The sequence below is a fragment of the Chroicocephalus ridibundus genome, chromosome 22 (genome assembly GCF_963924245.1).
Source record: "Chroicocephalus ridibundus chromosome 22, bChrRid1.1, whole genome shotgun sequence".
Lineage (NCBI taxonomy): Eukaryota > Metazoa > Chordata > Aves > Charadriiformes > Laridae > Chroicocephalus > Chroicocephalus ridibundus.
Window position 1 is genome coordinate 3,151,539 of NC_086305.1, and position 53,685 is coordinate 3,205,223.

The window sequence follows — 53,685 nt, forward strand, 5'->3', positions numbered from 1 at the left end:
TCCCTTCCCACATCTCCTGCCGCTCCCTGTTCTTTGTAGCACAACGTGGTTCCAGGGCTTGTCAAAACCTTGTACACGTGCTTGCAAACTCCGTAAAGCTTTGCGAAAACAGTCCTCCGCAGCTTGCCAGCTTCCTACGAAAGCAAACCTTCCGGCCACAGGTTCTGCTGCGTTCTGCGCTTCCCGGTTGGAAGGACGCCGGGAGGCGGCCTCCAGCCTCCCGCTCGAAGCAGGGGCGATAGCGAACACGGAGCGGGTCGCTCGGGGCATCGCTTGTCTTGAAAAGCTTCCAAGGACAGAAACAGGAAACACCTTGAGAGCTGAACGCGCCAACGGTACCTGACCAAACGCACTCCGGCAAAATAAACCCCCCCCGGCAAACTCCGGGAGCCAACCATCGAAGCAAACAATTCACCCAGACTTGGCTGCTCAGACCCAGTTACCCCTGAATTCACAGCGGAGGACAGAACGTTAAAGTCTATCTTTTCCTTCAACGTTTCCCCACCTCGAAGCATCACGCGAGTACTTTTTGTTACTACTTCTCCCCTAAAAAAAGAAAACGACAAAAAAAGCAGCGATCACACGCCATCGAGAATTAACCTAAACAACGCCTTAGCTGCGCATCAGTCACTAGTGTATTTTTATCTTAAAACAAGGCGGTGCCCAGCTTGTTGCTCTTCGGAACTCCCCCAGCGCACATCTCATTGCTGGCATCGGGCACAAGCTCCAGCGCCGTTTAACACAGCACAGACGCCCGCGAAGAGGAGTCTGCTGGAAGGGGGCTGCTCTTCGAGGGACTCATCGTCCGTCTGTGTCCCCCCTCCCCGGTATCAAGAAACACGTTTCCGCTGCTTGGGTTTTTGAGGAGAGATGCACTAATTCAACTAGAATAACAAAATTCCGATCTCCGACGAGTATCTCCAGTTTTCGTTAAAAAAAAAACCAAACCTTTAGTAGACATCAGTAACAGAAACAATAAAAATCGGGGCCACGCAGACATACACAAAAAACCCCTGAGGGTCACTAAATCTCAGTCACTTTGTAACAAGAGAGCTGGAAGTCGGGGAGCTGGGTATTATACAAATAGTGCAGTCGGCAAAAACCCCGGGTTTGGTGGGTTTTTTTTAAACGTTGTTGTTGTTGTTTTCAATGCACTAAGGCACCAGGAAGTCACAGTTAGGCAAAGACGACCTTCCACGCGACATTCAAACCCGCGACACTTACCATGTATTAAACAGACGCAAATAAAGGATGGAAGCGCCGCAGCCCGAGGACAGCACTCCCGAGCCAGCAGCGGCACCGAAAGGGAGCTTGGAGAAGGAAGGAGGGAGGAAAGGAGCTCTCGCTTCCCACGGGATGGGATGGAGAAAGGCTCACTGTGGGTTTTAGCAATCCACACTGCTTGTACACAACCACCAACGCAAAAAAAAAACCAAACCAAAAACAACCCAAAAAGCCAAAGTTCGAAGACTTGTTTCTCCAGCGCTTCAGAACCGCTTTAAAAAGGCAACTTTCTTTTACCTCCTAAAAACATCGGCAGTGTTTCAAACTCCATCACCAACCAAGATCATTTTTAAAGACACGGAGGGCACAAAGACGGGGGTTTACAACAGGAAGGAACTGCCAACTCTCTTTAATAGTACATCGCTCTGTCTAGCAGAGAAGTCAGCAAAGCTCAAACCTTGCCATATCAATCAAGAATTATACAGCATTTTACAACTTTAAAGCACTGTACAAACATCACTGCAAGGCTGCAGCTCTCTCCAGCTTTGCTAAACACACAAATTGGTCACACTTTACCACCAGCTGCACGTCCGTTTCCTCTTTTTTTTTTCTTTTTTTTGGTATCTCACAGCTCTTCAAAGGATTCTTCAGCTTCAGCTGATCCCCGCGAGGCCGGATGCGAACGCGGCATCTTCAGTCAACGTCTTGCACTTTGCACAAAAGCACTTTTTTGACAGCATTAACTCTGGGAGGACTCCTCTCGCAATCGCCGGTAAATCACACGGAAAGCCAAGTGTATTTTCTCTTCACCAACACAGTTGGCATTTTCAACAGCATCGTAGGAATTCGGAGGTTACTGCCATAGCAAAAAGGTAACAGTTTTTTGAGGCAGATACAAAGTTCTAAACTACTCAGTGTTAAGTTAAATTCACTCACTGCATCAGAAACCTGGTGCCTAAAGGACATTTCGAAATGCAACGTGCGCCGTGCCCTGCTCTTCCTCGGGTTCTGCCTTGCCAACATACGGTTGTCAGCAACAGTTTTCTCTCCCTTCTTGTTCCCTTCGCCCCCAAACCTGGATATGTGGCGTCCCCCGGTCGGACGGGGACGCCGTGGAGAAGGGGACAGCAGAAACCCTCAAAGCCGGCGGCTGCCGCAGCCACGCCGAACGAGGCTTATCCAGGATCTCTAGAAAAACGTCCGTGCCACCTCTTGAATTGGTGTTTAGGATTTGTCAACGAGGAAAAAACACAGCTATAAATGCAACAATTTAAACTAACACAGTGTGAAGTCAGCTTCTTACGTTAAAGCAGACGAGACATCATTACTAAGCTACACCTTTCCTGTCCCCTTCAGGTGACGATGCTCATTTCCTTTCAGTCTCTGAACCTCTGAATCCACCTCGACGACTTACGGGGTTCCGTTTTGGCTCTTACCGAAGAGTCAGCGAAGGGTTACAGGCAACAGGCACTGAACTGTCACAGTCCAAGAGAGACTGGTCTTCGTCAGAGACCATGGAAGCTCACATTTTGATCAACTCCAAGTCCTGGGCTCCATTCCAGACATGCCGATATGGCAGGAAAATACAACGTACCATTATTCAGAGCCGGCAGCTGAGACAGAGAACTAGATCTAGGTGCCGAGGTGCTCCCAGACTCTTCCAGCCAAGCGCTGCCTGCAGGGCGCCTGCCCAACTCCATTCCATCAGCTGTTGCTTAAATGCACTGCTGATCAAATACTCAGAACAGGATAAGAGTATCCTTGTATTCCAACGGAGAAGTTGCACAGATCAGTCCGTTCAAGACCAAGAGACGGTTAGAATTTAAGAGCAACAAAAAGCAACACACCTTTCACTTTGAACTCTCCGTGGCCACTGACGCATGAGACAATGCACGCTGCCAAATGACTGTGGCCCTCCCAGAACAGACCAAAAGAATAAAACTTACAGCTCAAGTTGACAACACGGTTGCTAAGATCAACATAACCCTAAATGACACCCATGTTTTTTTGTTTTTTTGTTTTTTTGTTTGTTTTTTTTTAAGTGCAGTGCCAGTTTCAGAATAGTTGAGAAAAAAAATAGTGAGGCCCCACACTTACGGCTGGACTGAGCACATTCAAAGAAGAATTAACCACTTGGAATATGTCAACGGGCAGATGAATCGGAAAAAGCTCTATCACGGAAGGGTTCTGTAATAACCCGCGTCTCTTACCCAGGCTCCCATTGCTAGACCCAGGTGATCAGGTAACAGATTCAACAAAACCTGTGAAAGTGACAGTGTATATTTTTAGAAAGGAGGAACTAAGGTTATACTACATCATTTACTGAATTGTTCCACCATCGCTCCGTAAGTTTTACGGCATAAATAAAAAATGGAGAGGAAAAAAAAAAAATAAATACATTGGCTCCTATGAAGTCAGAAGTGGTTTAGGCTGCATAGTGGAGGGGTGAGAGATGGGGGCAAGGGGCAAAATTTACACACTTTGAGACAAAACAGGAAGCGCCTGCAAAGTAGTAGAGGAGAAAGCCAAGAGTTTAAGTGTCCTCGTTCATATCCTGGCTGTCTGTCCGAGCGATTTTCCGTGGTGGCGCCGAATTCTCACCTTCTATTTCCACTTGCTCTTGATCTCTCTTCTTTGCTGCATTCTGTTGGGACAGAGAAAGCCACGGTGAAACTCTCCAAAGCCTTGGATTCTGGTGGCAGTTAGCGTCAGTAGGACAAGTTTTTGTTTGCGAAAGTTTTTTGGATGGAATACAGTGATGCAATGACCTAACTGACATGCTGGAACAGACACTGAAGAGGATTTTGCCCAAAGCCAAAAGGTGCTCCTTCGAGATTGTTCTTCAAATTTGAAGGTGGGACTAAAAGACCAATCGTTGATCTTGGCACCTTTTATTTATAGATCTCAAATATTGCATAAACATGAGTAAGATCCTCTTTCCCACTGCTCTGAGTCAGTCTCTAAGCTTATCTAAATCTCCCAAAGCCTTCTGTCACATACAAATACTTTCTTTTCAGCTTCAAGGTTCCTTATAATTTCACCTCTCTCCATGTTCTTCCTCCACCTCTGCTCTGCCCGTGATGGCACCCACTGCTTCGACATCTCCCCTCCGAAGCCATCGCCTTGTTCCGAGTACTCCCAGCCCAGCTACCCCAGTTCCTTGTCTCAAACGCTAGCTAGAGCCTACTAATTTGCGCATTCCTCATACGAGAATTCCGATTTTGTACCGGAGGTACTTCCACCGCCTCATTAGTGCATTCACATTCTGCACAAGCTCACCTGGCATCTCCTAACAGGCCTGGGAGGTAAGAGCAGCTTTGCCCAGCTGGAAAGGAGAGGCTGAGGCACAGGGAGACCAATTTGCCAAGGTCACAAAGGAAAACTGCAGCAAATGGGAGATGTAACTGCAGTCTCCCAAGTTCTAGACTAAACACTGAGTTAACGTCCCTTAAGTTGAAAGGGAAGAAAAAGTTGGTTTGGTTTCTTTTCTTAAAAAAGAAGCGTTGTGCAGAGACAGAGCCGCCTTACACTATCTTTTGCTGAAGTGCAGTTCGCACTTTCTTTTAATTAATCTTCAATATTTTGGTTGTGAACAACATTCAGCTCAGTCAGCAAAGCAAGACAAAACGTTAATATTAAGAAAACACGACCATACCTTTTTGTCCCACTGCTGATGTAAATAACGCAAAAGTATATTTGTTTTTTCTGTTACTATGACTGCAAAAAAAAAAAAAAAAAGAGAGAGAGAGAAACATACTGAGGTCATTTTAAAGAGGACTTTTAAAATAGTGCAGTAATCACCACATTACTTCACATACCAGGCATGGTCCTTTTTAATAAAAGGATGCTATGCAGTAACACCAATCACTTAATAAGGACAGAGGAAAAGCACAAAAAACCCACAACTAGATATACACTGCTAATCACAGTTCAATAATATCACCTGATCTGAAGTGTAAAATAAGGGAGATCATGCCTATGCCAGATTTTTAATATTAGACCAGAATAAAGTTATTAAAGAACTCAAACTTTAGCAGGGCAGACTTACTTTGTTCAGATGGATATTCTCTCGTGGGAAGATATACCGATGGTCGTCTATTCTGTAGAAGAATTACAACAGTTACAGACCAAAGACAGCAAAAAGCTGATTTTTTTAACCCAACCACAGCTAAACCAACCAAAAGGCCCTCAATAACGCAGGCTACAAATGCGCTGGGATATTCTGCCCTGTTACGTGACGCTGTGCAGCTACAGCTTTTTAAAACACACATATAAAGAAGAAGGTCCGTTTTTCGCATGCTTTTCAGGGCATAAGGCTACTATTAAAGAACGCATATATGAAGAAAGCATCACAGATGTGGTCTGGTTGATGTGATGACACATTCCTCACCAAAGCAAGCAGGAAGTTTTCCTTGCCAAATCTCAACTCGTGAACACTATCAGCTGTGATCATAAATGGTTTTTAAGCAAACAAACGCTCATTTTGAGTTTATTTCACTCTAGCATCCTTTGAGGCAGGCACAAAAACCTCCCCCCCAAAGCACCAGGATGCGGCAATACTTACCGATGCTTTACATACAGAATCCGCATGGAATCTGCTGAAGTTGCTTTTGTTGTAGACCGGTAATCCTTTCAAAAAATCTGCCTAAAAAAAGACACACAACAAAAACAAACAAGTAGCTGAGGAACGAAAGAGTGATATTCCCGTGGTTGTTTGTTTTGTGCTGATTCTCCACGGAGTCTCTCGGGTCATTAAGATAAACAACCGCAGGAACTGAAGGATGCTGCCAGGTCCCGGTTAGTGAGATGGTTGTTGGATACGAAACCCACCCAAAACTGTTTATGTAAAGTAAGCCAACCCCTCAGCTTCCACATTTGGCTCACCATATCCCCAATGTTCAGTAATTCAGTTAGAAAGCTGCTAATTAAGTCTGTTTTGGCAGATAGGTGATTACGGGTGAGCTCTGACAGAAGGGGATTCGCACCACGCAGACACAACCGCCGCTGATGAGCAGACCAGAATTCACAGTGATTTACCAGCAGAAATCACAACATCACACGAAAAAACTCTGCCCCGGTTTCGCTGATGCCTGAAGTCCTTGAATATTACACCGTATCAAACCAGTTGCTCTTTCACTTTCCCAGTTCACATTCTTTGTCACAGACCAAGGCTGGTTCCACAGAGCAATAAAACCCTCCATGGCCTCAAATCCCAATCCTTATCGCACCCCTATCAGCCTGCCCCAATTGTATTTTTCTTTCAAGGATCACATCCCGGCACGCGTCAAGGCTACTGGTACATCAAAAAAAGAAATAATCCCAAGTTTTGCTGGCAGCGGCGAGATCCCCACTCACAACAAAACTGTTGATCACACAGGCCAGCAAAGCTCTTTGCCGAACAGCCGCGGGAACCCTGCAGAGCCCTCTCAGCTTAATTAAGCCGTAGCAGCATGAAACAGGAATTTCCTTCTCCAAAGTGAAAAAGGAGGGCGGGAGGAGAGCACCAAGCTTAAAAGCGTGTGTTGGAGCCCCTCTACTCACAGCAGAGACAAAGGAAGATGCCCAGCAACGTCGTTAAAGTAAAGGGAAGGTGGGTAATGAATGTAGGATGAACCTGTGCAATAAGCAGAAGAGAGAGGCGACCCTTCTAAATCATCAGCTACCTGTATCGTAATGATACCTGCTTAAAGGTTCAAAGCCTGTTATATTAAACACTAAAGGATGCTACTCCGGGATACACATCACCTTATTTATAAGCAATTTTAAAAGGACAGTAAAGCAGCAGATGACAAGTCATTTGGTTTCAGTGTTAGGAGCAACACGTAAATGGACACTACTGCGGCAGAACTGCTAGGCTGGAAGACATTGTTTTCATTTAAATAGAAGCCATTATTTTTATTAGCGCTGCATCTTTAATTCAAAACAAAGAGCTATAATTAGCCAAACCAGGAAAATATTGTTCATACTTTTGTTCTTAAAAAGAACTCTACCGACGTTCTAGTTTACACGTCCAGCCCTTCCCACATGCCTGCTTGTAGAAATAATCTTGTTAAAATACCGGCCTTGGGTTCAAGCAACGAATTGCAAATTTCTCTTGCCCGCCTTAATCCCACGGGGCCAACGCTATTTCCCTGTGCCTTCCCTGCCTTCGCTCACGAGTTCTCCAGGGCAGAGTCCATCGCTCGCTCCTCTGCGGGGCGGCCGCACCACGGTGGAGCTCGGGAATTAAGGCAGGATCTTCCGGCTCTGCGATAGCAGAAGCCCTCGGTTTCGGACCGCGCTGCGGTCTCAAGTTCACCACTTCCCACGCTTGCCCCGACGGATTTCTCTGCTCATCTGTTCTCATCGACATCCACACTCGGCACCGATGAGCAAACACATCCGCTACCCGAGGACTCCCGGGCTGAAAAGGATGGGGAACCCTTTAACGACTTCTGAAGGCACAGCCAGACGGTTTTCTCCACATAGCCCAGATTTAAGAATTACTAGTTATATTACTCTGTTTAGGACTGAGGATCTTTAAAAAACATCCTATTATGTTTCAAAGCATCTCGCCTTCCCATTGCATTAAATTTGCAGGCTTTTTATGACAAAGTAACCTGCTCCGCTACACCAGCCTAATCCAGAGAGAGACAGACACGTCCCCGATTTCTTTTATCACAGTAAAAGCCTGACAACTACTTGGCTCTATTACTGCTTATAAGAATGGAAAATAACTGCTCTAAATAAGAGCCGACAACTTCAAGTACCTCTTCAGTAAGCTACAGCTCACCCCAAGTTCCTCACGCAAGACTATTCCCCTCCTTCCAGCTGAGACTTTGGTCTGGAAGAGCCTGTGTCTCCCTGGAAAGAGACCGGGAGAGCGGGATCGCAGCTCTCACCGGGGATTCCGCAGCCTTTTAACGGATTTTTACAACAGAGCAAGTTACATCCAGTAAGTTGTAAAAACACTGTTACAATCATCAGTCAAAACGCAATTTAAATGGTGAATGTGGGGGTTTTTTACCCCCCTCTTTACCATATAAACAACTAAAGCAGGATATACACGAGCAAAGCACAGACTTGCAAGCAGGAAGGTTACTACGCTCGGACAACACCTGGAGACCTCAGCTCTAACAGCCACGAGCGTCCCCGGCTCTCCGCCACCACCTTTCCTTTTCTCAGGCCAGCAGTCGCCTGGGTGGACCAGCTCCAGCCCTGCCAGCAGTGCCCAGTGCCCAGCCACAACCTAGCTGGAGCAAAACAGGGACGCTAAAACAAGGAGAGACGGACCTTTCTCCAACCTAGGCTCCAGCCAGCACGTTAAGCACTCGCCACCAGTTCAGCTGAAGAGTCTGGTTGTCACTGATGCAGACTATCCCTCCGATAACGGTAATTCTGCTGCAAACACGCACATTTCTGCCACTATCTGCTGATATGATCTCAGAGATCACTGAAAAGGCCCCCTCGGGGGAATTGCCTGGAGTCGTATTCCTGGATATTCTGAATTAGACAATACTCCAAGTGCAGTGATCCTTATCTGCTCCAAGGGCACCGGATAAATAAGCCCCGGTAGGTCAGTGCTGTGTTTACACACCTATGGCACAAGGCACACCGAGTCATACCTCCCGTATAATGTCACATGAGGAAACGTTCCCCCCCGCCTGCCTTCTGCCACTCTTTAACCAAGGAAAGCACACCCCGGCCAAGCTGGTGAAGCTGCTGCAGCTTCCTGCGTGGATGTGAAAAACCAGCACCCAAACCGAGCCGACGCCTCGTTTCCTTTGGGGAAAGGCAAACTCAAAAAAAACACAACCAACCAACAACAAAACAAGCGCGATTATGCAACCTCAGAAGACAACACTAGTTCCTTCTATGATTTGGGAAGTGAGGTAGAGATAAGATGCATCTACTGTTCCTGCGTCAACGAGGGCGCTCAGCTTCCTAGGAAGACAACAGCCCTCATCTAAAAGCAGAAAGGTGAAAAAAAACCCCACATATATATGTGCCCCATTCTCAGCTTTTTGAAAGGAACCGCAGTAACAATGCGCAAAAAGACGAGGCCCAGCACAGAGATGCTGAAAGCAGGGCTCTGTCCCAGCACCATGCACGTGGACGTGGGTTAGAGGAAAACCACTAACACGAACTTGGGAACAGCCACAATACGCCTGTACGTGGAGACCGCGGACACTGCTGTTTTCCCCTTCGTTACTGAGCTTGCAGAGGGGCAGAAGGAAAACTCTCTTTCTCCAAAAATTATTACGTTGCTGCAAAGGGAGGGAGGGAGACTGGAAGCCTCTTGGCTGTGACGGCTGCCACCGAACGCTGAGGCACCAGACCAAGTCCCGGTTGCTGCTCAGGGGGCACAGAAAGGATTGAAAACCTCCACACCCCCCAGCCCCGGCACCGGCGGAGCACCCCACACCTCGGACGTGCCCCAGTTTCCCCTTTCTGTCCCCCAGTTTTGGGCGTGGAGGAAACACCCCGCACCCTAGCAGTGCCCCAGCTGCTCTCAGCCCCCCATCCCCGAGGGTGGGGAAGACGCCACACCCTGGGGGAGCCCTCGCTCTCCAGCCATGGTGGGGAACAGCACGTACCTTGATGTACCACGGCCTCCCCCAGTCACTAGAAGGGGGGGATCCCCCCACAGTCTGGAGTGTCCCAGCCCCCCTCATCCCCCCCCACCCCAAGAGGAGGGGTGCGCCCCCAGTTTGGGGTGTCCCAGCCTCCCACAGCCCCCCTTATCCCCCCCCCATGCCCCAAGACAAGGGGTACTTCCCCAGTTTAGGGTGACCCAGCCCCCCCCCGCCCAAAGAGAAGGGGTGTGTCCCCATTTTAGGGTGTCTCAACCCCCCCAGCCCTCTCATCCCACCCCCCCCCCGCCCCAAGAAAAGGGGTGCGTCCCCAGTTTAGGGTGTCCCAACCTCCCCAGCCCCCTCATAACCCCCCCCCGCCCCAAGAGAAGGGGTGCGTCCCCACCTTAGGGTGCCCCTACCCTCCTCAGCCCCCCAGCCCGGCGTGTGCGGAGCCCCGCCATCTTGGGGTGCTGCAGCCCTCCACCCCCGGGGCTGTGGGCCCCCCCCGGCTCGGTGTGCAGCAACCCCCCGCGCCCCACCCCGTCGCTAGGGACGCGCAACACCCCCGCCCCGCTCCCCCCGCACCAGAGGGTGGCTCGCCCCCCACCGCCCCCCCACCTCCGCCGAGGCCCCGGGCGGGGAAGCCGGAGGCGGGGAGGCCGGAGGAGGAGGAGGAGGAGGCGGCGGCGGCCATGGGCCCCCACTCCCCGGGCTGGGTGGGGCAGCGGGTCGGGGCCGGCGGGGGTGCAGCGGCGGGGCCTCCCGGGCCGCGCTCCCCTCACAGGGACGGGCAGGGGGCGCCGCCATTTCGGGCGGGGGGCGCGAGGCACCTACCATCTTCGCCGCCGCGAGGAACCGCCCCTCCCCCGCCGCCGCGCCTCGGCCCGCCCACTACCCCCGCTGCCCGCCGCCGCCGCTCGCCGATTGGCCCCGCGCCGCACCGCCCTCGCCTCCTATAGGGCGCCGCCCCCGTCACTCAGCGCGGCGCCGAGGAGCGTGAGGTTCGGTTGAGGCAGGAAATGCCCGCTCGGGAAGGCCCGGCGGGTAAGGTAGGGTGCAGGGCGGGAGGACCCGGATGTAGCGTCGGCCGCGAGGCATGCTGGGAAATGTAGTCCGTTCCCCATTCCCCTTGGCCCTCGTTAATGAAGGTGCTGTTAATTATGCGGCAGGAACGAGGCAGCTCATTAGCAGCGCTGGGAGAAGAGTGGCCAGGGGAAGGCAATTCCTTCCCTACACCCCATCCTCAGCGCAGAGAACCAGGAACCCGATGCCAGAGCGCCCAAGGGGGATGGAGGAGAGGAGTGGGGAAGAGTGACAGAATGGTTCGGGTGGGAAGGGACCTTAAAGCCCCAGCCAGTTCCACCCCCTGCCCTGGGCAGGGACACCTCCCACCAGACCAGGTTGCCCCAAGCCCCGTCCAACCTGGCCTTGAACCCCTCCAGGGATGGGGCAGCCACAGCTTCTCTGGGCAACCTGGGCCAGGGGCTCACCACCCTCACAGCCAAGAATTTCTTCCTCACATCTCATCTCAATCTCCCCTCTTCCAGTTTCAAACCCTTCCCCCTTGTCCCGTGGCTCCCCTCCCTGCTCCAGAGTCCCTCCCCAGCTTTCCTGGAGCCCCTTTAGGGACTGGAAGGGGCTCCAAAGTCTTCCTGGAGCCTTGTCGTCTCCAGTCTGAACCCCCCCCAACTCTCTCAGCCTGTCCCCACAGCAGAGGGGCTCCAGCCCTCCCGGCATCTCCATGTCCCTCCCAAGTTATTCTGCATTTCTCCCAGTTCTTTCTCTTATTAGCAGCTTGCCCCGTTTTTGCACCATCAGCATAAACAGCGACTTTCTGCGAACTTCCAATGATTCCTGGGAGCACTGAAGAGCATCAGGCCAAGCTAAGTAGGGTGCTAACTAGACTAAACTAAACCAAAGCTAACCAAACTAAACTAAAAACCAAAGTTCCCCCCACCCTCAGCCCTAATCCCACACTCCTGCCATTCTCCCAAAGGCTCCCCACGCCAACAAGCCGCCTTCCCCCCCACCCCTCATGCAGTTCAGTTCTGCATTACCGATCAGCGCAGGAGGTTCAAGGCGAGTCGCCGGGCTTTAATTACAGCTCAAGTTTACCCCCAGGACCACACAAAGCAGCAATAATTTCACAATTTGAGAAGTAGCCATTAAACACAGCCCTCGAAGGCCACCAGCGCAATTGCTTACACGCTCCTGACACGAGAGGGACAGTCGGTCGCTGCTGCTCCAAGCGGCTGCGACCGACTGTCCCTCTCGTGTCGGGAGCATGTGAGCCAGTGTCCCTCGGCACAAACTGGGTGATTCCAAAGCCACGGCGGCTCTAGGGCTCGATTCGAGCTCGCCCCACGCCACGTCGAGCCGTCGGGCAGAGCCCTCAGTGGGTCAGAGACTTCCTGCCCTTCAGCATACGCCGGAGGATGACCTCGATGCCGCCCGGCGTGCTGATGCGCTTGATCCAGCCATGGGTCCGCTTGCGTTTGCGGTTGTTGGGTTGGTATTCGTTCCCTCGCGCTTTTGTGCGGATCTGCTGGTGGTTCCAGGGAGACGCCGGGCTGGGATGGATGCCAGCGGGCTCGAAGGAGGGATGGCTTCCCAAGGAATGGTGGTTTCCCAAGGAGGGATGGCTTCTGAGGGAGAGACGGCTTCCGAGGGGCAGCGCCAGGGAGCTCGAGAGGACGGAGGCTGTTCGCAGCTGGGAAGAGCGGGCTGCAGCTTGCTGCAGGAGACGAAATCTTTGGAAAAAGGGGGGAAAAAAGAAAAAACAAAGAGAAATGAGGAGAGAGAGCCTGGCGCTGCCGCTGACAGGAGAATAACGGGCTTTTTCGCAGCCATGAGGGACGGGGCTCACCCAGCCCCCGGCCCGCTCGCCCCCGCTGTCTTCTGCCCTCAGCCCTCCCCGGGGGCGCGGTGGCCGCCGTTACCTGCCGCCAAGAGCGGGCGGCCAGAGGCGGCCCAGCGCCGCCATCGCCCTCAGCCCGTCCTGGCAACACCGTCCTGCCAACAACACCGCCTCCTATTGGCTGCCTCCGCCCGGCCGGCGGGGCGACGCGCATGCGCAGTGGGCGGGAGGGAGGCACGCACGTACGGCGCGGCCGCAAGGGATGATGGGGGTTATAGTCCCGCCGGGGGCGCTGTTACCATGGCAACGGCCGCGGGGTGCGGCCTGCGCCCCCCGGGTTCGCCAAGGGCCAAGGCCTCCCGCGGCGCGGGGAGCTGGTCCCGGTCACAGACAGCGAACAGAGCAACGGACGCCGTTAAAGGGTGATTTATTCTTCTCCAGGATGGTTCTGCTTGTGTCGGCTCCGGTGTTTGGGCCCCTGCGGGGTGGGCTGGGCCCGGGGCCCTGTCACCTCAGGGGGCCCATGGCCCCACCACCATTCCAGCCGCCTCACCCCCAAGGGGCGTGCTCTGGCTGCCCCCAAAATTGTCACGACAAGCAGTGTGGAGCAGAAGCATCCATTTTTCGAAGCCCCCGTGGGCACCGCCAGAGGGGTACATTGGGGCTGGGACCAGCACCGGACTCCGCTCACCTTCCTCCTCTAACCTATATAAAAATATATAGAGAGAGCAGCAGCATGTGGGACGTACCAAGGCACCTACAGAAAGGTTCAGCCACTGCCCATTCCTGCGTAGGTGAATGTGGTTATCTGTGTTTTACAGAGCAGGGAAATGAGGTGCAGGAGGAGGAGGAAGAAGAGGAGGAGGAGGAGCCAGAGGGCCAGCTTGGAGGTCAGCGGGTGAGTCACCACTAACCCGCAGGATCTCGGTCACCCTCGCTCTGCGCTCTGCTCTGCTCATCGAGAAGATCCTCCGGATTGCTTTGCTGGAGGCAAGCCCGGCCGCATCGCCCAAGAGCAGGCACCAGCTCCGGAGTTTTTCTCCACTGGTTTGGTGTGTTCCTGCCAGAAATTGGCCCGCCGGGGTGAGGGGTTGCGACTGCAGCCCTGCCAAACCCACTGGTGTGACATTAAACCCAAGAGACATTCCTTTCCTCATTTTATGTTTGTCCTCCTGTCCTGGCCCCTGGGCTTTCGGTGCACCGTCCCCCGTGCTGAGCTCCGACACGCTCATGGCACTGACACGCTGGTGACCTCTGGGAAGCTGTGAATACCGGAATGGTGAGAACATGGTAAAAGGTGAAAAAGGAACTCAGTAACTCATCCCACTGGAAGGGGCAAAAACCCAGGGTGAGCCCTCCTGCCCCCCCAGCTCCTGGCAGGCTCCCCATGGGCGGGCGGCCGGGCTGTGCTGGGTCTTGCTTTGACTGGCAAGTCTCCTTGTCTGTCACGCCGAGAGCCCTCCTCTTTAGGAGGGATTTAAGGGGCTTTCTATGGCTATAGACTGCAAGGACAAATAGCACCCCCAAACCCCCGAGCTCAGTTATGAAGCTGCTCATGGGGAGAAGATGGAAGGAGAGATTTCGGTCTAAAGCGGATGAGCTGAGCTGAAGGCATTGCTCCATCCTTCCCACCAGCCAGGCAAAAAAAATGTAATCGGAGGAGCTGGAAAGCTGAGCAGCCTGCCAGCGCTGGCACCCTGCATCCTGCACAGGCTCCCACCGCCTCGGGCATCTCTTCCTCTCTCCCCCTTTTGCCTCCTGCAAGATTTAAGCCTTTCATTTGCAGCCTCGACTCCTGACAATCCTTGTCAATAAATGAGGTGAGCATCCTCTTCTGTCTCTCTCTCTCTCTTTGTGCAGAGGGCTCGGAGCACAAGCTGTGATGTAGGGCATGCGCTGGAGGGGAGGAAGGTGCTCTGCACGGGGAGCAAAATGGCCAAAAGATGTGTTTTTTCGAAGCTGACGGTGGGAAGGGATTTGAGAGGCGCTAGATGGGATTGCGGGGAGAGAAGGGGAGACGGCAGCCTCGCAGAGACACGGCATTGCTTGCACTTAAGTAGCCCTGTTGTATTGAGCTTGATTTGAGCGCGGGGTTATAAAAAGCTACCCAGCAATAAAACTTAAAGGACGGCTTCTGTTGTGATGCAATTGCAGTAAACGATTGCTGGCTCTGCCCGAAGAGCTGCTGTTGCTATGTGCGTGTCAAATCTGCTTGGATTTTCGGTTGGAGATCGAGGGGGCACCTGCACGCATCGCTGCCCGGCGGAGGGGGCAGGGTTTTCTTCTTCTCCTGCTTCCTTGCAATGGTTTCTTCCAGCTTGCTGCTGGAGGACGTTGGCTGCTGGAGGAATCCAACCGTCTTTTTCTGCTGCTATGCGGTGGGCAATCCCCCTGGAAATCCAGGAGGTTTGGGAAGCGCAGGGGGTTAAGGGGGGTTTCGGTGGCAGAGGTCAGGCGCAGGCTGTGCATTGTATGATCTTTTGTTTCTCAAGGTCTTCTTCCTTCCTAAAGAGAGCCGTGTGGCAGGCAGCCAGCCGCGGCTCCAGCCTGCCGTATGTCTTACAGACGCTCTGCTTTCCCTGCCGTGTCGTTTCTTGACTGCACGCGATTTGCCTGCGTCCAGCGGGCCCCCGGTGAAGTCGTGCTGCCCGCGGACGGGGACCCTGTGCTGAGGATTCAGGGCTGCTTCCTTGGTTTTCTATCTGTACGACCGCTAAAGCCTTCCTGACTACTTACTCCTGGCTGTCCTGATAAAGCCGCTATAATTGTATCAGGATGGGGAAGCCAGGCGTAACAGAATAAATCCAGGTGCTTGCCACCAGCTGAAGTGGCTTTTTCCCCTTCCCCCAGAGGGAATTTTACTTTGCAGGACCCAGCCTAAGCAGTGTAAACATTTCCTTGCGTGTATCTGAGGTAGGTGCTTAAACAGCCGTTGTTTTATGCGTTTCTGGATGCTGCAGTTTCTCCACTTTGCAGAGAGTGAACGGCTGGGGGAGGCTGGGAAGAGCATAATAATATTTGCCCATTCCTCAGGAGTGTTGTGTGTCATCATTAATACTCGCGAGCCCCAGAGGGAAGGGATTAGAGCTGAACAAATTATTATGGCAGGTCGGCTTCTGGCTGCAGCACATCTCACGCTCCTCTCTGGCACCTCTCCTCTGAGGATTTGCAAGGAATTAGCAGATATCAAGTCCCTGCTACTCCCCGCGAGGGTCCAGAGCTGAGTGCAGGGAGGGGAGCGGAGGTGCTGGGCTGCGATGGGACTTGCTGGGTTATGGGGAGGTTCGTGGCCATTGGCTCCGGTGCTGCATCCTGCTCGCGGTAAACGATGCTCTTGGCTCGCTTATCAGAGCCAAGTGTTTCCCAGGACTTCTCTGGGCAGGGATGGGCTTACAGCTGCCCTGGGGGCCGTCGGGGAGAAACGCGCAGTCCTTTCTCCTGCCCACAATTCAAGGACTCCCCAGCAGGGACAGGAGGAGGATATTTTTGCCATTCCCAGCCCCCTGGATGTTTGGGACGTCAGCTGTACCCAGCAACCCAGTGGGGACGGGACCCCCGCGGGAGGCAGGACCGGGGAGGCTGTTTGGGCCAGGGGAGACCCTCGTCTCTGCAGGGATGGCAAGGGAAGAGCCAGCCTGGCTAGCCCATCCTGGCACAGCCACAAGCATGCCCACACCGTGCTGTCACGTCCCTGGGGCAGATGCGGTGTGAGCGCTGCCCCCATATACTACCCCATGGGCTGTGTGTGGGCCCCACGGGCTCCGTATCAGACCCACGGGCTCTGTGTCAGCCCCATGGGCTGTATATCAGCCCCACAAGCTCTATGTCAGCCCCACAGACTGTATGTCAGTCCCACAGGCTCCGTGTCAGCCCCATGGGCTTTGTGTTAACCCCACGGGCTGTATATCAGCCCCATAAGCTCTATGCCAGCCCCCCAGGCTGTATATCAGCCATATGGGCTCAGTGTCAGCCCCACAGACTGTATGTCAGCCCCACGGGCTCTGTATCAGCCCCATGGGCTGTATGTCAGCCCCACGGGCTCTGTGTCAGCCCCACGTGGCTGCCTGTCACGTTACCCCGTCGGGCTTTCCGCCCTCCACCCTGACACATCACATCTCGTCCCATTTTCCTCCAGCTGTGACATGGTGCCGTCAAGTTGTATAAAATCTGAGGCGCTGCAGCCCAAAGTAGGTCAGTAAGTTGTTTTTTTTTTCCCCAGCCGTGTTCTTCATCGCAGCGGCAAGGGAGGGTGAAGCCTCCTGGGGTTAACCTCCAGCGTCCCTCCAGCATCCCTTCTCTGCTAGGAGTGGTTTCCTGGAGGAAAATGTAATGTTAGGGGGGGACCAGGATGTAGGTATCAGCTCGGGGCGATGCCATCCGCCTTCCCAAGCCTGTGCCGTACCCTCGGCCTCGCCGGGACACAGTGACCGACGGCAGGTTCGTGCCGTGCCTGACTCATTGTTGTGCCTGGCCTTATGTAAGCTGTGCCGAAATCTCGCTCTCTGCCGGGGGCGGTGATGAAAGGTAGCCGGGATGGAGGATGGGGGGGGAGGAGGGGGAAAGCAGCCCATCGCCATGGTTACCAGCATCTTTGCAAAGTTCTTCGCATCCATCTGGTTTCATTTTCAGCCCTTTTCATCTTGCGAAGGGAACATCCCTTGATGTTTGTGGCTGCACCAGCCGCGGCAGACGGCACGGTGGGTTAGAGGAGGCGCGGGGGAGGTGGGAGACGGGTGCGCTTTGCCTCCCAGCCCCTCAGACGAAGCCTGACATCCAGTCGAGTCGTTTAACCTCCTCTCCCCTCCATTTCCCACCTGGCACAGCTCTCTGATGGGATTCGGCTGGTGTTTTCTCGGTCTGATATCCAGCAGGGATTGCCACATCCTGGACCACGAGCTCCAGCCTGGGTGTATCCAAGTGGTGGCATCTCAGCTGAATAATCCCAGTGGGATTCAGGAGTACCCAGAGCCGGTGATGCCGGAGGGTGGCTCCGAGGCCGGAGCCTGGGCTCCTGGATCTGCCTGCAGAGCTCCTGACTGCCAGAGCCTTCCAGCAAATCAATTCTGGAAATGAACAGGATGGACTAATTGAGTTAATCCTGAGAAGTTCATCAATGTCGAGGCGGTTTGGCCAGAAGTCCTGTTTATAATCCATGCAGACATCATTAGTACCTTGTGAAATGGAGGCGCAGCGCAAAGCCAGGCCTTATGGAAACCAGAGGCAGAACCACGTCCAGGTCCCAAAGGCTGAACCCAGGGGATCCGGACCCAGCGCAGATGCAGGATGTGACCTGCCAGCCACGGGCAGAGCTTGCGGAGAGCTCGCAGTTGTGCTGGTGGGGACCACGAGGCTCAAGTTCTGCCTGGTTTCCCCTCTCCCCACGGGTTTTCTGCCCGCCCCATTTCTCTGTTCAGCATTAGCATCCCAGAGCTGCTCGGGGATCGAGAGCAGCCCGAGCCCGGCACCCAGCTGGTGCTCAAAAGCACGGTAAGAGCAATGGCGTGTCCATCCCGGTGCAAAGGCAGCTGGGCATCTTCCAGCCAGGGCTCCAGCCAGTCTGGTGCCCAGCTCCTCGGGCTCAGCACCGATCTGTTGGCTCAGCAGAGCAGGGCGGCCCCTTGCCAGCGAGGTCTGGATTTGGCTCCTCTTTCCCCGGGCTCTGAGATCTCCTGCTCTTGCTCATCAGCTTGGAAGGGTCCATCCCCGGAGCAGTGAAGGGTGCCCGGCAGGTGACACGGCTGTTTAGCAGAACGTTTGGCCAGCCTGCGGGGTGCAGGAGGATGCTGGAAAGCTCTCGGTGCAGCCGGATCCCGCATGGATGTGCTCGGGTCCAGAAGAGAGATCGCCGATGCAAACCCAGGCACCAAGCCGCAGAGAGCTGGGACTGCCATGCCCCACGCTGGGGGGAGCTCCCGAGGACCTCCCCAGCCAGCGGCGAGGAGAAGGAGCACCCTGGAGCGGCTTTGCTGCATCTCCAGTCCCTACAGTTCAGCACCCAGAGCTTTACACGGCGTTTGCGTGGGAGTCAGGCCACCGTCCCCGCAGAGCCGGGCGAGAACCGAGCGCTGGCTGCTGTCCCGAGAGCTGGCAGCTCTCCCCGGATAAACCGCTCCGTCTTTGCCAAGGGAACCGCTACCCAGATCGCCTGCCTGGAGCAACCAGGCTGCTTTTTCCTGGGGAAACCCACAAAGCCATGTGTTGGGCTGGGACTGGAGCGCCGGGGCTCCTCGCTGGCCGGCAGCTCTCCGGTCCCCGGGAGGACGCAGGGGCCAGGCTGGGTGTGTGGGGGTCGGTGGATCTCCGAGGAGGAGGCAGTGGTGGCTTCCCCAAACATGGTGAATGGTAAAAGCCACTGAGGAGGCAGCAGCCCGTGTTCCCAGCCTGCCTCCATCCCTTATTTTGTTTAACTAATTCCCTCTCTTGCGGTTTGCCAGCAAAGCATCCGTAATCCTGCTGAGTGCGCTTGGAGGGGTTGTTCAGGGAGCTAAGTGCACTGCTCCCGACAACAGCACTGGGATTTAGACTTCAATTCCCCTCTGGGAACGAGCTTTTCTTTCTCTCCTCCGCAGGGGTGGTGGTCGGTACCCACAGGCACCACTCGGGGGGTGGCCGGTGCCCCCTCCTGCAGGGCCAGCCCCTCCGCGCAGTGCCCGCTCTGGCTCTCTTTGCCCATCGGCATCAATAATTCACCATGTTTAGCTTCATCAATAATAAACGCGCATCAGGCTGCCAGCCAGGGGAGGCAGCGACCTCCCCAGCCCCCTCCGCAGCCACCCTCGGCTCTGCCGGGATGGCATCGAGCTCTGGTCCCAGCACCGGTGTCCCCAGTGCCACCGGCCTTTCCTACCTCGCGTCTGCCCTTGCTCAGGTCTGGCTTCACTCTCGGCCAGGGTCGGGGGTCCCCACACCCGCAGCCTTCTCTCAAAGCCACCCGAGTGCATCTAGAAGAGCAAATGTCAAGGAATGAGCCTCGGGGACAATAAGGACAGGGCCACGGCTCCCCAGCCCATGTGGTGCCAGGTGGGGATGTGGGGAGGGGGTATCGCACCCCCCAAGCTTGCACTTTCCCCCTCCTCCCCTGTTTTCTTGACGTATTATTTTCAGCCTCCGTTTGCGGAGTGACTTTGATTAAAACCGTCAGCTCCAGCCCCTGTGATTTCCACCTCTCGCTATTTGTATTGGTGGTTTAGACTAGAGATAAGTATATATATTTAATGGTATAAATAATGCATTTTCGTAGCTGAATCTTCCCTCAGCCCCATATTTGGTGCCAGAAATAACATTTTCATTTCAAACAGGCTTTCCTTTGCGTGTACCTTCCTTTGGCCAGAGCAGGTCCCTCCTCGGAGGCGGCTGCGTGCCAGGGACTGGGTGGATTTCCAGCCGCTCCAGTTCACCTCTGCTGGGCCAGCATGCGTCGCTCCGGCTCGGTGGCAGGGACCTGGCCCAGACAAAGCTGGACGGGGAGTGCTGGATCCATCTTTGATCAGAAATAAAAGCCCGTTTGCACGTGGCCGAGGAGGGCTGTGCGTTTGGGGATCACCGCGTTCACCCCTCGATGCATCCCCCGAGGCACGTTCTCCCCTGCCTTGTGGGGGCTGGAAGCAAAGCTGGGGGGGGGGACAGGGCTGTCCCCGCTCCCCTGTGCCACAGCCAGGACCCCCAGCAGGTCCCCGCTGGGTGCTGGAGCTCGTGACTGACCCCCCCTTCTCCTGCCCCCCCCTCTTGCCTTCATTGCAGGGAGCATAATGCTGAACAGCATCACCGATGGGCTCCTGTGCTGCCTGATGGGCAAGACGACGAACGCCGTGGGGCCACTGGACAGTGTTGAGTCCAGCAACGGCTACAGCTTCATGGAGGTGAAGCCGGGGAGGATCCTGCGGGTCAGGCACAGCGCTCCCAGCCGCCCGGCCCCGGAGGAGCCTGAGGAGCCCCAGCTGGGGGGCCTGGAGCGGGGCACGGTGCACTGCAAGCGCAAGATCACCGTCTACCGCAACGGGCAGCTGGTGATCGAGAACCTGGGGGATGCCGTCCGCTCCGAGATCCTGCACTGCCAGAACGGCTCGGGGGAACCCAACAGCACCGTGGAGCTGGAGCTCTCCGACGTGGCCGGCCAAACTCCTGCCCAGGCTCCCGCCGGCACGCCAGGATGCGGCACGCCAGGATGCGGCACACGGGAGGCAGCCGCTGCGCCCGGCAAGCGTCGGAAGCGTAAACCCAAGAAAGTCATCAACATTGACTGCAAGAAGCAGATCACGAGCTGCAAAGGGACGCACAGCGACGTGGTCCTCTTCTTCATCCACGGCGTGGGCGGCTCGTTGGACATCTGGAAGGAGCAGCTGGACTTCTTTACCAAGCTGGGCTACGAAGTGGTGGCTCCCGACCTGGCTGGCCACGGCTGCAGCTCAGCTCCCCAAATTGCCGCCGCGTACACCTTCTACGCGCTGGCGGAGGACATGAGGGCCGTCTTCAAGCGCTATGCCAAGAAGAGGAATATCCTGATAGGACACTCATACGGGTAAGGGACGGGGAGATCCCAGGAGGGAAGGGATGGATTCATCCCCCCAGTCCTCTCCTTGGCAGCAAACACCCAGCAATTCCTGCACTTTGGGGGCGGAGAGGCAGAAGGGGGTGCGGGGTTTCCCCTTCTGGGTTTATCTCTCAGCTCTGATCTCCTACATCCTCTTGGTGTGTGTCCCTGCCTCCAGCTAATCCTGGAGCCCGTCCTCGAGCAGGGAAGCTGGCAGAGCAAAGCCTATAAATAGAGTAAGCCCAAGAAAGTCAATTAGATGGAGACTAAGCAGTGCAGAGAGCAGCCCTGGGAGGAGAAGGAGCCAGAGATGGGTCCGAGCTGGGCAGGATTAGATCAGAAGGACAAGGCTGGTCCAGGCTGGCAGGCACCGAGCGGGTCCCAGCACCCTGCTTTGGTCTGGGCAGGGGTGAAACTCCGAGCTCAGCCCCTCCACTCAGGCTCTGTGGGTCTGTGGCTTTGACTGGGGTTACCCTGCCCTGTTATGGGTCAAACGAGGGACTGGAGCCTGGGCTCCGGCCGTGGATCCTTGGGATCTGCCTTGGGGTGCAGCATCCACCGGTGCTGTGGGATCAGCGCGTGGTCCCCATGCCCACCATCTCTCTCTCTCCCCGCAGGGTGTCCTTCTGCACCTTCCTCGCCCACGAGTACCCAGACCTGGTCCATAAGGTGATCATGATCAACGGAGGGGGCCCGACAGCGCTGGAGCCCAGCCTCTGCTCCATCTTCAACATGCCCACCTGCGTGCTGCACTGCCTCTCCCCGTGCCTGGCCTGGAGCTTCCTCAAGTGAGTGGCCGTCCCGATACCGCGGCACTGAGGAGGGTTGTCCCTGGCCACCCTGGCTTCCAGCCACCGACGGCGACCCCCAGCATGGGCAGGGACACCCCATCCTCCCGTCCCCCCGATGCTGAGGCACTACGGGGGGGGCTAACCCTCTGCCCACACCGGCTCCCTCCCGCAGGGCTGGCTTCGCTCGCCAGGGTGCCAAAGAAAAGCAGCTGCTGAAGGAAGGCAACGCCTTCAACGTCTCCTCCTTCGTGCTGCGCGCCATGATGAGCGGGCAGTACTGGCCGGAGGGCGACGAGGTTTACCACGCGGAGCTGGCCGTGCCCGTGCTCCTGGTCCATGGCATGCACGACAAGTTTGTCCCGGTGGAGGAGGACCAGCGAATGGCCGAGGTAGGGGACGGAGCGGGGCTGGGAGGGTGGGCGAGGGCTGGGGTCTGCCTGCCGGCACGTGGCCATGGGGGCAGTGGGCTCGTCCCCGCGCTGACGCCTGCTGCTGCCACCCTCTCCCTCCAGATCCTGCTGATCGCCTTCCTGAAGGTGATCGATGAGGGCAGCCACATGGTGATGATGGAGTGTCCCGAGACGGTGAACACGCTGCTCCACGAGTTTGTCCTGTGGGAGCCCGAGACGCCAGCTGGGGACGGGCAAGGGGAGAAGAAATAAGGCGGCGGGACGTGGTGACCGGGCTGCTCCGATGGGAGAGACGTTTCGGAGAGGAGAGGGGTTTGCGAGAGCGGAGGGGTGCGGCGGAGGCTGCCCTCGCCGATTTTCTTTCCCGGCCACCTCGGAGGCTGGTGGCGGAGCACGGAGGCTCCCCTGGGCAGGGGTGCGTGGGGCCAGCAGTGGGAACACGGCAGACCTGGTCCCCATCCCCTCGGGGACAGCATGGCAGCCGCTGGAGCGTCTTCATCCTGTTTCTTTGTAGTATTATTTTCCTCACGCAGCAACTCCCCATCCCCGGGGACAGAGAGGAGGCGGCCGCAGGGAGACTGGTTGCACCTGCAGCAAAATGGGAAGAAATTGGAGTGGTTCCTCTAGGGAGAGCGCGTCGGCTCCGGCACCTTCCCGGCCAGGGTTGGAGGAGCTGAGCTGGGATCGTTTTAAGGGGAAGCCAAAGGCTCCTTTGCCTCAGCAGCGGGATTTGCCTCTCCGAGCCCTGGAGCGCTTCGCTGGAGCTGTTTGTGGGGCCGGGAGCATGGGACCACTGTTATCGCCCGCAGCCGAGCACGTGGCGTCCAGCAGCTCCTGCCTGGCGCTGGCGAGAGTCTGCCGGCACAGCTCGTCTCTGCCCGCACAGCTCGTCTCTGCCTGGCCGGGAGCTGAGGACAAGGAGGTGGTGACCCGCTCCCACGGGCACGGCCAGAAGGACCGTCAGCCCCCCCGCTGTGGTGGCACTGGCATGGCTGCGGTGGGCAGGACAACGCCAAACCTGAGCTCTCCTGCGGTCCCCAGTGCCGCCGTCCGTGCAGTCACGTCCCCGACCGCCATCGCTTTAGGTACCGCAGCACTGGCTTCTGCACAGCCCTCTGCTTCCCTCCTGCTGCCGCGTCCTCGAGATGCTCGGAGCCATCGCCACCACACAGCGACTCCTGCAGCGTCCGATCCGCTCGCCCTTCCCAGCTTCCAGCTCCTCCACGACTCCGGGACCCACTACCTGCTCCCGGACCACATCCCCGCCAGGATCACCCCCATCCCTGGTGCACCAGGGGATCAGCAATACACCGTCACCTTGCCGCTGTGTCTGTCCTTGCTGACAGCTCCCGTACGGATCCGTGAGGTCTCGGAGCAACGCAGGAGCGACGAAGCAAACTGCGACCGTCTGATCTTGATGAACAACAGCTCATTACCCGCCGACACTGTTCTGTACGTAACCCACTGGTCCCATCATCTCCTCCCCTCCGCGCTTCGCATCCCGCTGCCAGGAGCCGGGCAGGACCGAGAAGGTACATGACGAGTGTCGAGCAGGGACCCGGGTGCCATCACGGGGTCCGGGGGCTCCCGGCTGCAGCGGGAGCCTGAGCGAGCCGGGAGGACGCTGTACTTGGCACGGCCACTCTCCAGCCCCGTAGCCGCACGCTGGGGATGGCCCCGGCCCCCCCCGGCTCCCCCAAAGCTTTGCTTCCCTCTTATTTCCCCCCCCATTTTAAACCAAAGAAACAACCAGTCTCACGGAAACCTCACCCTTGGCCCGCGTCCCACCCAGCACCCCGTCGCCCCCAGTGGGGCTGGCACCGCGCCGAGGCACCCCGGGGCGGCTCGAGGGGCTCCCGGCTTAGGCAGGGCTGCTCCCACCAGAGCTGGCACCCCCCTGCAACGCGCCGTCCCCGCGGCCGAGCCCGTCTTTCTCCCCAAAATGAGCGATGTAGAAGAGGGAAGGGTCCTTCAGAGCTGGCCCCTGGCACGATGGGGACCCCATGTGTGTCCCCAACTCTGTCCCAGCACCGGGGCAGAGCTGCCCCTCTGCCGGCGCCTGCCCCTGCCTGTCTCATAATGAGAATTTTAATGTCCCTGGGTTCAAATTGTTCCCACGAGCCTTCCCCCCACCCGACATCTCTCTCACCCCGTCCTGGCCAGGGGAGACGCCGCAGCACGGCCGGGCTCTGCAATAAGGGCACCCAGAAACGCCACCGTACCCCAAAACACGGCCCTGACCCCCCCTCTCCCCCCGCTCGCCGCCACCTCCCAGGTGACTGTCGGTGCCCGGCCGCGGGCCACGGCTCTTCGACCTCTGTTTGCCACGGAGTCTGTGTCGCTTGTACCCACATCGCTTGTGCTAAGGCCAAGGCAAACCGCACACCGGAACCCCGCCGCTGAGCCCCGCGCCGCATTAGTGCCATTTCATACAGTAAAACCACGTTATATTCTCAGCCGCGTCCGACTCCATGATGGGGAGAGACGCGTGGGGCTCCTAGGAGGGACGCCCTAGGTCGGATGCGTTGGGGGGGGGGTGGTCCTAGGAGCACAGCGGAGCGGGGAAGCCAAGCCAGAAATCGCGCACGGCCTGGGTTTCTTAGCTAAAGGTGACCCGCAGCGATTTATTTATCGTAGAAAAAATAGAAAAATTCTCGCCCAGTGTTCACGACATTAAAAAAACCCCGCACCCAGAGCACAGGCGCCTCCTCGGGCAGGGCAGGGGGTGCCCCCCCGGGGTGCTCAGCGCCTGCCCTGGATGTCGGGCGGCCGGAGGTGCCGCTCGCCCTCGGCCAGGAAGATGCGCATGGCCCGGTGCAGCATGTGGACGCCCAGGCGCCGGCGCCGTGACGCCGGCCAGCTCGCTGCCACGCCATAGCAGTTCCCCTTCCTCTGGTTGGTGACGGTCTGCAGCCCTGCGGGGACGGGGTCAGCACCCAAAACCCCCCAGGGACGGGCTCAGCACCCCCAGCCCCAGCCCCCAGCCCCCCACCAGCACCCACAGCCCCCCAGGGATGTGATCAGCACCCAAAATCCCAGCCCCCTGCTTCCCACCAGCACCCACAGCCCTGCGGGGACGGCGTCAGCACCCCCAGCCCCAGCCCCCAGCCCCCCACCAGCACCCACAGCCCCTCAGGGATGTGATCAGCACCCAAAATCCCAGCCCCCTGCTCCCCATCAGCACCCACAGCCCTGCGGGGATGGATGGGGTCAGCACCCAAAGGCCTCCAGGGACGGAGTCAGCACCCAAAACCCCAACTCCCTGCTCCCCATCAGCACCCACGGCCCCCCAAGGATGGGGTCTGCACCCACAGCCTCAGCCCCCTGCTCCCCATCAGCACCCACAGCCCCCCAGGGACGGGGTCTGCACCCAAAACCCCAGCCCCCTGCTTCCCACCAGCACCCCCAGGCCCCCAGGGATGGGGTCAGCACCCAAAATCCCAGCCCCCTGCTCCCCATCAGCACCCCCAGCCCCCCAAGGACGGGGTCAGCACCCAAAATCCCAGCCCCCTGCTCCCCATCAGCACCCCCAGCCCCCCAGGGACAGGGTCAGCACCCACAACCCCAATCCCCCAGCAGCACCCACAGCCCTGCGGGGACAGGGTCACCACCCCCAGCCCCCGCCCCCTGCACCCCACCAGCCCCCCCAGCCCCCCAGGGATGGAGGCAGCCCCACACCCCCCACTAGCACCCGTTCCCAGGCAGTTTTTCCCGCAGGAGATGGGGGTTTGGGGGACTGTGCCCAGACCCTGCACTGGCAACCAGGGACCCCAAAGTCCCCGTGTGCCGCAGGATGGGCTGCATCCCCCTGACTCCTGCATGGAGCGGGAGAGAGGGATGCAGGGAGTCGCAGTGGCGGCAGAACCGATGCCGGGAGCCGCGGCAGGGGCAGGGGGCCAGGGCAGCACTGTGTCCCCCCCGCCCCGAGCCCTGCTCACCCAGAGCCTCCAGCATGCAGCCCTCCCGCGTGTACGCCTCCGCCGGGACGGCGCTCTGGAAGCAGTGCACGGAGATGACACCCTGCCCGCTCGCCCAGATCTCCAGGATGCGTCGCACCTTGGGGCAGCCCTGCGGGACCGCGGGCACCGTCACCGCAGTCCCCAGCCCCCCGTGCCCATTACCACGGTCCCCAGCCCCCTGGAGCAGCCCCCCATGCCCATCACCATGGCCCTCAGGCCCCCATCCCCACGGCCCCCAGCTCCCTGGAGCAGCCCCCCATGCCCACCACCATGGCCCTCAGGCCCCCATCCCCACAGTCCCCAGCCCCCTGGAGCAGCCCCCCATGCCCATCACCATGGCCCCCAGGCCCCCATCGCCATCCCCACAGTCCCCAGCTCCCTGGAGCAGCCCCCCATGCCCACCACCATGGCCCCCAGGCCCCCATTCCCATCACCACCATCCCCAGCCCCCCATTGCAGCCCCCCATGCCCATCACCACGTCCCCCAGACCCCCGTGCCCATCACCATGGCCCCAAGCCCCCTGGAGCAGCCCCCCATGCCCATCACCATGGTCTCCAGCCCCCCATGCCCACCACCACGGCCCCCACCTCCCACTGCAGCCCCCCATGCCCATCACCATGGCCCACAGTCCCCTGGTGCAGACCCCCATGCCCATCACCATGGCCCCCGGCCCCCAGGCACATCACCACAGTCCCCAGGCCCCCGCTGCAGCCCCCCCATGCCCATCACCATGGCCCCTGGCCCCCATCCCCATGGTCCCCAGCCCTCAGTGCAGCCCCCCATGCCCATCACCATGGCCCCTGGCCCCCATCCCCATCCCCATGGTCCCCAGCCCTCAGTGCAGCCCCCCATGTCCATCACCATGGCCCCTGGCCCCGATCCCCATCCCCATGGTCCCCAGCCCCCCGGTGCAGCCCCCCACGCCCACCACCATGGCCCCCAGCCCCCCCAGCCCACCCCACCTTCTGTGTGCCGGCGCGCTGCTGGCTCAGAGCCTCGGCGAGGTGGCAGTATGGCCGGGCACGCGTCCCCTTGCCCACGTAGAAGATGGCTTCGACGAAGGTCCTGAAGCACTCGGCCGGGCTCAGGCGGTGGGAGCGCAGCGGCAGGTTCTGGGTGGTCCTGGGGGCGCAAACCCCCCCAGCTTTGGGGCTTGACGCCTCCTGGGGGGTCCCCGCTCGGACCCCTGCGGCACAGGGGACATATGGGGCAGCGGCGCAGCCCTACCTGGGGTCGAGGAGGAGGTAGTTGAAGCTGGACTTGAGCAGCCCCTCTCGCCAGTGCCGGCTGCGGTCGGGGCGGTCGAACTGCCGGGCCAGCGCCAGCTCGTCCTGGGCGCAGTCGGGGACGTGGCCGGTCCTCAGCGCCGCCACCAGCTCGGGGCTGTGACCTGGGGTGGCCGTGCCGGCATTGGGGAGCAGCGTCAGCCCCACGCTGGCACTGCAGGGACTGGCCACTGGGCCGGGGGTCCCCGAGACTCACCTGCTGGCCTCCCCCGGGGTCCCCCCAGCAGCTCCTCCAGCCGCCGCAGGTAGAGCCGCCTGGTGAGCTCCGTGACGGGCCCTGGGTTGTCCCCCAGCAACCGCAGCTGCCGCCGCAGACCTTCGTCTGAGAGGGGCCGCGGTGGCACCCCGCACGCTCGCCCGTCCTGGACCACAGCATCCTCCAGGCTGGTGGTGGCCGCAGTGCCGGGGCTGTGCCACCCGGTGGGTGCCTGTCCCCACTCCTCATCCTCGAGGTGCTCCCCGGAGCAGCGGGTGTTGCCGGCAGGCGAGAGCGGGACGGACGGGCTCCTCGGCTCCACCGCGGTGCTGCCCGGTGGCCACGGGGCAAGGAGGCGGCCAAAGCCCCCGTGGGGCAACCGGGGCTGGTGTGCCCCCAAGGTTGAGGGGTCCTGCCACCCAGAGCCACCCTCCAGCACCCTGGGCTTGGGGCTGTGTGTGGCATGGAGGGAGCCCTGAGCATCTGACGGGGAGTCTTGGGGGTGGCCGTGGTCCCCAGGGACCAGCAGGACTGTGGGGCTGGAGCCAGGGGAGCCCCGAGCATCTGATGGGGTGTCCTGGGGGCAACCACGGTCCCCAGGGACCAGCAGGACCATGGGGCTGGAGCCAGGAGAGCCCTGAGCATCTGATGGGGTGTCCTGGGGGTCACCGTGGTCCCCGGGGACTAGCAGGACCGTGGGGCTGGAGCTGGGGGAGCTGCTGGCCCCCGGGGGCAAGCTGGGCTGGCTGGGGGCTCGGGGGAGGATCTCGGTGTCATCCAAAGAGCCTGTCCCCTCTCCGTCCCTGCTGGACGCATCCCTGCGCCCTGGGGTGACGCAGTGCCCCGAGGTGGTGGCAGGGTCCCTGGGGACACCCCGGGGTGCTCTGAGCCTGGGGGGCCTCCGGGGCATCTCCAGCGACTCGTCAAAGAGGGAGGAGGAGGAGGAAGAGGAGGCGCCCAGCCGTGCCGCCGAGGCCTGGAGGCGGCTCTTGGTCCTGGGGGTGACGTGGCGGTGCATGGGGGGCTCCGTCCCCCGGGGGGTGACATCCCCGGCGGCGAGACCGGCCGGGCTGCGAGGGGCCTCTGCAGTGCGTGGGGGGGAGCCCCGCAGGCTGCACCCCCGCAGCTGGGCAAGCAGCTCCCCCACATCGCCCACGTCCGAGCCGCCCTCGCGGCGAGGGGCTGCCCTCGAGCCCCCCCCAAAATCCGCCTCCTGCACCCGCTCCGCGTTTGGGGGGCTGGCGGGGGGCAGCTCCCCGGTGGTAGCTGTGACTGAGGAGGGGGCTTCACCCGGCTCCGGCCCCCCGGCTGCCCTGGGCTGGGGGGAGCGGCGGTACCGAGCCCCCGGGGACCCCCCGGCCTCGCTGGGCTCCAGGGTCTCCACGGCGGTGACGAAGCGCTCGCTGTCCCCGCTGCTGTCCCCGAGGCTGCTGCGGTCACAGCCCCCAGCCCCCGCCTTGGGCACCACCATCCCCAGCTCAGGGGTGGCCGGGGGCGACACGGGTGGTCCTGGGGGGATACCAGGATGGCGCTGAGCCGCAGTGTGCGGGATGTCACCGTCCCCAGGGCTCTGACATGCCACGGAGCGGCCGCTCAGGCCAGCGTGGAGTCGGGGAGCCCTGGAAGATGCTCCGTGTCCCCCCGGGACCCTGCTGCAACACCGGGGCTGGGGGGAGCGCGGGGACCCACCGGCACCAAACTCCCGATGGGGCTTGGGGACAGCCCAGGGGGGACCCCCCGTCCCCCCCACCGCCGTCCCACTCCGGGGTCCCTCCCCGAGCTCGTCCCCGGCCGAGAGCAGTGTGCTGGAGGCCAGGGGCTGCGGGGGGAGGGATGAGCCCCTGGGGGGCCGCGGGGTGAGGGAGGGGATGAAGAGGGACGGGGGCTCCCCCGAACCGCAGCCACCCCCCAGCTCCAGTCCCTCCAGCAGGGACCTGCGGGTGCTGCTCAGGGGCCCGACTCCATCGCCGTCCTCGGGGAGCTCGAGGATGACGCTGCCATCGGTGCCATCCTCCGTCAGGAAGGACAGGGACCGCCTGGCCCCCCCCGGCTCTGGGGGCAGAGACCACAGTCGGGGGTCTGGCCCAAACCGAGGGGCTGGGTCAGCCCCCCTGACACCCGCCCCGGCCGAGGGGCGCCCTGGGGACCTCACCCTCCGCGGGGGGCCAGCCCCAGGCACGCTGCGAGTCCCGCGGGATCAGCTCCAGCGCCAGCTCCACGGCTCCTCTCCCATCCTGCAGGGAGGGGACGCTGCTGCCACCGCTGCCAGGGCCACCATGGGGTGACACGGCCCCCCCAGGGCCAGGCGGGCACCCGCTTCTCACCCACCCCCCCGATGACGAGGGTCCCAGCACAGGCAGCACCTCCAGGCTGCTGTCCCCGTCCCCACAGCTGTCCCCACTGACCTGCTCTCGGAGCACCGGGCCCCCCCCTTTCTTCAGCAGGAGCTCGAGGCGCCGGTGGCACCCCCAGGACGCGGTGACGTGCGGCGGTGGCGGCTCCCCGGTGGACCTGGAGCAGGGAGCGGGGCTTCACCCCCTGCCCCCCGCCCCCCCCCAGCTCAGCCAGCGGGTCAATGTCGTGGCCAGCAGGTCACGGCCACCCCCTCGGGGTCACACGAGTGCCACCAGCCCCGCAGCTGGGTGCTCCAGCACCGTGGGGGGGGACACACTGCATGCCACCGGCGGTTACCTGGCGTTGGGGTCCCCACGGCAGCGCAGCAGCAGCCCCCGGCAGCACCCACCGCCCGGGGGGGCCAGCCTGGGGGCACCCCCCTGCTCCAGCAGGGCCTGCAGCGCCCTATGGCATGGCCAGACACGGTCAGCACGGGGTGGGGGGCAGCCCACAGGACCCCCTCCCGGGTCAGAGCCGCACACTGGGGCACCCCCGTGCCATGTTTCCCCCCCCCTTGCAGTGCACCCACCACCACCCGCCCGGTCCGTGCAGGGCCCCCCCAGCGCCGTACATGCTGCACCCCCTCCCAGTTCCCCCCCAGTTCCCCCCCTCCCCAGCGCAATGGCCCCCCCCCGGGGCAGTGCGTACAGGGGTACCCCTAAGCATCCTGTCCCGTGCCCCCCCCCCAGTGCAATGTCCCAAAGCCCCATTGCAATGTGTCCCCAAGCCCTGGTGCAATGTGTGTGTCCCCCTGCCCCGGTCCAATATCCCCAAGCCCCGGTGTAATGTCCCCCCCCCCGGTCCAATGTGTCTGTCTGCGTCCCCCCCCCCGGTGCAATGTCCCCAAGCCCCGTTGCAATGTGTCCCCCCAACCAGTTGAATGCCGTCCCCCGCCGGTGCGATGTCCCCAGGCCCCTGTGCAATGTCCCCCCCTCCCGGTGCAATGTCCCCAAGCCCCGTTGCAATGTGTCCCCCCCCCCCGGTGCAATGTCCCCCCCGCCCCGTGCAATCTCCCCAAGCCCCGGTGCAATGTCCCCCGTCCCCTCCCGCCCCGGTGCGATGTCCCCAAGCCCCCATCCAGTGTGTCCCCCCCCCCCGGTGCAACGTCCCCAAGGCCGCGGTCCGTCCCCCCCCAGCAATGTCCCCAGGCACCGGTGCAATGTCCCCCGTCCCCCCGCCCCGGTGCAATGTCCCCAAGCCCCGGTCCCCACCCCCCGGTGCAATGTCCTCAAGCCCCGGTGCAATGTCCCCAAGCCCCAATCCAATGTGTGTCCCCCCCCCGGTGCAATGTGCCCCCCCCCCCCGGTGCAACGTCCCCAAGCCCCAATCCAATGTGTCCCCCCGGTGCAATGTGCTCCCCCCCCCCCCGGTGCAATGTCCCCAAGCCCCAATCCAATGTCCCCCCCCCGCGGTGGACTGTCCCTTACGGCTCGCGCCGCCCCGCGCCGCTCATGCCACCCCGCGCACGCGCACGGCGCCCCGCCCGTTCGAACCCCCCGCGCGCAGCCACGCCGCCGCTCATTGGCTGGCCGGGCGGCCAATAGGAGCCGGCCGAGGGGGGCAGCCGCGCCCGGGGCCACGCCCCCCGCCCCCCCTTTCGTCCCGCAGCGCCCCCTAGTGCCCGGCGCCGGCATCGACAGCGCTCCCAGTACGGGCACCAGCGCTCCCAGCGCCTCCCAGTAACAGCACCAGCGCTCCCAGTTCCGGCACCAGTGCTCCCACTAACAGCACCAGCGCTCCCAGTACTCCCAGTAACGGCCCCAGCGCTCCCAGTAACCACATCAGTGTTCCCAGTACGCCCGGTAACAGCCCCAGTACTCCCAGTAACGGCCCCAGCGCTCCCAGTAACGGCCCCAGCGCTCCCAGCGCCTCCCAGTAACGGCACCAGCGCTCCCAGTAACCGCATCAGTGTTCCCAGTACGCCCGGTAACAGCCCCAGTGCTCCCAGTAACGGCCCCAGCACTCCCAGCAACGGCCCCAGTGCTCCCAGCGCCTCCCGGTACCAACACCAGTGCTCCCAGTAACCTGCACCAGTGCTCCGAGCGCCTCCCCGTAACCTGCACCAGTCCCACCAGTGCCCTGCACCAGCCCCACACAGCACCTCCCAGTAACCTGGTACCAGTCCCACCAGTGCCTCCCAGTAACCCGCCCCAGCACTTCCCATCACCCTGCCCCACCGTTCATGGCGAGAGTCACCCACCCACCCCCAGCGTCCCCCCGCCAGCGCTGCTGAGCACAGGCACCCCCCCATCCCCATGGCCGGGGGGCGGGAGCACAGTGCTGGGGGGAGTGATGCCCCCCCCCTCCCCAAACCCCCCCGGTTTCCGATGGGCGCAGGAGCATCAGCACGACACGGCTCAGCAACACACCTCTCTTTCCCCCCCATCCCGGGTGACACCGGCCGCCCGCCGCAGCCCAGGGATGGCACCTTGTCCTCGCGTCCGCGTGACACCCCCCCCCCACGGCTCAGACGGTGGCTTCCACCTCGGGGGGCTCGTCGTCCCCCAGCAGCCCGTAGGCGGCGTGGGGCTGGAAGGGCCGCTGCAGCGGGTGCGCCAGCAGCTTGGCCATGCAGTTGTGCAGCTCCACGGCCGGCCCTGCCAGCGGCACCTCGTACTTGTAGTTGGTGCCTTTGGTGTCCAGGCTGCTGAAGAAGGCGTACATCTCCTGGGGGTGGGGTGGGGGGGGGGGAGACACACAAAAATGGGCAGCGTGGGCACGGGCTGACACAGCCCCCGCTCACACAGAATGGCCGGGGTGGGAAGGGACCTCTGGAGATCGTCTCCTCCAGAGCAGGGGGCACAGGAACACGTCCAGGCGGGGTTGGGATGTCTCCAGAGACGGAGACTCCCCCACCTCTCTGGGCAGCCTGTGCCAGGGCTCTGCCACCCTCACAGCAAAGAAGTTCCTCCTCGTCTTGAGATGGAACTTCCCATGGGCAAGTTTGTGCCCGTTACCCCTTGTCCTGTCCCCGGGCACCACTGAGAAGAGCCTGGCCCCATCCTCCTGACACCCCCCCTTTCAGTATTTATCAGCGTTGATAAGATCTAAAGATCTAAGACTAAAAAGCCCCAAATCCCTCAGCCTTTCCTCCTCAGAGAGGTGTTCCAGTGCCCTCAGCATCTTGGCAGCCCTTTGCTGTCCCCTCTCCAGCAGTTCCCTGTCCTTCTGGAACCGGGGAGCCCAGAACTGGACCCAGCGCTCCAGAGGGGGCCTCCCCAGGGCAGAGCAGAGGGGGAGGATGACCTCCCTCCACCTGCTGGCCACCCCCTTCTTGATGCCCCCCAGGATGCCATTGGCCTTCTCAGCCACATTGCTGGCTCATGGTCACCCTGTTGGCCACCAGGACTCCCAGTCACAGCTTGGGGGGGCCGCCCCATCCCTCATTTACCTTCCAGCTCGTCTCGTCATCCTTCTCCTCCACCCCGTTGTGGATATAAACCACGTCGAAGAAGAAGTAGGGACACTGCAGCATCTTCTGCAGGACAACAAGGCAGGAATGGCACCGGGATGGACCCGGAGCCACCGAGCTCACCTCAGCGGGGGCAGGACGGTGTGTTGGGGGCGGGGGGGACACCTACCTTCATGTGCTCCGACATGGAGAACTGGGGCTGGCAGCCCGGGCGGCCGAACACCAGGATGGTCCGGACCACGTAGGGGGGCGGGATGGTCTGCACGTTCTCCGTCACCGGCAGCTCGATCTTCTGCTGGCTGCGGAGCGAGGATGGAGGGGGCTCATGGACACCACACACACACCCCCCTGCCATCACCCCCGCGGGCAGGGTCCCTGCACCTCCGGGACCCCCCCGCTTCGCCTCGTTAAAACTTAACGACAGCTGGGTGCTGGGGGAGCAGCACCCACCCCGCGGCCGTTCGGGTTAAAGGCTCGCGGGGTTTTTACAGCAAAGCAGAAAATTCAGAGCCAGGGCGGGCACCCCGGCCCCCACCCCATCCCGCCCGTCCCCCCCCCATACTCACATCAGGTTGAAGAGTCCCTCCAGATCTGCAGCCCCAGGTAAGGACCGATCCCGGCACACAGACCCCCCCGCCCGCCCCCGGGGACGCCCCCCCACCCCAGACCGGCACCGGGGCACCCGGGCGGCTCCCGCGCAGGGGGGCGACCGCAGCGGGACGGAGCGGGGTGGGGAGAAAACCCCGATAAATGGGTGTTTGGTGGGTCCGGAGGGTCCAGCGTTAAACCCGGGGTTGGGGGGGGGGATTCAGGGTCCCAGCGCCGCCGTGTGCCGGGGATCCGGCGAGGCCGTGGGTCTGCTGCCATCTGCAGGCAACGGGCCTGGAGGGTCCCCGTTTATGCTCGAGGGACCCCGTTTGCACCCCCGAGGGACCCCGTTTGCACCCCCGAGGGGACCCTTGCGGGGTCCCGGCCCCCCCGTCCCAGCGGTGGGATACTGAATGACTTGCAGACGACGGTCTCCAGGTCGTAGAGGCAGCTGCAGACCTCGCGGGGGTCCGAGGTGAACCCTGAGAGCTGAGAGGAACCGGGGTGAGAGGGGGGCGTGGGGGGGGACACACACGGAGCCGTCCCCGTCCCCGCGGTCCCGGCTCACCCACGTGGCGTCGTTGTTCACCACCACCAGCGCGAACTCGTGGCACTTGTCGATCTTGTGCTTCGTCCTCACGAACATCTCGATCATCTTCTGGGAGATGTTCAGCGCGTTGGTCTTGGACCTGCCGCGGGGTGGGACGGAGCTCAGCGGCGACCGGCACGTCGTCGCCCCCCCACCCCAACCCCCGTCCCCACGATGGGCTGGGGACAGCAGAGCCGGGGTCGCCGGGGGTCCCAGCGCCAGCGCCCCGACACTCACCCGTTGAAGGACTCCAGTTTGGGCAGAGCCATCTCCTCCGCCAGGTCCAGGCAGATGATCTGCGGGGAGGGAGCCACGGCTGAGCCTCCCCCCGCCGCCAGCCCCTCACCCCGGCGTCGGGGCCGGGGGCCGCCCCCTCCCTGCAGACACTCACCACCTTCTCAGGGCAATTCACCCGCGGCGTCTTCACCTGGACCTCGGCGTGGGGCGCGGGGCCAGGCCAGGCGGTGCCGTCGGGGGCGGCCGTGGCTTGCGGGCTGTCGTCGGCGCTGGCCGCCTCGCCCTCGCCCTCGCTGCGGTTGCCCACGCTGGCCTGGGCGCTCAGAGCCCGGTCCTCGGCCCCCTCGGGGTTGGAACGGGTGCGGGGCCGCGGCTCCATCGCCTTCTCCTCCTCCTCCTCGGCGGCGCTGCCGGGCTCCGACGTGTCCATCACGCAGCCGCGCTCCATGGCGGCCCCGGCGGTGCTGGGGACCGAGGACGAGGGGGGGATGCGGGGTGTCAGCGCGGGTGCAGGCCTGCAACCCCCCCTGGACCCCCCTGCTCTGCGCACCCCCTGCTCACAGACCCCCTGGAGCCCCCCCTGCTCCATGCACCCCCTGCCCCGTTCAACCCCCATCCCCCCTGCACCCCCCCGGCTCATACACCCCCCCACCACAGGCACCCCCCTGCCCCCTGGACACCCCCCCCCCGACTCTGTGCACCCCCGGCTCGTGCACCCCTTGCCCTGTGCCCCCCCTGCCCCATGCATCCCTTGCTTATGTACCCCCAGAACCCCCCCCACGGCTCTGTGCACCCCCTGCCCCGTTCAACCCCCATCCCCTCTGGACCCCCCCCCCGCCCCATTCAACCCCCATCCCCTCCCCTCTGGACACCCCCCCCCCCCCCTGCTCACATACCCCCTGCCCCATGCACCCCCCCGGCTCCACACACCCCTTGCTCACGTACCCCCAGAAACACCCCCCCTCTCGCATACCCCCTGCCCCCCGGACACCCCCCCCCCCAACTCCGTGCACCCCCTGCTCATGTACCCCTTGCCCTATGCGCCCCCCGCCCCAGGCACCCCCCTGCCCCCTGGACCCCCCCCCCCCGGCTCCACACATCCTGCTGATGCACCCTCAGAACCTCCCCCTGCTCACGTACCCCCTGCCCCATGCACCCCCCTGCCTCCCGGACTCCCCCCCCGGCTCCCTGGACCCCTTGCTCATGTACCCCCAGAACCCGCCCCCCCGGCTCTGTGCACCCCCTGCTCCCGCACACCCCCCCCCCCCGCCATGCACCCCTGCTCCGTGCCCCCCCTGCTTACATCCCCCCTGCCCCTCGCCCCCCAAGTCCGTGCACCCCCTGCCCCCTGGACCCCCCCCTGCTCTGTGCACCCCTTGTTCCACGCACCCCCCCCACCCTATGCATCCCTGCTCCATGCCCCCCCTGCCCCCCGCCACCCCCACCCCGTGCACCCCCTGCCCCCTGGACCCCCCCGCTCTGTGCTCACGTACCCTCTGCCCCATGTACCCCCCCCCAGCTCTGTGCACCCCCTGTTCCACGCACGCCCCCCCCCCGCAACCTGTGCACCCCCTGCTCCCACACCCCCCCACCCCGTGCCCCCCTGCTCCGTGCCCCCCCCCGCTTACATCCCCCCTGCCCCATGTACCCCCCAGCTCTGTGCTCCCCCTGCCCCATACACCCCCCCACCCCGTGCACCCCAGCTCCGTGCCCCCCCCGCTTACATCCCCCCTCCCCCTCGCCACCCCCACCCCGTGCACCCCCCGCCCCACGCACCCCCCAGCTCTGCGCACCCCCTGCCCCACCACCCCCTGCCCCATGCGCCCCCCCCCAACCTGTGTACCCCCTGCCCCATGCACAGCCCCCCCATCCTGTGCACCCCCTGCCCCCCCACCCCCTTCCCCATACGCCCCCCCATCCTGTGCACCCCCTGCCCCCCCACCCCCTGCCCCATGCGCCCCCCCCCATCCTGTGCACCCCCTGCCCCCCCACCCCCCTGCTCACGCACCCCCCGCCCCACACCCCCCCTTGCTCACGCACCCCCTGCCCCCTGGACAGCCCCCCCCCGCCCCAGCTCCGTGCGCCCCCCCCCCCCCCCACGCCGAGCCCCGCTCACCCGCTCGCGGCCGCACGCGCCCCGCCCGGTCCCTCCCGGAAGCGGCGCGCGGCGCGGGGGCTGCTGGGATTTGTAGTTCCCCGCCGTCCGCGGGGGCTGGGGGGGCACCCCCGGCACCCCCCCCGAGCCCCAAACACACCCCTCCACCCCCCCCCCCCCGCATCCCCCTGTACCCCAAATACCCATCCACGCCCTGCGGCGCCCCAAATATCCATGCACACCCCCCCAGCACCCGTGCACCCCCCCCGCACCCCAAATATCCATACACCCCCCCCCTTGCACCCCAAATACCCATGCACGCCCTCCTGCTCCCGCGAACTTCCCCCTGCACCCCAAATATCCACGCACCCCCCCACCCAAAATACCCATATGCGCCTCCCCGCACCCATGAACCCCCCCCCGCACCCCAAATATCCATGCACACCCCCCTGCACGCGTGCACCCCTCCCTCACACCCCAAATATCGATGCACCCCCCCACCCTAAAATACCCATATACCCCCCCCTGCACCCATACGCCCCCCCTGCACCCCAAATATCCATGCATACCCTCCTGCACCCATGAACCCCCCCCGCACCCCAAATAACCATATACTTCCCCCCGCACCCATGAACCCCCCCACACACCCCAAATAACCACGTAACCCCCCTGCACCCAAAATACATATGCACACTCCCCTGCACCCATGCACCCCTCCCTTGCACCCCAAATATCGATGCACACCCCCCCCCTGCACCCCAAATATCCATGTGTCCCCCCCCGGGCACCCACGCACCCCCCTGCACCCCAAACACCCCTGGTCTTCGAACACCCACCCAGCACCCTCCAGCCCCCCAGTGCTGCCCCCCCCCCGCCCCCCAAACACCACCCTCCCGCACCCCAACGTAACCCCCCTGCACCCCAAATATCCATGGACCCCCCCTGCACCCATGAACCCCCCCCGCACCCCAAATATCCATGGACCCCCCCTGCACCCATGCACCATCCCCCTGCACCCCAAATATCCATGGACCCCCTCCCGCACCCATGGACCCCTCCCTTGCACCCCAAATACGCACGCACCCCCCCGCACCCACGAACTCCCCCCGCACCCCAAATATCCATGCACACTCCCCTGCACCCATCCACCCCTCCCTTGCGCCCCAAATACCCACGCACCCCCCTGCCCCCCAAACCCCCCTGCTCTCCGAACACCCACCCAGCGCCCTCCAGCCCCCCAGTGCTGCCCCCCCCTGCCCCCCAAACACCCCCGCAGCACCCGCTGTGCACCCCAAACACCACCCTCCCGCACCCCAACGCCCACGCGCCCCCCGCGGCACCCCCGGGCTGGGTCCCCATCACCCCACGCAACCCCTCCGAGCACCCCAAACCCTCCCGAATGCGCCCCCCCGGGAGCGTTCTGGGCTGCCCCCCACCTCCCCTAAACGGGGGATGCTCAGGGGGGGTGCGTCCTCCCGCCTGGGTGCGAGGGAGCCGGGGTGCGTGGGGTTGAGGATGTTGGGGGGCAGAGACACCCCCCCCACCCCACCCCCCCCAAAAATGGCTGCGGCGTCCGGCCGGGCACGGGGCAGCGCAACGGTTAAGGGCGGGAGGCTGCGCCGGGGCCGCCGAGGAAGAGGAAATCTCGGCAGGAACAAGGAGAGGGAAAGGCCCAGGGCTGGGGCTGCCGGAGGCGCAACCGAGAGGGTGCCGGGAGGTGCCGGGAGGTGCCAGGACCCCCATCCGTGGGAGCGGGAGCAGCCCCGGGGACCCCCCGGGCACCGGCTGGCGCAGGGACCCGCGGGCAGGAGGCGGCCAGGATGGAGAAGGCAAGTGGGGTGTCCCGTGGGACGGGGGCGGCCGGGGGCTGGACCCACGTGGCTGGTGGCCTCCTCGTGTGTGTGTGTGTGTGTGGCCCTTGGGCATCCCCCGGCCATGGGCATCGGCGGTGCCAGGATTGGGTGCGCCGTGGCACGGCAGCGCCGGGTGTGGAGAGCGGGGCATGGCACCACGGCCACGCGGCTGGTGGCCACAACTCACCCCAACCCGTCCCAATCCCGGCAAATCCCGGTGGGTGTCTCTCCCTCCGTCCCCCGGTGCCAGCCGGAACCGGGATGGGCAGACACCCCTGCTCCCTGCAGCCCCCGCTGCCCCCGCCGGGCGAGGAGGAAGATGAGGACGAGGAGAAGGACGAGGACGAGGATGACGACGAGGACATGGCGGGGGACGCCGAGGGCATCCTGCGCTACGAGGAGCGCATCGCCGGGCTGCTGGTGACGGTGGCCCGGCTGCACCGGAGAGCCGAGCAGCTGCAGCGCCGCACCGGCAGGTACCGGCACATGGTGGCCGCGGGGCTACCACCGCCCGGCCACCTCCATCTCTGGCCTTCGCCGCCCCGCAGGGAGGATGAGGAGGGCTGGGAGGGCACCGCCAGCCTCCCCGTTGCCGGCCCGCAGCCCCGGCGCCTCACGGGGACGCACGACATCGGTGTGGAAGGTGGGTGCGCCACACCGTGCGGTGCCGTGCCGTGCCGTGCGGTGCCGTGCCGTGCCGGTGCCTCACTGCCGGGACCTGGCTGACCCCGGCCATGCTCCCTCTCCCCAGCCCCTGGCCCCGACCTCTTTGCCGACCTGCAGCACGCCGTCAGCTCGCTGGAACGCGCCGTCTTCTCCCGCCACCGGCGGCCACCGGCACAGCCTGCGCCCGGCGAGGAATGGGCGCGGGCGGCCAAGGTGAGCCACGCCGGCAACGGTCAGCCCAGACGCCAAGGGGATGGGCACCCATCGACCATCCCTGTATCCCCAGAGCCTGGAGGAGCTGGACCGGGCGGCGGGCTGTGCCGGGAGGGCGACGCACCGGGGTCCGGAGGAGGGAGCGGGCGAGGGGCTGCCGGCGGAGGAGGCGGCGGTGGCGGCGGCGGCGGCGGCGAGGAACGCGGCGTTGCGGGCGGCCTTGGGCCGCCGGGACGAGGAGCTGAGCCGGGCCACTGCCGCGCTGCGGGCGCTGCGGGGGGAGCGCGACCGGCTGCAGCAGAAGGTGGGTGTCTGGGGCACGGTGGGGGAAGGGGGGGGGGGCCACCGCCCTGGTTCACCCCCTGGGGGCTCAGCCCGGTGCTCGGCGCAGGTGTGGGACCTGCGGGATGCTCTGTCCAGGCTGGAGGAGCCGGGGGGCTCCGGCAGTGACACCCCCGCGTTCGGCAGCCCCGTGGGGCTGGGGGAGCCCTGGCTACCCCAGGTGAGTGTGGGGCCAGGGTGGGCTGCAGGGTGGGGGGTCGCGGGGGGTGGATCCTGCCCCGGTGCCGGGGGGCTCTGCCTGTCCCCTCTGCAGGATTTGTCCCAGTATGGCGATGGCGCTCAGCCCCACAGCCCCCTCTCCCCCCAACCCTCGGAGGGGGCTGGCCCGGAGCGGGAGGAGCAGGTGCAGCAGCTGCAGGGGTGAGTCTTCCCCCCCTGGCCCCCGGCCTCCAAGCCCCAGGGGTGCCCTCGCCGGTGGGGAAACTGAGGCACGGGGGGGTGCGGGCGGTGCCCAGGTGCCTGGAGAGGCTGCAGGAGGTGAACCGGCGGCTGGCGGCCGCGCTGCAGGAGTGCAAGAGCGACGCGGAGCGGCTCAGCATGGCGCTGGGCCAGCACGAGTCCCGCAGCACCGCCCTGCGCCTGGCCCTGCGCTGCAGGTGGGGACGGGGGACGAGGAGGAGGTGGGGGGGGGGGGGGGGGGACACGCAGGGTTGGGGGGGACAGCCTGGGGTGGCGCGCTGAGCCCCTCTCCCTGCAGCGAGCGCTGCGGGGGGGCCTACGCCGCCCTCCTCGACCTGGTGCGGGAGAAGGTGGGAAGGGAGGAGGATGGTGCCCGTGGCGGTGAGTGCCAGCCCCGGGGGGCTGCGGGGTGGGGGGGATGCGGGGGGGATACTGGGGAGTCTACGGGCAGGATGCTGGGGGGATACTGGGGAGTTTTCGGGGGATACTGGGGAGTTATCGGGATGATGCTGGGGGGATACTGGGGAGTCCACAGGGAGGATGCTGGGAGGATACTGGGGAGTTATCGGGGGGATTCTGGGGAGTTATCAGGGGGGATGCTGGGGGGATACTGGGGAGTTTACGGGGGATACTGGGGAGTTATCGGGATGATGCTGGGGGGATACTGGGGAGTCCACAGGGAGGATGCTGGGGGGATACTGGGGAGTTATCGGGATGATGCTGGGGGGATACTGGGGAGTCCACAGGGAGGATGCTGGGGGGATACTGGGGAGTTATCGGGGGGATTCTGGGGAGTTATCAGGGGGGATGCTGGGGGGATACTGGGGAGTTTACGGGGAAGATGTTGGGGGATGCTGGGGGGTTATCAGGGGGATGCTGGGGGGATACTGGGGAGTTTACGGGGAAGATGCTGCGGGATGCTGGGGGGTTATCAGGGGGATGCCGGGGGACGCACAAGGGATACCAGGGGATATCAGGGGATGCAGGGAGGATGCAGGAGCGATGTAGGAGGGATGCCGCCGGATGCAGCAGGGATGCTGGAGGGGCATCAGGTGGATGTTGGGGGGATGCGGGGAGGCTGTGGTAGGGGGGGGATATCGAGGAGATGATGCTGGGAGGATGCTGGGGAGATGCTGAGGGATGCAGGGGGGGTACCGGGGGGATGCAGGAAGGATGTTGGGAGACCCTGGTCCCCGGCACAGCGGAGGGGGGCAGCTGCCTGAAAGCCGCCTGCCCCGTGCCCAGGAGCTGCAGGGGAGCCGAGCCCGGGACATGGATGGGGGTCCAGCCCCACGCCGACAGAGGGGCCGCGGCTCCCGGGCCGAGCGGAGCCGGACGGCCAGGAGGAGAGTGGGGATAGCGGCTCTCCCAGACTGCAGAGGTAGCAGGGGAAGGAGCGGGGGGCGAAGGCACGATGCCAGGCCAGGGCTGCGCTCTCCTTGGGGTGGCACCCTGCCCCCGTGCCCACCCCAGCCCGTGTCCCTGTCCCCGCAGCATCCCGGTGCCCCGCGGGATGGAGGAGGGGGCCCTGCGGGAGCACATTCGCCGGCTGCGCGCGGAGCAGGCGGCCGTGGAGGCGTCCCTGCACGACGCCCCGGCACCCGCCCGCGGTGCCACCCGCCGCAGCGAGGACGCCCGAACCCGGGCTGAGCGGGCGCTGCGGGACGCCAGGGCTCTCCTGCCCGGCTGGAGGCGGCCGGAGAAAGCGGAGCTGCTGCGGGACTTGGCGATGCTCAAGGTGAGCTGGGAGGGGGCCGAGGCGGGGGAGGGTGGAGGGCAGACGGCCGCGTCCCTTCCCGGTTCTCCGTGGGGGAGATCCTACATCGCCCCTGCATCCTCCCTGCATCCCCCAATAGCCCGCAGTATCCCTTGTGCATCCCCCGGCATCCCCCCGGTAACTCCCCAGTATCCCCCCAGCTTCCTCCCCATAGACTCCCTAGCATCCCCCAGCAACCCCACAGATAACGCCCCAGTATCCCCCCTGCATCTTCCCCGTAAACTCCCTAGCATCGCCCAGTATCCCCTCTGATAACCCCCCAGTATGCCCCAGCGCCCTCCCTGCAGGCTCCCCAGTATCCCCCCAGCATCCCCCCTCATAACTCCCAAGCATCCCTCAGCATCCCTCCTGATAACTCCCCAGCATCCCTCCTAACTCCCCAGTATCCCCCCTGATAACTCCCCAGTATCCCCCAGCATCCTTCCCGTGAACTCGCCAGTATCCCCCCAGCATCCCCCCTGATAACTCCCCAGCATCCCCCCCGATAACTCCCCAGTACCCCTGTTGATAACTCCCCAGCATCCCTGCTGGTAACTCCCCAGTATCCCACCTGATAACTCCCCAGTATCCCCCCAGCATCCCCCCTCATAACTCCCAAGCATCCCTCAGCATCCCTCCTGATAACTCCCCAGCATCCCTCCTAACTCCCCAGTATCCCCCCTGATAACTCCCCAGTATCCCCCAGCATCCTTCCCGTGAACTCCCCAGTATCCCCCCAGCATCCCCCCTGATAACTCCCCAGTATCCCCCAGCATCCTTCCCGTGAACTCCCCAGTATCCCCCCAGCATCCCCCCTGATAACTCCCCAGTATCCCCCAGCATCCTTCCCGTAAACTCCCCAGTATCCCCCCAGCATCCCCCCTGATAACTCCCCAGTATCCCCCAGCATCCTTCCCGTAAACTCCCCAGTATCCCCCCAGCATCCCCCCTGATAACTCCCCAGTATCCCCCAGCATCCTTCCTGTAAACTCCCCAGTATCCCCCCAGCATCCCCCCTGATAACTCCCCAGTATCCCCCAGCATCCTTCCCGTAAACTCCCAGTATCCCCCCAGCATCCCCCCAGCATCCCTCCCCGATAACTCCATAGGCTTCAAGCGGAGCAGCCGGGAGAAGGGCAGGGGACGACGCAGGGCAGGAGGGAGCGGAGGTGGGAGGGGGGGGGAAATGGCCGTGCCTCAGTTTCCCCCGCCTGGCGGTGACGCCGCTGCCCTGCCAGGAGGCCATGGCCGACCTGAAGACGCGGCTGCAGCTGGTGGAGAGGGAGAAGCGGGGCCTGGAGGTGCTGGCGGCCGCGCAGGGGCCGCGGGAGGCCGCGCTGCGCCTGGTGCTCCAGCAGCTGCAGCGGGAGCGGGACGGGGGGCCCGGCTGCCCCCCCAGCCCCCCCAGCAGCCCCAGCAGCAGCGAGGAGGTAAGGATGGCTCCCACCTCCTTGGGGATGGCCGGGGAGGGGGGGTGTCTCCCAAGGAACGGCACCCACACCCGGCTTCTGCAGGACGCCCAAAGCGACCGGGTGGGATCGGCGACTCCGCGGCACCCTCCGGACCCGGAGAGGACGAGGGAAGAGCTGCTCCGCGCCCTGGCCCGGTAAGAGACCTCACCGGCAGCGCGCGGGTGGGTGCCGCGGGCAGCGTGGGGTGGGGGGGCCGGCTGCCGTATGTGGGTGTCCCCAGGGTGGAGGAGCTTCGCGGCCGAGCGCGGGCCCTGTCCCTGTCCCTGGAGCAGAGCAGTGCCGCCAGCCGCGCGCAGCAGGCGCAGTGCGTCACCGTCACCGCAGACTTCTTCCAGGCTCACAGGTGGGCAGCGGGCACCCGCTTGCCCCCCCCGCCACGATGGGCGGGCGGTGGGTGCCACGTCCCCAGCACGCCCCAAAAAAAGCGGTCCTGCATGTCCTGGATGCAAATCCCCTCTGCGTGCACGGTCCCTTCCCGCGCGCCCAAAAACCACGGTCCCTTCTTGCACTACCCCAAAACCACGGTCCCTTCCCGTGCACCCCAAAACCACGGTCCCTTCCCACACGCCCCAAAACCACGGTCCCTTCTTGCACACCCCAAAACCACGGTCCCTTCCCGTGCACCCCAAAACCACGGTCCCTTCTTGCACACCCCAAAACCACGGTCCCTTCCCACGCGCCCCAAAACCACGGTCCCTTCCCGCATGCCCCAAAACCACGGTCCCTTCTTGCACACCCCAAAACCACGGTCCCTTCCCGTGCACCCCAAAACCACGGTCCCTTCTTGCACACCCCAAAACCACGGTCCCTTCCCACGCGCCCCAAAACCACGGTCCCTTCCCACATGCCCCAAAACCACGGTCCCTTCTTGCACACCCCAAAACCACGGTCCCTTCCCACGCACCCCCGGCGGCTGTCCCCCCCTCCGCGCCCCCGAACCACAGTCCCTTCATCCTTCACACCCCAAAAGCGCAATCCCTCCTTGCACCCCCCCCAAAAAATCCTGTCCCTTCTTGCACACCCCAGAAGCATTATCCTTTCCTGCACCCCCCCAAAAAAAGCCGTCCCGTATCGCGTGTCCCCCCTGGTGCGTGCTCCCTCCCTGCACCCCCCAAAACCCGCGGTCCCTTCTTTCACCCCCAAAAGCGTTATCCTTCCCCGCACCCCCCCAAAAACACCGTCCCCATCTCCCACACCCCAAAAGCGTGGTCCCTTTCTGGGCACCCCAAAAACACTCTCCCGTCTCGCACCCCTCAAAAACGCGTCCCATCTCGCACCCCTCCCTTGATGCTCGGTGCCCTCCTGCACGCCCCGAGAGCCCGCTCCCGGTCCTGCCAACCCCCAAAACCCGGGGGGTTTTGGGGTCCCTCCTGCCCGCGCGGTCCCCACGGTCGGTCCCTGCGGTGGGTCCCCTGGGTGGGTGCCTTTGGTGGGTGCCCTGGGTCAGTCCCCGTGGTGGGTGCCTTCAGTGGGTGCCCTCAGCGGGTCCCCGCAGTCGGTCCCCGTGGTGGGTGCCCTCGGTGGGTGACCTGGGTCGGTCCCCACAGTGGGTCCCCTGGGTCGTTCCCTGCGGTGGGTGCCCTCGGTGGGTCCCCTGGGTGGGTGCCCTGGGTGGGTGCCCTGGGCCGGGGCGCTGAGCGTGGCACCCGCAGCGCGCTGGCCCTGGCGTACCGCGGTGCCCGGCGGAAGCAGGCGGCCCAGCTGCGGCGGCTGGAGGCGCAGGCGGGTGCCCTGCGCAGGCAGCACGCCCGGCGGGCGCAGGCGCTGGCCCGCAGGCTGCAGACCCTGGAGCAGGGGACGGCCGGCAGCGAGACCTGCATCTAGGGACCCCCCATCACCCCCAAGACCCCCCATGACCCTCAACACCCTCCATCACCCTCATCACCCTCAAGACCCCCATCACCCGCAACACCCCCCATGACCCTCAACACCCCCATCACCCCCAAGACCCCCATCACCCTCAACGCCCCCATCACCCCCAACGCCCCCATCATCCCCAACACCCCTGTCATGCTCAAGACCCCCCATTACCCCCAACACCCCCATCACCCTCAAGACCCCCATCACCCCCATCAGCCTCAAGACCCCCATCACCCCAAACAACCCCATCACCCTCAACACCCCCATCACCCTCAACACCCCCATCATGCTCAAGACCCCCCATCACCCCCAACACCCCTGTCACCCCCATCACCCTCAAGACCCCCATCACCCCAAACAACCCCATCACCCTCAACACCCCCATCACCCTCAACACCCCCATCATGCTCAAGACCCTCCATCACCCCCAACACCCCCGTCACCCCCATCACCCTCAAGACCCCCATCATGCTCAAGACCCCCCATCACCCCCAACACCCCCATCACCCTCAAGACTCCCCATCACCCCCAAGACCCCCCATCACCCTCAAGACCCCCCATCAACCCCAACACCCCCCATCACCCTCAACACCCCCATCATCCCCAAGACCCTCCATCACCCTCAACACCCCCATCACCCTCAAGACTCCCCATCACCCCCACCCCCCCATCACCCCCAAGACCCCCCATCACCCCCAAGACCCTCCATCACCCCCAACACCCCCCATGCCGGGAGGCGCCTGCTGTATCCCCAGGGAGAATAAATCACTGATGCTCGTGGCTCGGCTGATCCCACCGTGGTTCAGGTTTGGGGGGTTTTGAGCTCGGGAATGGTGTGCGTGGGGTGGGGGGGGGTCAGACAGCCAAACCCCCAGCTCGGCTCATCCCAGCGGGGCCTGGAACAAAGGCCGTCCCCTCCCCGCTGCCCCCGCTATCTCCCGGCGCAGATGAAGCCATTTCGTTATCCCTGACGTGGGATCAAAGGTGACGGCGGTGGCCGTGGCGGCCGGGGCCCCATGCATATTCAGGAGGGAAGAGGAGCAGTGACCCTGCACCGGGGGCATCCTCGCTGCGCAGGGGGCCGGGGGCGGGGGGGGCGGGAGGAGGGCCGGCAGCAGGGCTGTGCCGGGGGGCTGCCGCGGGGAGCGGGGGGCTAAATCCGGCAGGCTGAACCCAGCAGGATGGGGCACTTGGGTGGCGGGAGCCGGGCTGAGCGTGGGTCTCCGGTGGGAGGGTGCGGAGGGCTGTGGGGCAGCCCCGGGCTCAGACAGGCTGCGGGGTGGGAGGGAAACTGAGGCACGGAGCTATATATAGGCTAAAATGAGGCCTGCGTCTCCCCGGAGAGATCCTGCAGCGGAGTTCAAGGCTCAGTGGATCAATATCCACAGCCGTGGTGATGGAGAGGGCAGAGAGGGGGCTGCGGGGATGCGGGGATGTGGGGATGTGGGGATGCAGGGATGTGGGGATGCAGGGATGTGGGGATGTGGGGATGTGGGGATGCAGGGATGTGGGGATGCAGGGATGTGGGGATGCAGGGATGCGGCGATGTGGGGATGTGGGGATGTGGGGATGTGGGGATGCGGGGATGCGGGGATGCAGGGATGCGGGGATGTGGGGATGCAGGGATGTGGGGATGCAGGGATGTGGGGATGTGGGGATGCGGGGATGTGGGGATGCGGGGATGCGGGGATGCAGGGATGTGGGGATGTGGGGATGCGGGGATGTGGGGATGCAGGGCTGCAGGGATTCAGGGATGTGGGGATGTGGGGATGTGGGGATGTGGGGATGCGGGGATGCGGGGATGCAGGGATGCGGGGATGTGGGGATGCAGGGATGTGGGGATGCAGGGATGTGGGGATGTGGGGATGCGGGGATGTGGGGATGCGGGGATGTGGGGATGCGGGGATGTGGGGATGTGGGGATGCGGGGATGTGGGGATGCAGGGCTGCAGGGATTCAGGGATGTGGGGATGCAGGGATGCAGGGAGGAAGGGATGCAGGGATGAAGGGTTGCAGGGATGCAGGGAGGAAGGGATGAGGGGATGAAGGGTTGCAGGGATGCAGGGCTGTGGGGATGCAGCAATGAAGGGCTGCAGGGATGCAGGGATTCAGGGATGTGGGGATGCAGGGCTGCAGGGATGAAGGATTGTGGGGATGCAGGGCTGTGGGGATGCAGGGATGAAGGGCTGTAGGGATGCAGGGCTGTGGGGATGCAGGGATGAAGGATTGTGGGGATGCAGGGCTGTGGGGATGCAGGGATGCAGGGATGCAGGGCTGCAACTCACCCCCCCTGCCAAACTGCCCGTGCCCTCTGCCCCCCTCCACCCCCCGACTCCTCCAGCAGCCAGGAGCCCTCCGAAACGGGGGCAGCCCCGTGTCGCCGGAGGCAGCGGGGGCTGGATCAAAGGAGGACATTCCCGGGCGGCGGGGACCAGCCCCGGCAGGAAACGGGAGCAGCGGAGCCACGGGGCGGTGCGGGGGGGGCTGCCGGGCCCTGTGCCTGGCTGCGGGGGGGACGGCGGCTCCGTCCGGCCCGGGGGGGGGGGGTGGTCCCGGGGGCCGGTGGCGGTGGCGTGGCGGGGGTGACCCGCGGGTTGAAGGTCAGGGCTCCGGGCTCAGACCCCTTTTCAGATTCAAATGGGCTCCTGGGGGGCTTTGTGCGGGGTCAGGCTCCACCGAGAGCCGCATGAAAGGGCCGGGGCGGCTTCGGCCCTGGGTGCCGCCAGGAGGGGGAGGGCAGGGGGGACCCGCCGCCGCCCCCACCCCGGCTGGAGGGGTCCCCCCCGCCATGTCCCGCCGACCCCGGGGCCGGACCGGGGCACCGGCGGGGACGGGGTGACCCCGGCTGCGGTGTCCCCGCAGCCAGCCTGCCCTGGCCTTGGCTCCCGGTTCCCACCGCCACGCCGGGCCCAGCCGCTCTGCCCGCGCTGGCACAGCCCCAGCCCCTGCCAAGGACGGAGCGTGCCGGGAGCTCCGGGAGCGGGGACGGGGGCCCCTGGCACCGCGCTGCCTGCCAGGCTGCCGGCATGGCACGGCACGGCACGGCATGGCATGGTGTAGCATGGCACAGCACAGCACGGCATGGTGCAGCACGGCATGGCATGGCGCAGCATGGCACGGCACGGCACAGCATGGCATGGCATAGCACGGTGCACAACAGCATGGCATGGCACGGTGCAGCAGAGCGTGGCAGGGCATGGCACAGCATGGCACAGCACGGCACGGCATGGTCCAGCACGGCACGGCGCAGCGCAGCAGGGTGCAGCATGGCACAGGGTGGGACAATGCAGCACGGCACGGCATGGCACGTCGCAGTATGGCATGGCACGGCATGGTATGGCATGGCACAGTACGGCATGGCACGGTGCGGCATGGCACAGTGCAGCATGGCACAGCATGGCACGGCACAGCATGGGATGGTGCAGCATGGCACAGCGTGGCACGGTGCATTATGGCATGGTATAGCATGGCACGGTCTAGCACGGCACAGCATGGCATGATGCATTATGGCACAGCACGGCACGGTGCAGCATGGCACGGTGCCGCACAGCACAGCATGGCACAGTGCAGCATGGCACGGCACAGCCTGGTATGGTGCAGCACGGCACGGTGTAGCACGGCACAGCATGGCACGGTGCATTATGGCACAGCACGGCACGGTGCAGCATGGCACGGTGCCGCACAGCACAGCATGGCACAGTGCAGCATGGCACGGCACAGCCTGGTATGGTGCATCACGGCACGGTGTAGCATGGCACAGCATGGCACGGTGCATTACAACACAGCATGGCATGGTGTGGCCAGCACGGCACAGCATGGCATGGCGTGGCACGGCATGGTGCAGCACGTCGCAGCATGGCACAGCGTGGCACGGTGCATCACGGCACAGTGTAGCACGGCACAGCGCATTATGGCACAGCACGGCACAGTGCAGCGCAGCACGGCACGTCACGGCATGGCACGTCACGGTGCAGCATGGCACAGCATGGCTTGGTGCAGCACGGCACGGCACGGCATGGCATGGTGCAGCATAGCATGGCACGGCACGGTACAGCGTGGTGGCTGTGGGTGGCAGGACACCCCCCCCCCCAGCTTCGCCCACTACCCACCCCCCCCGCAGCTCCCCAGCGAAGGCTCCAGGTGCCCCTTCATGGTTTGCAAGATGCCGCCATCCCGGCCCGCTCCCTGCCTCAGTTTCCCCTCTGTGAAGCAGCCTGAGCTGCCGGGAAGCAGAGGGGCTGCAGCAAACCCACCCCCCCCCCGCCCCCCCGGCACCCTCGGGTAGCAGGGACTGCACCCCTTTCCTGGGTGAATGGGTCCCCGGGGGGGTGCAAAACACCATCCCAGGGGGGGCCAGGCTGTACCGAGGGTGGGGACGAGGGCAAAGGCAGAGGGGAGAAGCCGGGAGCGATGGGAGCAGGGAGGGTGTGTGATTCATGCCCCCCCCGGGGAGGGAGCATCCGGCCTGGGTGGGGGCCGTGGAGCGGGATCTGATATCCCGGGAATGCAGGGCAGGGAGCGGCGCTCTCCGGTGGGACTGGGGAGGGGGGCAGGACGGGGGCAAGGGGGGGGCTGGGGGCAACGGCGAAACCGCGGCGTCGGGGGGGCGAAGCCGCCGCTCCATGGGGTGGCCGTGGGGGAGCGAGAGCCCGTGCACACGCGTGTGCACCGCCATGCGTGGGGCTGCGTGTCCCCTGCACACGCGTGTACGCTCGGCGGAGGCGTGTTCGCTGCACGGGCACGTGACGGGTGCTGCCTGCGTGTTTGCGCCGTGGGGCAGCCGTGGGGCACAGGGTCGTGCCGTGGTGCAGCCATGGAGCGCAGGACTGAGCCGTGGGGCAGCCATGGGGCACAGGAGCGCGCCATGGTGCAGTCGTGGGGCACAGGACCGTGCCGTGGGGCAACCATGGGGCACAGGAGCACGCCATGGTGCAGTCGTGGGGCACAGGACCGTGCCGTGGGGCAACCATGGGGCACAGGAGCACGCCATGGTGCAGTCGTGGGGCACAGGACCGTGCCGTGGGGCAGCCATGGGGCACAGGAGCGCGCCATGGTGCAGCCGTGGGGCACAGGACCGTGCCGTGGGGCAGCTGCGGGGCACAGGGTCATGCTGTAGTGCAGCCATGGGGCGCAGGACTGCGCTGTAGGGCAGCTGTGGGGTGCAGGGTCGTGTCGTGGTGCAGCCATGGGGCACAGGACTGAGTCGTGGGGCAGCTGTGAGGCACAGGGTCGTGTCGTGGTGCACCCATGGGCTGCAGGACCATGCTGTGGGGCAGCTGTGGGGTGCAGGACCATGCCGTGGGGCAGCTGTGGGGCGCAGGGCTGTGGGGCAGCCTTGCCCGGGGAGCCGAGGAGCTGCGGCCCAGCCGGCCCCGGCCTCCCTTTGTCCTTCGCCCGCGGCGGCGCGGCCACGGTCCGGCCCTGCAAGGTCACGCGCTGCCGCAGCCGCTGCGGGTGGGACGGGACCCCCCCGGCCATGAGGGGCCCTTCTATCCCCCGCCGGCTCCCCACCGGTTCACGGCAGGATCCGGCCCCAGGAATGCAGAACCCCCAGCCCCACAGCAAACAGGGACTGGCGGGGGGGCTCTGCGAGCTGCTGTGGGGCAGAGCGGGGGCCGGATCCTGCCCCACGGCCGAAAATCAAGGGGTTGACCCAAACCATGCAGGGCTGAACCCCCCCCCACACACACACAGAGCCCACACAGTGGGGTGCAGGTCCCCATGGGGGTACGCTGGGGCCTGGGGACGGACGGACGGACGGACAGACTGGTGTCTGTTGAAGCCCCCCGGGAAGCACCGCTGCCGGCAGCTCCCACGTGGAGTTGGGAACGGGCACGGCTGCCCCCCAGCCCGGAGTGCTGCTAACTGGGACGCTGGTGACCGAGTTGGGGCTGGTGGTGCTGGCACGCGGCTCTCCCGTCCTGCTGGCACCCAGGTCTCCAGGGGTGGTGGCACCCGGCTCTCTGGTGGCACCGGCACCCAGCTCCCCATCGACACCGGCACCCAGATGTCTGGTGGCACTGGCAACCAGTTCTGCATTGCTGCTGGCACCCAGATCTCCAGTGGTGATGGCACCCAGCTCTCCGGTGGCACCGGCACCCAGCTCCCCGTCAGTGGTGGCACCCAGATGTCTGGTGGCACTGGCACGTGGCTCCCCATCGGTGCTGGCACCCAGATCCCCAGTGGTGATGGCACCCAGCTCTCTGGTGGCACCGGCACACAGCTCCCCATCAGTGGTGGCACCCAGATCCCCATTGGTGCTGGCTCCCAGCTCTCTGGTGGCACCGTCACACAGCTCCCTGGTGGCACCGTCACACAGCTCCCTGGTGGCACTGGCACCCAGCTCTCCCATGCTGCTGGCACCCAGTTCCCCGTTGGTGCTGGCACCCAGCTCCCTGGTGGCACGACCACGAACCCGCACGTTTTGCCAAGGGTTGCTCAATCGTCCTCCACCCCAAAGGCTGGGGGGAGAGTTGGGGGGGGGACACCGCTGCCCCCCGTCCCCGCGCTGGAGCCGGGTCTGACACCGAGCCCGGAAACCTCCCCGCGCCCCGGCGGGCGCCTCTGCCGTGCCGGACCCTTCCCGGGGGCGTCGAGGCGGCGCGAAACGCGTCGGCGGCTCTTTCCCGGGGATTGCGGGGGGGGGGTGGGGGGGCCCTTTTGTGCGGCGGAGTCAGCGGAGCAGCGCGAGGAAGGAGGAATTCCTCCGGAGATCAAACGCCTTGGGCCAACTGGACACCCGACGTCAAAACAAACCCGGCTCCCACTGCGGGGGCCGGGAGCCGCGTGGGGGGAGAAGATCCAATTTCCTCCTTTGTTCCTGGATTATTATTTTTTGCAGGGGGCGAGGAGGCGGGGGGGGGGGGGGGGGAGCGGCAGGGAAAGGGCCATAAATCACGGCCTGACAGAAGAGAAAGGAGAAACGGGGCCGGTTGCAGGCGGGGGTGACCCTTCCCAGCCAGCCCCGGCGACCGCGGTAGCTCTGCGGCACCGTCCCTTGCCGGGCCGCCTCGGCGTGGCCGCGTTGGCAGGTACCCGGTGAGCAGAGATCCCTCCAGACAGGAGGAAATGGAGGTTTTATTTATGGCTGGAGCTGGAATCCATCCACTTCTGCTGCGCCCCTGCGCCAGCCTCGGTGCTTCGCTGGGGTTTTTGTTTTTTTGATTGTTTTTTGTTGTTGTTGTTGGTGGTGGTGGTGTTTTTTTTTTTTTTATCCAGCCCCGTTTTGCTTCGCCTTTGCCTTTATCCCGGCGGAGAGCCCGGCCCCAACGCGTGGGTTGGGAATGCCAAGGACACGGCGGCACACAGCGCCGCGAAGGTGCCGGCAGCGTTGGCATCGCCGGCTGCTCCACTCGGCACCCGCATCCTCACCCAGCCCCAGTGGGGACCCCCGTGGGGACAAGGCACCCCAGGGGGGGGGACACACACAGGGGTGCGTGGGGGGTACCCAGCCCTCCCGCGCCCCAGCTCCGTGCCCTGCCCGCCGGACTTTGCCCCCGAAGTCAAGGTGAAAGGCGCGCTGCCGGGAGACACCGGGGCCGCGGCGGCACGGCCGGGAGGAGAGTTTGGCCCCTGGGGTGAAAGGCGAAGGCAGGGCGATATCGCGGGGCTGCTCCCGGGTCGAGCACCTTTTCCGCACAGTTTATTTCTTCGTTAATGATTAACGGGGCGGCAGCAGGCAGGCGCTGCGCACCCCCAGCCGGCACCCCCAGCCCGTGCCAGGGCCGGCCGACGAGTTCCCGCGGGTCCGACTCCATTAACCACCTTACGAAGGGATTTTACGGGGCTGCGGGCGGCCCCTCGCCGACCGCATCCAGCCCTTGGCCCCCGGTGGCACCCGAGGGACCCCCCGGGGTGGTGGCATTGCCCCAGCCCTCGTGCCCCACCACGAGATGGGGTGGGGGGGAGCCGCGGCCTCGTGCCGCTCGCGCTAATTAAAGATCCCGCCGGGGCTGTCGGCGAGAGGAGGGCATTGCCGATGCCGGCGGCTTGGCCGTGGGC

The 53,685-nt window shown here is 63.6% G+C and overlaps 6 protein-coding genes across 10 annotated transcripts; 2 read left to right on the forward strand and 4 right to left on the reverse strand.

Moving 5' to 3' along the window:
• Window positions 1-1,616: 1,616 nt before the first annotated feature.
• On the reverse strand, window positions 1,617-10,665 carry DDA1 (DET1 and DDB1 associated 1). Its single transcript, XM_063358066.1, has 5 exons — window positions 10,614-10,665; window positions 5,789-5,869; window positions 5,273-5,324; window positions 4,880-4,941; window positions 1,617-3,868 (listed from the first exon to the last, which is right to left on the reverse strand). Exons 1-5 carry the CDS (start codon window positions 10,614-10,616, stop codon window positions 3,758-3,760), a joined length of 309 nt encoding a protein of 102 aa, XP_063214136.1. The 5' UTR covers window positions 10,617-10,665; the 3' UTR covers window positions 1,617-3,757.
• A 1,187-nt stretch (window positions 10,666-11,852) lies between these two features.
• MRPL34 (mitochondrial ribosomal protein L34) lies at window positions 11,853-12,828 on the reverse strand. The gene is made up of 2 exons (XM_063358065.1): window positions 12,719-12,828; window positions 11,853-12,529 (listed from the first exon to the last, which is right to left on the reverse strand). Exons 1-2 carry the CDS (start codon window positions 12,760-12,762, stop codon window positions 12,172-12,174), a joined length of 402 nt encoding a protein of 133 aa, XP_063214135.1. The 5' UTR covers window positions 12,763-12,828; the 3' UTR covers window positions 11,853-12,171.
• A 147-nt stretch (window positions 12,829-12,975) lies between these two features.
• On the forward strand, window positions 12,976-22,625 carry ABHD8 (abhydrolase domain containing 8). The gene is made up of 6 exons (XM_063358061.1): window positions 12,976-13,058; window positions 13,458-14,456; window positions 20,377-21,154; window positions 21,784-21,954; window positions 22,130-22,346; window positions 22,470-22,625. Exons 3-6 carry the CDS (start codon window positions 20,385-20,387, stop codon window positions 22,617-22,619), a joined length of 1,308 nt encoding a protein of 435 aa, XP_063214131.1. The 5' UTR covers window positions 12,976-13,058; window positions 13,458-14,456; window positions 20,377-20,384; the 3' UTR covers window positions 22,620-22,625.
• A 2,346-nt stretch (window positions 22,626-24,971) lies between these two features.
• On the reverse strand, window positions 24,972-31,836 carry ANKLE1 (ankyrin repeat and LEM domain containing 1). Of its 2 annotated transcripts, XM_063358059.1 has the most exons (9): window positions 31,631-31,832; window positions 30,501-30,608; window positions 30,215-30,320; window positions 29,962-30,043; window positions 27,810-29,861; window positions 27,555-27,717; window positions 27,290-27,449; window positions 26,306-26,435; window positions 24,972-25,282 (listed from the first exon to the last, which is right to left on the reverse strand). In XM_063358059.1, the coding sequence occupies exons 1-9, from the start codon at window positions 31,723-31,725 to the stop codon at window positions 25,110-25,112; spliced, it is 3,069 nt and encodes a 1,022-aa protein (XP_063214129.1). In that variant the 5' UTR covers window positions 31,726-31,832; the 3' UTR covers window positions 24,972-25,109. The 2 variants fall into 2 exon arrangements, 1 of the variants encoding a protein (XP_063214129.1); XR_010073935.1 differs by lacking the exon at window positions 24,972-25,282 and having other exon boundaries at window positions 26,307-26,435; window positions 27,290-27,439; window positions 31,631-31,836.
• Window positions 31,837-32,560: 724 nt separating this feature from the next.
• BABAM1 (BRISC and BRCA1 A complex member 1) lies at window positions 32,561-37,274 on the reverse strand. Of its 2 annotated transcripts, none has more exons than XM_063358064.1 (9): window positions 37,146-37,274; window positions 35,184-35,493; window positions 35,030-35,088; window positions 34,772-34,892; window positions 34,614-34,692; window positions 34,182-34,206; window positions 33,785-33,914; window positions 33,595-33,678; window positions 32,561-32,870 (listed from the first exon to the last, which is right to left on the reverse strand). In XM_063358064.1, exons 2-9 carry the CDS (start codon window positions 35,475-35,477, stop codon window positions 32,670-32,672), a joined length of 993 nt encoding a protein of 330 aa, XP_063214134.1. In that variant the 5' UTR covers window positions 35,478-35,493; window positions 37,146-37,274; the 3' UTR covers window positions 32,561-32,669. The 2 variants fall into 2 exon arrangements, with proteins under 2 accessions (XP_063214134.1, XP_063214132.1); XM_063358062.1 differs by having other exon boundaries at window positions 33,595-33,681.
• A 1,886-nt stretch (window positions 37,275-39,160) lies between these two features.
• On the forward strand, window positions 39,161-45,870 carry USHBP1 (USH1 protein network component harmonin binding protein 1). Of its 3 annotated transcripts, XM_063358028.1 has the most exons (14): window positions 39,163-39,453; window positions 39,526-39,620; window positions 39,729-39,856; window positions 39,930-40,160; window positions 40,248-40,358; window positions 40,452-40,558; window positions 40,654-40,794; window positions 40,896-40,978; window positions 41,843-41,978; window positions 42,092-42,335; window positions 43,592-43,783; window positions 43,868-43,959; window positions 44,046-44,168; window positions 45,478-45,790. In XM_063358028.1, the coding sequence occupies exons 1-14, from the start codon at window positions 39,239-39,241 to the stop codon at window positions 45,647-45,649; spliced, it is 2,070 nt and encodes a 689-aa protein (XP_063214098.1). In that variant the 5' UTR covers window positions 39,163-39,238; the 3' UTR covers window positions 45,650-45,790. The 3 variants fall into 3 exon arrangements, with proteins under 3 accessions (XP_063214096.1, XP_063214098.1, XP_063214097.1); XM_063358026.1 differs by having other exon boundaries at window positions 39,161-39,453; window positions 40,248-40,558; window positions 44,098-44,168; window positions 45,478-45,870; XM_063358027.1 differs by having other exon boundaries at window positions 40,248-40,558.
• The last annotated feature ends 7,815 nt before the right edge of the window (window positions 45,871-53,685 follow it).

Bases quoted from the DNA above. Each gene is read 5' to 3' on its own strand.
- DDA1 (XM_063358066.1), bottom strand. The intron at 4,942-5,272 runs GTAAGTCTGCCC...TTTTTTTTGCAG, and splicing joins AGAATATCCATCTGAACAAA to TCATAGTAACAGAAAAAACA. The intron at 3,869-4,879 runs GTATGGTCGTGT...CTGTCCCAACAG, and splicing joins ATCAGCAGTGGGACAAAAAG to AATGCAGCAAAGAAGAGAGA.
- MRPL34 (XM_063358065.1), bottom strand. From the start codon at position 12,762: ATGGCGGCGCTGGGCCGCCTCTGGCCGCCCGCTCTTGGCGGCAG. The intron at 12,530-12,718 runs GTAACGGCGGCC...CTTTTTCCAAAG, and splicing joins CCGCCCGCTCTTGGCGGCAG to ATTTCGTCTCCTGCAGCAAG.
- ABHD8 (XM_063358061.1), top strand. From the start codon at position 20,385: ATGCTGAACAGCATCACCGATGGGCTCCTGTGCTGCCTGATGGGCAAG. The intron at 21,955-22,129 runs GTGAGTGGCCGT...TCCCTCCCGCAG, and splicing joins CTGGCCTGGAGCTTCCTCAA to GGCTGGCTTCGCTCGCCAGG. The intron at 22,347-22,469 runs GTAGGGGACGGA...CTCTCCCTCCAG, and splicing joins AGGACCAGCGAATGGCCGAG to ATCCTGCTGATCGCCTTCCT.
- ANKLE1 (XM_063358059.1), bottom strand. From the start codon at position 31,725: ATGAGCGGCGGCGTGGCTGCGCGCGGGGGGTTCGAACGGGCGGGGCGC. The intron at 30,044-30,214 runs GTCAGTGGGGAC...CCCTCCCTGCAG, and splicing joins GCCCGGTGCTCCGAGAGCAG to GATGGGAGAGGAGCCGTGGA. The intron at 27,718-27,809 runs GTGAGTCTCGGG...CGGCCACCCCAG, and splicing joins ACCCCGGGGGAGGCCAGCAG to GTCACAGCCCCGAGCTGGTG.
- BABAM1 (XM_063358062.1), bottom strand. From the start codon at position 35,477: ATGGAGCGCGGCTGCGTGATGGACACGTCGGAGCCCGGCAGCGCCGCC. The intron at 34,693-34,771 runs GTGAGCCGGGAC...GGTTCCTCTCAG, and splicing joins TGAACAACGACGCCACGTGG to CTCTCAGGGTTCACCTCGGA. The intron at 34,207-34,613 runs GTATCCCACCGC...CTGGGGCTGCAG, and splicing joins CGTCGTCTGCAAGTCATTCA to ATCTGGAGGGACTCTTCAAC.
- USHBP1 (XM_063358026.1), top strand. From the start codon at position 39,239: ATGGGCAGACACCCCTGCTCCCTGCAGCCCCCGCTGCCCCCGCCGGGC. The intron at 39,857-39,929 runs GTGAGCCACGCC...CTGTATCCCCAG, and splicing joins AATGGGCGCGGGCGGCCAAG to AGCCTGGAGGAGCTGGACCG. The intron at 43,784-43,867 runs GTAAGGATGGCT...CGGCTTCTGCAG, and splicing joins GCCCCAGCAGCAGCGAGGAG to GACGCCCAAAGCGACCGGGT.